The 72,089-nt window shown below is 34.0% G+C and overlaps 3 protein-coding genes across 3 annotated transcripts; all 3 read right to left on the reverse strand.

Moving 5' to 3' along the window:
• Positions 1–2,854: 2,854 nt before the first annotated feature.
• Positions 2,855–15,472, reverse strand: LOC143058255 (uncharacterized). Its single transcript, XM_076231728.1, has 7 exons — positions 15,377–15,472; positions 13,225–13,381; positions 9,435–9,629; positions 7,419–7,575; positions 6,019–6,117; positions 3,833–3,894; positions 2,855–3,217 (listed from the first exon to the last, which is right to left on the reverse strand). The coding sequence occupies exons 2-7, from the start codon at positions 13,305–13,307 to the stop codon at positions 3,187–3,189; spliced, it is 627 nt and encodes a 208-aa protein (XP_076087843.1). The 5' UTR covers positions 13,308–13,381; positions 15,377–15,472; the 3' UTR covers positions 2,855–3,186.
• Positions 15,473–16,550: 1,078 nt separating this feature from the next.
• Positions 16,551–34,573, reverse strand: LOC143058089 (uncharacterized). Its single transcript, XM_076231554.1, has 7 exons — positions 34,472–34,573; positions 24,260–24,335; positions 20,255–22,441; positions 18,792–18,874; positions 17,737–17,795; positions 17,179–17,232; positions 16,551–16,554 (listed from the first exon to the last, which is right to left on the reverse strand). The coding sequence occupies exons 2-7, from the start codon at positions 24,324–24,326 to the stop codon at positions 16,551–16,553; spliced, it is 2,454 nt and encodes an 817-aa protein (XP_076087669.1). The 5' UTR covers positions 24,327–24,335; positions 34,472–34,573.
• A 1,176-nt stretch (positions 34,574–35,749) lies between these two features.
• Positions 35,750–46,205, reverse strand: LOC143058256 (uncharacterized). Its single transcript, XM_076231729.1, has 7 exons — positions 45,765–46,205; positions 44,474–44,612; positions 43,015–43,218; positions 40,949–41,114; positions 39,737–39,820; positions 38,145–38,206; positions 35,750–37,315 (listed from the first exon to the last, which is right to left on the reverse strand). The coding sequence occupies exons 4-7, from the start codon at positions 41,078–41,080 to the stop codon at positions 37,285–37,287; spliced, it is 309 nt and encodes a 102-aa protein (XP_076087844.1). The 5' UTR covers positions 41,081–41,114; positions 43,015–43,218; positions 44,474–44,612; positions 45,765–46,205; the 3' UTR covers positions 35,750–37,284.
• Positions 46,206–72,089: the final 25,884 nt, after the last annotated feature.

The following is a 72,089-nucleotide window of genomic DNA, read 5'->3' on the forward strand; positions in this document are numbered from 1 at the left end:
GGTGGGCACCCCTTACATATACTTTTTTCACTGTTGACCTCAAAGCGCGCATTTCTACTCTGCAGTTGTAAGTAACACATATAAATAAAATAAGATGTGTTATGATTGCAAATGAGATAACTACCTGCGAGATAAAATGACGTTGAAACATTGTTTAAGGAATTATATATCACCTTGCAGCTTTCATTAATGAGCAAGTTCCATACCTTATAGTACTTAGATGACAAATGCAATAACATTACACAAACTTAGACCAGTCCAAACAAAAACGATCAATAAATATGGAATAAGGAAAAAACGGGATCTACTCCTGACTATGGGCAGGCACACGCAAAAAGATGCTGTAGTTTGTTTGAACATATTGTTAGGAACCCAACTATTCAACTTAATATAGGAACAAATACTACAGGAAAAGGAATAATATATACAGTAACTGCATACAAACACTACCACTGAATTGATTTTCCAGCTCATGACCTATGAAAAACATGTCATTGTCCATGTTATCGCGCTGAGATAACAAAGTACCCAGTTTTCTTCAAATAACTTAGATTTTACCCAGACTTATGTGGCTTGTGTATCAGTATCCGTGGTAACTTTGATTGACAATAAAAATACCAATAATGTAATTGATTCAAGGTTGTGTCTAGCCTGTTTATCATTATTGTAACATTTTGTTATGACTGCAATGATGCAATAGCTTTCAGGATCATCCATCTAATAATCAACAGGACTCCTTGTACAGCAACATAGGTACATTTATACTTACGGGGCTAACCTTGTAACCTTAAACCGTTTTTATTTCTCAACAGGGCTTCTTGTCCTCACATTAAACGTCCTAGTTTGCATTCTTATATTATCCTCCACACAATGTGTCGGGAAAGACAGTGGTATAACATTACAACATAAGGTGATATTATAACAAACTGTGTAATATATAGGTGTATATATGATACATGTATATACACTTATACAAGTGATGTTGATAATCCATGACGAGGGAGAAAATTCAATGATGCGGATTAGTAAACAAAATCAGAAATAGATCGTGTGTAGCTGTTTTAATGCTTGCTCAAAGATTTCAATTAGGAATCATAAAACTGGAATTCGAAAAATATTCTCAGCAGACGTCATAATTAGCTTGACTTATCCAATCAAAAGACGTCAATTTCGTCATCATAAAATCTTTAAGTTCAGTATATTCTGAAAATCTATTCAACACATGTAATTATCGATTTGTTTACTTTTTTTGTTCATCCTCAAGACCTGAGGAAGAATCGTGAGCATAATAACTCAATAAAATTTCAGTCATTAATTGTTACATCAATCACAAAGTGTGGTTTTAGTTTTAATTTTTTGTAAATTTATCGTATTTTATAATACCTCTATATAGTCTTCAAGACAAATAAAGCGTATAATAAGATGAGCAACACGACGGGTGCCACATGTGAAGTAGGATCTGCTCACCCTTCCGAGGCACCTGAGATCACCTTAAATTTTTGGTGGGGTTCGTCTTGCTAAGTCCTTAGTTTTCCAACAAAATTACGACAAGAGAGGTGACTTCAGCTTCCCCTATTGTGAACATTCCATGTCTATGTAGCAAGCACCGGCAAACGGAGTATATATCTTGCAATTGATGCGAGATTCCCGGGCTTGTATTTCCTATTTTCATTTCCTTGATAGCGGTTTGTTGCCCATAAGGAAGCTGTTAAACCAAGAGTTCCAAATGGTGAAGTTGAAATCATCTCTTCGTGAATTTTACGGATGCCATCACTAGTTGGTTGACCGTTATTGAATAACCGTTTGACAGATGATATAAGATATGTTCCTTCTGTCGGAACTCCAATCCACTTCCCTGTTTGTAATAAAATGAGCAACACGACGGGTGCTACATGTGAAGCATGATCTACTTACCCTTCCGGAGCACCTGAAAGTATTCCAGTTGTTGGTGAGGTTCGAGTTGCTTAGTCTTTAGTTTTGCTTTGTTGTGTCTTGTGTAATACTATATGTCTGGTTTTGTTTAAGCCATTGCGTTGTCACTTTATTTTTTATCAAGTTTAACTGCCTCTCTGGTACCTTTCGACCCTCTTTTCAAATCCTTTGCAATGCATGTTTATTTGTCTGCATTCTGATAGCCAATGCAATGATAATGTATTGACGCCTCTGTTCATTTTAAGTATATCATAGATATAGGAAGACGTGGTATGAGTGTCAGTCATACAAATGTCCATCCAAGTCACAATTTGTAAATGTAAAAAGTAAACCAAAAGTAAGTTCTTCAACACGGAGCTTTGGTTCACACTACCAGCAATCAGTACAGCCCCCCCCCCCCCCCCCAAGACTAGCGTAAAACCATGTCAACGGGTGACCAACTTATAACTCTTGAACAATTATCTTAGACAATATCTGCAAACTCATGTTATAAAAAGTGAAATCACAAAAGTAATGAACTGAGGGTAATGCAAAAAGGAATGTCCTAATCAAATGACAAAATCAAAAGGTCGAACACGTTAAACGAGTAGATAACAACTGTCATATTCCTTACTTGTCACAGGCTTTTTTATGTATTAGTTGGTGGATTAAACATTGTTTTAAAGCAAACAAAAATCTCACTTGTATGGCAGTCGCATTAAATAAACGAATAAATAATAATTAAACTTTTCAAAAAATAATCCAACTCTCGTATTTTCATTTCAAGGATAGTGTTTTAGTCTATTATAACATATTTTACATATAGCAGCAAAACGATCCATGTCTGAAAAAGTAAATAAATCAAAATTTGACCTGAATTTGATAGCTATTTTTATCAAGGAGGGTAGTCAGCTATATCACTCTTCGTAGACATAATGAAATACCCGGTTGTATGTGTTTTATTGAGTCATTTCTGAATATATAGACATAATATATAAATAGATAAAATGCATTTGCTTTTGATAAGAACAATGATTATCAAATCATTTTATAACTTCTTGAAACCAGTGATTCATTTATTCATGAAACAAAACATTTCGTTTGAAACTAACAACAAAAATTTAACAACAAAATGATAAAACATAAATATTACACAAAACATATACTTCAATGGACGGAGAGTTAATGTCGCATTGTTCATGGTCATACAAAAATCTCTTTATGTGCATCAACTATTATGGCGTGTTTGGCTTTCGAATAAATTGCATACTTATATTACATGTAATCTGGTCGATGTATCTTTGGTCTGCAATTATATATATATAAGAGTAATTTAACATGAGACATTTGAATATAACTGCACAATACTTTTGGCTTTTTAAATGTTTATGTAGATAAAAATGTTGTAAGCAGAACATAAGAAACATATAAGTTATCTAAAATGTCTGCATTTCTTAATGTAAACATTAGGATAATGAATTAATTGACTTCCTATTTGAATACCATAGTTTTCAAATGTTCTATCATTCCCGGCTATCATTCAAAAGAACAATACATGAATTTAGATATTATCATCAAACATTTTATTAGTTCGGATCTGGTTTGTTTTTCAATTTCTAATAAACATGCTAATTGCAGGAGTAGCTGACTACCAATCGATTGTAATATATAGTTTGAATAATACATTTTGTAAACTCCTGGCGCTTATGGCGCCGATTTTCAGACATTTACAGAGCACTTGTGATCAAAATCATTTGTTGTGTTGCTCAGTTCTTAGTTTTCACTGTTGTCTAATGTGTACTACTGTTTGGTTTTGTGTTTTCTTTTGTTTTTTTGTTGTTATTGGTATTATCATTTTTTAAATGAATTATTAGTTTGAGTATTCCTTCGCTATGGTTTGCCTATATATTTATACACAAACCTGTTATAATCTGAACGAAATGAATCCCTCTCAGTCCGTACGTGTGGTCTTTTAATGGCAAACTACAACCGAACAGTGTGATTTAAACAAACAAATACAGTTAGAAATAGATAAGATTATTTATTCTATAGTAAATACGTTCATTTCGTCATTGCCGAACGTTTGGCAAATGTTTTACATATAAACAGACTGGAAAATTGTTTATTATAATTATAATCCTGGTACTTTTGATAACTATTTGTATCTAAAACTATGGCTAGCCATGATATTATGCACTAATAAGCGTGTGTAACTTTTTGCACATACATGTACTGCGTTTTGTCTTTTGATCAAAGTATTTCAAGTTTTGTTATCCACTACTGTGGATTCATTTAATTTTCGTGGACTAGGGAAAACTTGTATATAAAAAAGAAGATGTGGTATGATTGCAAATGAGACAACTATCTACAAAAGACCAAAATGACACAGACATTAACAACTATAGGTCACTGTACGGCCTTCAACAATGAGCAAAGCCCATACCACATATTCAGCTATAAATGTTCGTTGATATGTAATTTCGTTAATTTGATGAAGTCTACATATAACCCTATTGAAAATTTATCATTCGTTGAACATTTAATTTCGTGGTTCACTTGAAACCACTGTCACGGATAGACGAGAGCTGACTTAGGAGTTTGTACCTACAGATAATAAATGACTACTTCTTTAAACAAAATAACAATTTAATATTGTACAAATTTACAAATATAACTAAATGAAATCAAATGAAATAATAATGTCAAATGTTTAATGAACTGTTCCTTCTTTATATTTAGCTTTGAATCTGGATAACGATACTACGGAATTTTACGTATTTGGTTTTTGGTAACTACACAAAACTGGCCCAACATAAGCGGTGTACACATTACGGCTGCCCTATTGTCTAGACTCGACTCCAAATATTGTAGGTTGCCCAACTATTGATGAAAAACATAGAACGTCGCACCGTCAACAGGTTTTACCACCATTTGTAATATATCTCCATACTTTACTAATCAAAACTACATACATCTAGCCCGAAACTGGGACCTCAGAAATCCAGTGTGTGTGTCCATGCCACATTGTAAGCTAACTTTATACAAAACATATCTGGCCACACCTTGACTCGTTAAGGTGTTACCTGAGAGTGAATAGTCAGCTCATCAAATACAGGTATCACATGTTACTCAACCCGTTCGACAAGTTTACAGGTAAATGCCCAAGTAAATAGTGGACACTACCTAATTAATTAGATGTAAAATGTGGACATGTATTATACACTGAAGTCTGCAGAATATAGCATTTATAAGATACTGACGCTCTGCAAATCGAAATAGAATTAACAACCAAAATAACAACATATATGTGAGTAACCAAAGTCAACCTGTGACAACCACGAAATCCCCCAAAAATGGTATCCAACGAAAATTAATGAATCCACAGTATATATTTTGCTTTTAAAATAGTTTTGGTTTTGCTGATAATAACTAAACCACATCGTGTCATTGACACTCATACCGAATACACTGTTAGATTTATATACTATGATAGTTATAAAACGATAACGGACTTCCTAATGTTATATCTTGACACAGTGTTAATATCATATTTATAAGATTCACCGTGATAAAATGATTAATACAAAATGACAGACTATTTTATATAGCGAATAAATTTAGAGAGTATTTCAGAAATAATTTTTTTTGAAATCTTGATACATTTATATATATATATTCAGTTAGATGATAACATCATTAAGATTAAACAACCTAAATATGATATCAATGTGATGAACGGTTTATGAGTCTTCGGAAGACAAAACGCGGGTCTGACGCAAATTCAAAATGTCATTCCGAATATCTATGATGAGTTAATTATACTTGTTTTTATTCACAAGAATTTGGTCCGTACAAATATGTAATATGTTTGCACGTCCTTCAATAAGAAATGAAATTGACAATTGACTAACATTAAAATCTAGGTTACTTACAATCATCATACCTTAACATTCCATGAATATATTTGAGCATAGACGAGTAAACAACTTAATGTATTATAAACCACCTCAAATATATTGACCGAATATAGAAAACTGTAAATATAACATAATAAACTTTATTTTGTTAAAACCCATATTACAATTTGAAAAGTTTTCTTTCACTTACCTCTTCAGAACAAAAAGATTTGTTGTAGTATACATGGTCAGATCTGTTATCAGTGTCTGTATTAGCTGACGGTTCTGACGCTGGGTTGTAAATATATGTCTGAAAAAAAATACCATAGACACCTTAGTTCTAAATTTATACTCTGCTTTTATCTATATAGCCTGTTGCTATATGTATTTACTATAATTTTTATATATGCGTTTATCTATTAGAGAACAAAAACAAAAAATGTTTTAACAATACTAGCCAATGAAGAGCATTTTTGTTTTCAAGTAGTTGTTTTTAATGAGATAAAAAGGTTTTGAACAGATGTATAAAATGTCTGTAACCAACTTTAATACGTTCGTCTTTATTGGCAATAGATTTGCATACCTGTGTTCTGTGAGTCTTTTAGATATCAAACTTTACACCAAACATGTCAATTACATGCACCACTATGTTGTGTTTACAAAGAATGTGGGACACAATAAAACAGCATATTCTTTTCTGACGTTAATATATCCCTATATAATATACCTATCCGTCGATAGTATTTATTTTGTTAAAACCCATATTGAAATGTGAAATTAAATAATATGCATCTCCTTCCTGTTATGAATCAATTCTTTCTAGATTTTCGGGCTTTTTTGTGTTTTTCTTAAGAGTTTACTGGTCATTTAAATCGATGTTAGATATTCGAACTATTAATAAACCAACTGTTGCCTTATCTTACAATAATATTGTAAGGCTTAGGTTTGCCAAAAAAAAATCACCGTCAACATCCCTTACAAAACGTGTACATTCGGTAAAAACATGTAGTAATTACATCTTCCAACACTGTACTTATGTCTAAGATTGCTGTTTCAAATCTTTGGAAATAATTTTCATTAAGAAATGTATCAACCTTAAACAAAGCCCATTTTTTATTTCAGCTATTTACCCGCTTTATCAATTCCACTACGTTTGTGTCCTGTTTTAAAGTTTTCGACACGAAGCTTAATTGCAAAGACATTTATGTTTAACATGTGCATTTGACGGAGTATAATTTGTGCCGTAAATGTAAGTTATAACTTTAACCTTCGTTTAATATCTCATTAGATTCCTAAATGATCTAATCGATCTATTACTTTGGTTCATTAATCGGTTTATGAGTTAGATATGTATCATATAAAACAACAACAAAATTGTGAGTAAAAGTTTTTCTAATGAAAATGTCTTACCAAGTTTGGCTTTACCTATATATTTTAGCTGCTTATTGTTTTTTGTTGTATCTGATCGTCAAAACGTTGTCGCTATGGCCCTAAGCATTACCATAGACATTTACTGTCGAAATACGAAACTAATACAATTACATGTGAACTATTAAAGGTAGTTCAATGGTTAAAGAGTTTCAACAAATACTAGTAAATACATGTACTTACATTTCCCCTTTTGCTTGTTAGATCTTCAATCACCGTGTATCTTCTATCGTCATCGTTATATGTACTATCCCTCATTGAGAAGTACATATTAGATGGGATCCTTTGACGACCAAACAATCCCATGGGATGGTTATAACTTAGGGTAGCCTGGTCTGCACTAAAATTTAATGCAATGAACTTACTGTAAAAATTGCTGGTATTCAACGTATAGAACAAAACAAATATGTTCTGTCTTGTATGAAGGTTTTTTAGTCAAATAACCATAATAACGGAAGAATGAAAAATTTGATAAAACCATGTCAAACGATAATTAAGATTTGAATTCGGGCAAAGTTGGCCTTACATGAGTTTTGCTATTTGTAAGGTTCTTTATTGGTGATATAACTCTTCAAATTGTCCGGCTTTATACATCATTGGTTTCTAAATACTCGAATACGTGACATATATAACGTGGTTTCAATTGAAAAAGTGTTTGTAATTCGTGTAATTTTTGAAGGTAATAAACAAAAACTGTATATGAAAGTATGCACATACACCTTTCAAAGAGTTTCAATGCCTCTTTTGGTATTTATCGTCCCTCTTTTACAAGGGTTCAACACTTATTCAACTTAAGGTCAAATTCAGTAAATGAGGCCCAGTACATATCTTGGTAAAACATTTTATATATACATACTACATTTTCGTTTTCTGAAATAACTTATGAACTATTTTGCAATAAGTGCACATTTGTAACGCAAGCTCACCAAATCGTAAAATGGAAAATGACAAAATTGTCTTTATAAAAGGTCAAACAAGATCAATGCATTGGCGTTGTCGATTAGTATTGTAGATGTCGGTTTCATTGTTTTCTTATAAGTATACGGCCCTCAAATTTTGTTTATACATTTACACATCTGTTAATTAGTTGGTATATAATCAAAAGTCTACGTTTTAATGCATACCTTGCAATTACGTTACGTTTATTTCGACCTTTTCTGTTTCATATTGACAAATACTTCCCCAGATGTATTGAATAATAATGGTTGGTCACGTTTTACATGTTAAATGCTTTCATACAATATGACAAAGGGTATGTACGGTTGACGAACACACGTAAGACCCGTCTTGATGATTTCTATTTTGACTTCAAAATATGTAGACATGTAATAATAATCATGGCTATCATAGGAATTAAATGGAGTTCAGCTTCAATGTTAGTCTTACACAAACCATAACATTACATATAAATAGTTTTTGTGTGACAAAGGCATTTCTAGAAATATACTATGTAAAAATATAAATTCACCAGTAGAACATGGGAAAGAAGATAACTCAACAAAATTTGCTGAACTTAGGCCTCGTCAGAGAAAAATCGCTAAAATAAATTTGATTTACCAGATGTTGCATAGCCTATAAGTGTTATCGTGAGAACCAAATGCATGCTCAATTTATGTTCGTTTGTACTTATTGCCAAATGTAAGAAAGCACTAATACGGAAATGTGTGTTCATTTGTAAGACTATTCTCACTGTTTGAGAACAAACAAATATAAGAATGCTCTAGACCATTTTACGAAATTTCTACACAAAAAGTCAATAATATTTCTATATTAAAAAAAAAACACGTTTACAAAAAACATCGTATTTATTAAAGAAAGATGCAATTTATAGTCGATTTGCAGTTAAAAATCAACGTGGCTTGATTAAAAGCAAAACTTGACATAGCCCTGTTCTTGCACCCTGACCTTTTAAGATGACATGTTTATTAAATAAAAAAATTACAAATAAAAGAATTATTATTACATGTATATGACATTGCACTTGCCTATAAGTCTAAGTGTTGTTTTTCTTTTAAATATATTTAGTATTGATGCAAGACCTTATTTTATTTGTGGTGGTTTACAACGCCTTGTCATTTTAAAACCCTTTTTTTCTGTTCTGAACATATTAAATGGTGTTTATATCAGTTTTGTAATACTTCTTACTGAAACATAACATTCCAATGTCAGTTGTTCTAAAGAATGTTAACAAAAACTCACATATAGTAGTCTTTTTCATTTTTGTCCTTTGGTGTTCTACCTTTACAAATAAAACAAATCACGATTGCTACTATTATAATAATTCCACCACTCCCACAAGCAGCAGCGATGATATACTCTGATGCAAGAAGCAGTCTTTCACCTTTCGTACCACAGAAGTCACCGGCGAAGACATATTTTCCATCCCTCTTACATCTGCAAAATTATAAGGAAATCTAGTTCAATACTTAGTATTATAATATCCTTGTAGGTTACACGTACATGTAACTTGTATACAATTTCAAAATAAAAATCACGTCATTGAAGACTTCATCATTAATATATTGAAATGTTATAAACGAATGTCATTAGTCAAAAAACATACAATGTTCGACCAATTTTCGTAAATTTATCATATTTTTTTTTCATTTTGTAAAACTACCTTTTCAAGTGGTAGCATGTGTCAGATATGGATACTAAAAACTTCTAAATATCTTTCAGAATATTCTAAGATAATATAAACTCACTCCGATTCAAGCAAAATATTTTAAATTGACACTTCCAGATGCTTGATGTTTTGATGAGTGACATAGTTTAGGATGCATGATTTGTTTTATTAGTTTTTTTTTTGCCTTTTACCAGCTGTTGATAACCGCTAGCATTCTCATGTCTGTCCTTAGTGTCTTTTTGTTGATGGGATAAACAAGAACCCGGTCACGTCCACTCTGTGTATTTGTTAGATGTATTTCCGATTGTATATAACTGATGAATTCTTAAATTGTTTGGTATAGTTCGTTCTTATATTGTACTGTTACATCAATGTCCAATGTTAGGGAATGGTCGGGACCCCGTGAGCATTTTGTATAAAACTGCCAGTCCCAAGTCAGAAGCCTGTTATTTAGATGTTGTCCATTGTTGCTATGTTACATATTAGTTTTAGTATATCAATAAGGACGTTAGTTTTCTCTTTTCACTTGGTTTGTATTTATCATCTAGGGGCCTTTAATAACTTACAATGCGTTTGGGCTTTGTTAATTGATGAAGGCGGTACGGTAAACTAGAGTGCATTTATTTCTAACCAAAATTTTGTAAATGTTGTTTGACGTTTGTTTTTTTCTAAACTCTACAAAAGTAGAACCAAATACATTGTTTTACTAACCCCGTTTTAACTTTCAATTATGAATGCGCATGTTGTTGGTAAACAGCTTTTAACAAACGTAGAACAAAAGAACATCGTTTAATCAGGTTGAAGTTAGAAAAAAATGTACCGTTTGTACAAACACACAAGGAACGACAAATGTAGACGCATCTTTAGCGAGTGCATAGTTTGTCAACGTTTGTGTAAACTTTGCAAACATATGTTAGAAACAAATGATCAAAACATGTGCTCGCTTAGCCGTTTGCATCGGTTGTGTTAGAAAGAAATGCACTCTTATACATATTATTTTTTGCGTCATTTGGTCTACTGTGATGAGATGCTTCATCAGCAATATACATGTATACCATGAGAGCATTTCTTTTTAACCTTAATTTTGTAAACGTTGTGTTGCGTTTGGTACATTTTGCTTAACGCTATAAATGTAGAAACAAATACATCGTTTAATTTGTGTTTACTGATACTGTTTCAACTTTCAAAAATGCATAAACATATTGTCGGTTAACAGATTATTACGTGATTATAGTTAAATGTGGTTCCTTCAACCAACATAGAGTGCATGTGTTTCTAACCGATATTTTGTAAACGTTGTGTGACGTTTGTTGTTGTTTACTAAACGCTACACAAGTAGAACAAATACATCATTTAATCAGTTTGTACTGACCCTGTTTGTCCATTCAATAATGCATGCACATATTGTTGGTAAACAGACTTTTTTACAAATGTAGAACCAAATACATCGTTTAATCAGGGTAAAGTGAGCATTAAGTGTAGCGCTAATTCTAACAAACGATGAATGACAAACTGTAGAGGCATTTTAGCGAGCTTATTGTTTGTCAAAGTGTATGTAAACGTTGCAAACGTATGTTAGGAACACCTGATCAAAATATGTGCACACTAAGCCGTTTGCATCATTTGTGTTAGAAAAGACATGCACCCAAAGTAATAAATCACAAGACTTCACAAGATTTTTCTATTTGCAAAGGTATGAGTTAAAGTGTGTTGCCTATCATTAAGTTTATTAATAAAATGTTTCGGGATTTTTTGCTTGAACTCTTTAAGAATGGTTTCCTTTTCGAAAGTCTCCCAACAATTGCCTTGATTAAGCAAGTTATTTTCCTATATTTGTATTATGTTTTTATGATATGATAGGTACTATAGCCAAAATTTCATTGAATTGTTTGTCTTTTATGCAGATTGTTCCAATGTTTTCTTATGATTTATCTTAAATTCATAGTTGATGTTGGAAACAAATGTAACGTTTGTACTAACAAACGATGAACAACAAACTGTAGACGCATTTTTTTTTGCGTGTGTATAGTTTGTCAAAGTGTATGTAAACTTTGCAAACGTATGTTAGAAACAAATGATCAAAACACGTACGCGCTTAGCCGTTTGCATCGGTTGTGTGAGAAAGAAATTCATTCCATATCTTATTTTTTTTTATTCATAGATGAACCTCTTAGGGAAAAAAGGACTTAGCAGCATTTAGGATATTCACTCTGCGCCTAATAAATGTTCTTTCATTTTTTTCAAAGATCATAATAATGTTGAGCGCATCTACCCCATCCAACTATGCTAATGCCGCTACAAGGCAGCACTCGCACCCGCAAAGTGGAAAGGGATTAATATAAGTTGCAAAACTTGTTTCCCAATCCACTATAAATAAATATGTTTAAACTAACTCACGGTACATAATACAACAGATACAGTTAAGTATTAACTACTTATAGCTTAAAACGGCAATGAGGATCGACTGAAAACAAAACGTTATGAAAAAATAATGATTTCAAATACACAATCGTGAACCTTCTATTTCTTTGTAGTATCATTTCAGCAGCGCACGCATACGGAGTATGTATCTCCCAGTTAATATTATTCTCTAGGAGATGTATTTCTTTTCAGCATGTCCTTATAATGGTTGCAACTCGAAAGAAAGCTATCAAACCAAGAGTTCTATGTCGCAAATGTTACTGACGTCATAAAAAGTATGTTAACCTGTATGGTATAACCATTACACAGATAAATACAGATATTTCAAAACTGTCGTATTACAATCCCATTCCCTGTTCCACAAATGTAACATATCAAATTATCCTTATTACTTGGTTTTCAGTAACATGAACAGAATAATTGGTGCAACAGGCGGAGCAGGATTTGCTCATCCTTCCGGAGCACCTGATCTTAGAAAAAAAATTAGCCTGGGTTTGTTTTGCTCAGTCTTTAGTTTTCTACATTGTATGTGGTGTTTTATGTACTGTTGTTTGTCTGTTTGTCTTGGATTATATTTATGTTCTTGTCGTGACATGGTCAAGTAATTTTTTAACAAATAATTTAAATGTCCTTAGGATATGTTTTTGAATTTAAAAGGTAAAATTTAGCGTTATATAACCGGGTTCAATCCACTATATTCTACATTTTATCATTCCTGTACCAAGTGAGGAATATTACAGTTGTTTTCCATTCGTTTGATGTGTTTTGTCGTTTGATGTTGGCATCTGATTAGGGACTTGCCGTTTTAAATTTCCCCTGAATTAAGTATTTTTATGATTTTTTACTTTTTTCTAATGTTGGTGTAGAAAAATGCTTATTTTGTTATTTAAAAATCAATTGTTGGGTAATTTTGTTGACACACTATTCTCTTAAAACACTTACTGACAGACTGGGTTTCCAGATATATCCAAGATACAGAACCCTTTATTGTAACATGTTATATTAAAACAACGTGACTGACACATTTTGCTGGTTTCGTTGAATGTATATCCTAGTCCACACAGTAATTGCGAAAAATTCTCAGTTATTTTCTGTACATCTGTGAAAATAAAGTTATAGAACACATGGTGGTTTACTTATGTATGGTTAAATATGTTATACTATATCGTCATAACGGACAACAAAAGCATGATAACGTGATATTTTTTTTATTCGGAAAAGTAATTGTTTGATTGTAGTCATTTGTCGATATTTGAAGCAATATAATGTATCTAAGGAGTAAAACCGATGAGAACAAAATATAATTAGAGACTGGACAGATGCGTGTTAATATAAACACATCCACAAATAAATTATAATATACTTGACGGATGTTTGAATATACACTAGTATTTAAAAGTGTATTTACGTGTTTTTAGAATCTAAAAAATTGAAAAACAAACATTTTAAAAAAGTGCAAATTACACTATTATGTAAATTATGAAATTGAGAATAAAATTATTGAATGATTCAAAGAGTAAACGATTCGACCTAAGAGTGGAAAACAGCCCAAAGGCCAAACATTTGTCATCAATGAAACGAGAAAATAACACACGAGAGATGGGCTTAACTGACCTCAAATAATAATTATATATTTATTCATTGACAATAAAAGTCATGCAAAAAATATAAATAGAATAAATCTTTTAAAAAGTACATCTAAAATCTAAGAACAGTTATCTTAAAAATATTACTGTAAATCAACTTATTTTCGCGGATACATTATTTAGCGTTTAGCCCTTTTATATCAATTTCGCGGCGATTTATTTTCGCAATACTCGATTTACTTTATGTGTTCAGTAAAAAATCCTGAAAGTTTTACTTATTCGCGACGATTCATATTCGCGATATGTTTATACTCGAGAAAGTCGCAAAAATAGATCGCTCTAGAAAATAATTTGGTTTCCAGTATTCACGGTCCTTTCAGAATGATATTTACTTTAAGCCTTGGTCACACCTTATCGGATAGTTCTAACGAACGCCTAACGGATAACTTTTTTTTAATCCGTTCATGTCGTGTTCTAACGGACGTCTAACGGATAAAACGGATGTTGAACGAATGTGAAACGGACTTCTACCAGACGTATAACGGATAAAACGGATGATGAACGGATCTGAAACGGATAATGCCAATTGAAAATTTTAGTTAGGCAACCATTATACAGGCAAAACACTGCCCTTTAGCGGCATATTGAAGAACAAACCAAAACTAGTTACACAGAAAATTTTCAATATTAATGCAATTTACATGTATTATTATTGTCACCTTTTTTCGTATATCTTGTTTATCCGTTTTATCCGGTACGCTTCCGTTAGGTGTCCGTTTTATGAGGTACTCGTCCGTTGGATGTACGTTCGACATCCGTTCTGTCCGGTACGTCTTCGTTCCTCATCCGTTGCATATCCGTTGCATGCATGTCCGTTATGCATTCGTTAGGCGTCCGTGTTAGTTGGTCAGTACATCAACAGACTCCCAACGGATAACAATTTTGTCAACGGACAACTTTTATTTTCATCCGTTATAGGCGTCCGTTCGTCCTATCCGGTAAGGTGTGACCGAGGCTTTATATTGCATTATATGAAACTAGATACGAGATGTTTAAGCTGTTTTACAATTATTTGTTATGTGCATTCAACAATATAACAATATATGAATTAAAATAAAATTAACATTTGTTGTAACATGTTATTTTGTCTATTTAAATAATATCAAATAAATTTAATATCCTGTATATCATTATATTACCCGTGATAACCAAGCAATCGTGCTACGAATGAACCCAACCCTTAAAAATAAAGATGTCTGACGTATATACAAAATTTAATCCTGGTATCTACGATGAGTTTATTTACAACCACTGGGTTGATGCCACTGCTGGTAGAGTTTTAATTCTCAGAGGGTATCACAAGCCTAGTGGTCAGCACTTCTGTGCTGATATGAATTATCATTGATATGGTCCGTTTACACATTGGCCAATACCACACTCAACTTAAAAAGCATACGCACATTTTCAGTTTTTGATGACAACTGTAGTAATGTGTATTGAAACCATACCTTCTTTAAGCCTGCTTATTGTGCTGATTAGTTGCTCTAATTCTAAATCTTTGAAAATATTATTGGTGTAAAGTTCAGTTGTTTTTTTTATAATATCACCAAGCCTTTCCTTCCCTGCATCTTTCAATGTGCCTACATGTTCATCGTCCAATGTCAATAGATCAATTATCACTTTATAAGCTACCTTTAGCCTAGAATAAATAAAAAGATATATTGAATTTGTCGGGGTGCTGCTAATATTTGGAAAGTAGAATATTCCTTCAGTATTGGACTATGAGGTTTTTATGCAGACACATCATCTTACAATTAAAATATGTCAGTCATATTTCGCTTTGAAATCTTAACGATCACAATTGATACATTTACAGGTGTTGATAGTCATTAATTTCAACCTAATCCAACTTGAAAATAAAGGTTTTGTATATGTGTATTTTAGAGTTATGTATTCTGTCTGGTTTTTTTTCCAAGTTGGTCAATATAACAGAAATAACAGTCATACAAAAGGACAGTTTTGCTTGCTTTACAACCAAGTTTAGACTATTATGTTCTGTTTAATTGCATCTTATGACATGCCAGAATTATGACAGTTACTTGTCAATTCGTTCCATTAGTTGACACCGTGTAACGTTTTTTAGACCTTTTTGAATACACCTTAAGGTTTTTTTGTTAATGCTTACTAGAGGTTTCTCAACATCTTACGAACGAACGTATCGTTAACGAGCAGTAATTTTGTTATAATACAAACCGTAATAAATGTCAATCCAAAGTTGCAGTGTGTTAAAAGACGACAGCTAACAATTGCATAAGTTACAGAAATATAAAGGTGCATTCGATCAATCGTAAAGTTATAGAGTTTTGTGTATTCTTGTTGAAAGTATGATTGCTGCAGCACTAACAAAAACTGATAGTTACATAGTTTTTAAATGGTACATTTTCTTTAAATACCATTCCAAAAAAGAAAAGAAAAAATGCAAAAAACCGAAGAAAACATATACAACATCCCATAAAACCTCAAAGATAACAAAAAAGAAAAACAATAATATATATATTGATATACTAAAATGTGTATAAACTATAAAACATACACAAGTGAACAAATACTGCCATTTGTTTTTACTTTTTTCAAATACTTAGTTCAATGTTATCCTTTAGTTATCTGATTGATTTTATCAGTTTAGCTAGAATATAAATTAGTTATAGTCATTTAAAGTCAAGGAGTGATCTTTTGGATTTTAGAGTTGGGGCGACGAAGTTAGCCCGGATTCGAGATTGTTTTTTTTTTCAAATTAAAAACTAGAGGCGTTCATGCTTAGATTAGTTTTACCTCATATTTGCAAAAGATCTTCTTGATCGGATCCTCGATTAGATTCAAAAAGATTCCTATCTCCTTCCATTCCAAAGTTCTATATTTACCCTTTTTCTACACATGTACTAACAAATTCGAAATGATGTTGTCATGTTTATCAAAATCTCTTGCACGATTGCTGTCCTTGGTTTAAATATGTTATATGCTTTGCTCTAATTCAATGCTCAATTAGATTTTCAACTGTTTTGATTAAACCGTAATTTGTATATCATATATTATATAAATCATGTCAATATCATATGTCTACCATTCAAAATGGTTTTACAAAATCGAGAATGTATATATTAATTATGTAAAAAAACATTTCAAAGGAAAGAAGAGCAAAGCCGATAGTCCAAAATTATTGAATAAATGAATGCCCCTTTTTTTTCGTTACGTCATGTTAGGTCAATTTTCGTTCGTTCGTTAGTTGTTGAGAAACCTCTACTACACTTACTTGTTTTTTACTTGCCGTCTTCTTCTAGTGTTCGATATTCCTGTTTCTACCAACCTAAAATTACAGAAAATATGCATAAGATTTGTCCTATTTCGAATCGTAACTTTACATTGTAATTTAACAAAGTGTAAGTGCAGATGACAACCGGATCTAAGTAAGCAACGTACATGTAGGTCATGTAGGGTACAAAAGGGACTGTGTAGTTAAAATCTCTAAAACCTTAAACAAATCTTACTAGTGTAGCGTTTTTTTTTAATAGAATTAAACTTTGAATTGTTTCAATCTGAAATAGTATTTGAAATAGAATTAAATCATCCACACTTCTGTGAAATGTTTGTACAACAACGTAAAATGTAACAGAAAGGAAATGCCACCCACTGACATGTTGAACCTCCGTCATGTGATGCAGGATCCTGTACAAGTCTGGAGCCTATTATTCAGTTGTTAAGGATTGTTTCTGTATATATTTGTTTTCATACATATCATTTTTTTCACAGCAAAACAAGGGATACGGGGTATCAATTTATGATAAAATCAGTATATACATAACAAACGTACCTAAATATGTAAATGTTGATGCCAATATAACCTGTTACGTTCTTGTATTGTTTTTGAAGCTGAAAAACATATTGCAAAAAACTATTATTTCATAGATATTTGTTATGGCAAATCGATGTTACTAGACGTCAATTATACATTTGTAGTAGTTTCAGATAGATTCATAGATACTCCACGACATGCATAAATGCAGATACAGGTTTTAAACATTATTGTAAAATATTTCATTTTGAACATAATACACAATGTACATTATGTTCTCACTAAACTTAGAGTAAAACACGACAGGTTTTTATTATTTTGTTAGCATTTGTCGGTCTCATAAATAACCCTGTGTTTGAGATGATTTCAAAATAACACAATTTTTGTAAATAAGTAAGTTTGTAGAATCGTAGTACAGCATATGAACATGTATTGTAGAACATTGATGCAGAAATAAATTCCAAGATCATTCATTTTATCTCATATAATTATATGCATTTACCAGTACATACCAATCACTCGTTTTATCGCCTATACATTCGTTAAAAACAAAAATGTCTTAATGAAATAGATACAGCTCTATATCGTGTCACTGTCCTATAAACTTGCAATACGCAATACAGACACCATCAAACAGATGCCTCGAAGTAGCGAACAAAAAACCGACGAACAGTCTATTTAAAAGATGGACAAACAGAAAAAAAAAGATATCAATCATGTGTTTTATTTCGAAAAGACACTAATGGATAGCTCGTATAAACACACACTTGTTGCAGGCCGTCCATTAATAAATAATTGTTTAATTGTACACTTAATTGTGACTTAAATTGAGAGTTGTCTCATGTGCACTCATACAACATCTTCTAATGTCGATATCTGATAAATGCTTTCTTTATTTAATTGATTTTTAAATCAAAATAACCTGAAACGCTTATGTTCAAATTTATATTGAAATGTCCGATAGTTGTTTTTATAATTAAATCCTTAACGTTGAATCGTTCTTTTACGATCAACATTTTGAACTTGTTTATTCATTTCTCCTTATTTACTTTATCAGGTATGTTAAAATTTACCTCTGTCTGCAATTCACTTTTCTCGGCCGATGTATTAGTACTTCTATCTAAGAATAGCGTAACTGGTACATCTACTGTTGCATCTGTAAAACGCAATTTTACAATAAACTTATAGTTGATTGATTATTGCTTACGTTAAGACAAATGCGTAATTTGGTCATTTATTTGTCAGGTACAAAAAATAAAAACGACTCGTTACATATTTACAAGCGTGCATAGCGCTTTTCTGGAGTTAACTTCATCAGAAACCCGCGGAGCTGAACATTTGAAAGACGAGGATGTATAAGGACCGAAACATTTAAAGACCTGTATGACCAATAAAAACCTAAGTGTAGTTTAATCCATCTAAGGTCAACTTTACCTTAGGGAGTCGACATCTTGTTTTCTTCATAATCTTAAAAATCTATAAACAGAGAATTGAATAACACGTCCTCCAAACGTAACTAATATGTTGTCAAGCAAGAAATCTAGCATCTTGATAATGTCAGTTTCAGAAAATATTTTGTTTGAACTAAGTTAATATCAAATCAATGCAAAGTCAAGTATTTTCTATCAAATGATGACGACCAATATCGATGGATTAGTTACCTTAAATTGGCTTAACATTAGACCACATTCAAAAAGCAATAAAAGTGTAGCATTCTCATGACAATACATCTGCACATATGGACAGTAATCTTGATATGCAATGACTGCTTTTTCGACATTTTGAAATCGCTTAGTATTCACATTGAAACAACAGGTCTGCGCATCTTAAAACGCAAACTGATCATGCAACCGTCCAATTAGAATGTACTGAGTTAATCACAGTCGATGAATCTTAAAGTTCGCTTTAACATAAGGCTATTAACTGGTTGTTTCTTTATTTGCGCTTTGATAATTCGCAGTTAGCTGTATTGGACCCGAGACTCGATGATCTAGGGCAATACAACTGATCGAGGATCTATAATATGCCAATACAGAAAACGACCGGGTCATAATATTATAGTTAATTGATTTGAATTCTTTTAATTAGAAAAAAAATCAGACAGTTTAACTATTCTTATTCTTTGATTGATGCTTTCTGATGATTGATCAACATAAATGAAACTGTATAAGTTTGTTTAATGATTTTAAGTTAAATAAATACAATACAAATGTGTGTATGCATAACGATACGTCAATGGTCCAATGTTTTTTTCTCCGTATTGACCATGTCCTTCAAGCACTATATACTATCGCTTCATATTGACAGGGGAATGTCATCAGTATTGTACATGCTCATTTGTCAATATAATGGCTGATTTGCTAATATTGTTTAATTATAATGCATATTACCTGTACGTTATGCAATATACATTCTGTTCAGATAGATGTATGTCTATATTCTAGACATCTGTTTCACTGATATCGATACACATAACATATATTTGCCAATTACCGAACTATATTTGCTTCAAAACTGTTGAAATATATGAACTAACCTTCATTTGGACTTTTTGTTAATGGCGATTGCGTTGTTGTACTTGTACTGGTTGGTACTGTCGGTGTCATGCTTTGTGAAACCCCATGCGATCTGGATTTTGAACTAACTTTTGATTTCTTACTCGGTGTACTTGTGGTTGATCGTCCAATCCAATTAATAGACGATAACGATGACGCTGATAGAACACTAAAAGAATCGGTTTGCGGTGATGTGGTTGCTTGGTTTGATTTTATAAAAGTTGTCGATAGTTGGATTGATTGGTAAATACTATAGGTTAGCATACTTGATAATATGGTTCTATTAGTTGCGCCACTTTGGCTAGGTTCATTTGATTCTGTCTTTTGTGCTGATGGTTGGGGACTTCTTTGAGTGGTTGATGTATCTGTTACTTCCAAAGTAGGAGTAGCTTGTGTCAGTTGATAAGAAATTTTACCAGAAGGTATTGAGTCAATCTGCTGGCTTGTTACTCCAAAATTTGATATTGATGTATCTGGTAAGTTAATATTTAAAACAGGCCTTGTTTGATAGCTTGAAGTTTGTTTTGATAATGCAGCCGTCAATTTAGAATCAGTTGGTTGTAGAGTTATTTTGTCAGTTCGGCTTGGTACGATATTTTGGCTCATTACTTCATCAGTCGACATTGAAGCTCGAGTATTAATGAAAACAAAAGGTGTGTATGATGATATGATTTCGTGACCTGTCTCTTTTATAGTCAGGGTTGTTGAAAATATGTGGTTATCAATCATGGAAGACGGTGTTGATAGTATGTGTCGGCTCTTTTCTTCTATAGTTGATGTTAATGGTTGGTTTGTAATTGAAACCGTAAGTGTTGGCACGTTTTGATAACCTGATATTTCATAACTTGCTGTAAATGATGGTCTATTGTTGGAAATAAGGATAGAAGGTTTTAAAATGAATTGAAGACTTGTATTTACTATGGTCGGGGTCTTTGCAAAATCTATTGTAGATGCCCTCAACTTGTTTTCAAATGAAGCAGTTACTGTTGTAATTTGCGTATTGCCTAGTGGTTTAACATTCGAAGTAGGTTCGGTTTGTTGGTTAATATTTGTAGCAGTTACTGTCGAATCAATTTGATGGTTTGTCTTTTCACCAGATGTTTGTTGGCCAGAAAATGCATTTGTAGGCGATAGTGTTCTCGGGTGGGCCGTTGTACCAGTGAGTGTTGAATCAATTTGATGGTCTGGGTTTTCATCAGTTGAATGTTGGCCAGAAAATGCATCTGTAGGCGATAGTGTTCTTGGATGGTCAATCATTGTACCAGTGAGTGTTGATTCAATTTGATGGTCTGGCTTTTCACCAGTTGATTGTTGGTCAAGGAATGCATCTATAGGCGTAAGTGTTGGCAAATGGTCAATCATTATATCAGTTAGTGTTGAATCAATTTGATTTTCACCAGTAATTTGTTGGCCAGAAAATGCATCTGTAAGCGATAGTGTTCTCAGATGGTCAATTATCATACCAAATAGTGTTGGATCAATTTGATTTTCGCCAGTAATTTGTTGGCCAGAAAATGCATCTGTAGGCGTTAGTGTTGGCAAATGGTCAATCATTATATCAGTTAGTGTTGAATCAATTTGATTTTCACCAGTAATTTGTTGGCCAGAAAATGCATCTGTAAGCGATAGTGTTCTCAGATGGTCAATTATCATACCAAATAGTGTTGGATCAATTTGATTTTCGCCAGTAATTTGTTGGCCAGAAAATGCATCTGTAGGCGTTAGTGTTGGCAAATGGTCAATCATTATATCAGTTAGTGTTGAATCAATTTGATTTTCACCAGTAATTTGTTGGCCAGAGAATGCATCTGTAGGCGTTAGTGTTCTCAGATGGTCAATTATTGAACCAGTTAGTGTTGGGTCAATTTGATGGTCTGGTTTTTCACCAGTTGTTTGTTTGCCAAAAACTGCATCTGTAGGCGATAGTGTTCTCAGATGGTCAATAATCATTGAACCAGTTAGTGTTGGATCAATTTGATGGTATGGCATAAATGTTGATGTTTGGTTATGAAACGCATCAAGTCGTGTCGAATTTGTAAACTGCTGATTCATTGCAGCATTTGCTGTTGCTTTATTTGATGTTCTACTTTCAATTAAACCTGGCGATAATGCAGATTTGTAATTGGTTTGTTGACCATAAATGTTTGATGAAGTTGATTGACTGATTGCTGAAAAACATGGAATTGTCGCTATATGAATTGAAAGTGAGGATAGCTATCGTATTTCTGGAAATATTTGATATTGTAGTTTAGGACATAATCCTGAAAACTTTACAATCACCGTGTTTGTGCTTACACAATCAACAAGACGAGTGTCACGTGACGAGCAATATAAACTGGCCCGTTTGGGGCTCATGAGATCACTCCTGACTCTCGTAAGGGTTCATGTTACTCAGCCTTGGTTTTTTTTTTTTGTTACTGTTGATTTTTTTTTGGTTTCTTGTTTTACCGTTGTTGTTGGTGGTGTTTGTGTTTTTGTGTTTTTATGATTTTGTCATGGCGTTGTCAGTTCAATTTCGAATTTCGAATAATGACTTTGGTATCTTTTGTCTCCCTTTTATTCTTTGATTGGTTCTTGAAATAATCATAAATGTTGATTTACATGTTTTTATTGGTGACTTTCTGCTGTTGTCTGTTTTATGGTCGGATTGTAGTCTCTTTGACACATTCCCCATTTTCCTTCTCAATTTTATACATAAAAAAATCTCGTTGAACCCATTTTCATGTATTTCGTGTGAATAGGTCAACCAGGAATTTGAATTGGGAACTCAGTTTGGTTTTGGTCCTCAATGATACAAATATTTTCCATGAACTACAGGTTTTCATCAATCCATTAAAAGTGGTTTTCAGAAAATAAATTAACAAACTGTGAAATTCAAATATCACTGTGATTGTTTTTTCTTTCAATAAAACAATTAACAAGTTAATTTGTCTGGAATAGTAGTCTTAAATTGTTATCATATGAGGCTTCTATGTCCTGTCGATCTGTTTAATTATAATTGCAACATCCGTTAATGAAAATTTTATTTTGTATTTTCATATGTATTTTTTATTTGGTTTTATTATATTTATGGATAACTTTTTTTCTGGTAGTAGCAATTACTTTTATTCATACTGATGAGCTACTGTTATTCAAACATTGAACAGTCAGGAACAATAATTTTTACATGTAACAGTGAATGAAAATGTGTATATAAATAACATTGAGTGTTTGGTACGAAGTAACAACATATGGAACAGGATATGCGCAAATGAGATCAACATGGGATTTGGCATCACCCGTTCGTGATGTTGAATATTTAAATTTCTATGTTGAGTTTGTTTTCCTCTTTTGTTCATGTTGTGGTCTATTTTTGTGCCATGACATTGGCAGTTTATTTTCAACAAGTTATTTTGAATGTCTTTTTGTTATCGTTCGCCTCTCTTTTGGATTTGAGATTCTCCCGTGGAGAAAAAAAGAAAGAGGTCAAAGATTCTTGAGAATAACAATTAAATAGATTCTGTTAAAATTGCACAAATCATTTTTTTTTCATTTTTGTTTTGTAACATTTAAAAACTATGTTCTTTTTATTGCATCAAAGACTGAAAAACTGAAAACTTTGCTACTATGTTGATCAAATTTCTGAGCTGAGGTATTTCAACCCAAGAAATTTTGTAAAAAGAAGTTACTATCTGAAAATATCGAGCTGTGAACAATGGTGAATGGATCTGTCTCATTTATACTTTTAAAATTTTATTATAACAAAAAATATTTTGTAATTATGAATTGTAATGTTAATTAAATATATTGTTAATTTATGTGTAGTTTGTCTCTTGTGCAGAGTTTTCTCATTTGCAATCATACACCATCTTAGTGTGTATATCAACAAAAGAAGCGACCTACAATGTAAATTACGGAAAAGGGGGAAAATCTATAAAATGCATATAGCCCGTAATATATTTAAATGTTAACCAAAGTATAAGATTATATCAGCGCGTTGTACATACCTCCAGGACAGAAGAGTATTGCACCAATCAGAACTAGATCAAAGCTAACCCATATCACCCTCACCATGGTTTAAATCTGAATTCAAAAAGAATGTATTGTGTTTTTAATATTATGGGTCATCGATGCTTTTTTTTAAATATTTCAATTTGAACGTCACGTATGTCTTGTGTAGACCAAATGCTAGTCTGGCATTGAATTGTTTATCCTGGTATTTAGGATGACTTTAATTCAAGCCAAAACTTTGTATGACTAACTAAGACCATCCTCAATAAAACTGAATATACTACATCAGTCGCGGCTTGATTGGTTGTTATATGTAAATCTTTTATTCGTGTAAAGGAAAATTGAACTTTATCAAAAGCAATATTCCATAAAACAACAATATTTCAAACTAATATAGTGTCAAGTAAAAGTGTAAAAAAAACCAGGCATATGGTTAAAGAAAAGAGGGACGAAAGATACGGATTTTCTTACCCCAGGAGTAGATTACCTTAGCCGTATTTGGCACAACTTTTTGGAATTTTGGGTCCTCAATGCTCTTCAACTTTGTATTTATTTGGCTTTTTGAACTATTTTGATCTGAGCGTCACTGATGAGTCTTATGTAGACGAAACGCGCGTCTGGCGTATAAAATTATAATCCTGGTACTTTTGATAACTATATACCAAAGGGACAGTCAAACTCATAAATCTAAAACAAACTGACAACGTCATGGCTAAAAATGAAAAGGACAAACAAACAACAGCACACACGACACAACATAGAAAACTAAAGAATAAACAACACGAACCCCACCAAAAAACTAGGGCTGATCTCAGGTGCTCCGGAAGGGTAAGCAGATCCTGCTCCACATGTGGCAACCGTCGTGTTGCTTATGTGATAACAAATCCGGTAAATAGTCTAATTCGGTAGGTCACATTCGTGAAAGGGAAGGGGATTGTAGTTACAACGTAAGGAAATATCCGATATCATTTGTGAAACGAATATTCCATAACGGTCAACCAACTCGTGATGGCGTCCGTAAAATTTACCTTAAAGGGAAGATTTCAACTTCCACATTTGGAACTCTTGGTTTAATAGCTTCCTTGTGAGCAGCAACCCTCTATCAAGAAAATCATGATAGGAAATGCAAGCACGGGAATATCATATCAGTTTGGAGATATATACCCCGTATGCAGGTGCTGCTGGAATGTTGCTACTTAGAAATGGAACGTTCACAATTGGAAAGCTGAAATCATCTCTTTTGTCGTAAAGTTTTGTTTTCAATCGACCTTCATTGTCAATTTCTAGATGTAAATCAAGATATGAGGCCGACTTAACTGTATCTGTAGTATCCTTTATATCTAGCTCGATTGGATAGATGCGCTGGATAGAAAGTGTACGCTAAAAATCAGTCAAACAATGCTACTTTTACATGTAGTATTAATCCTTATAATATCTTGTTTATTAGTTTTGTCAACCCCATTAATTAAAAAAAAAGTAGGAAAAATCAAAATGCAAGGTTTCCGTTGTCTTGTTATCAATCGTTGATTTTTATGTAATATGAGGCAAATGTGATTTGCATGATTTCAGAAATATCAACAATTAAAATATTTAAACACATTTTTTATCTAATTTTGAAGGGAAAATATTGATCAGGTATATTATCGAACACCGGTACACTACTGTTGCCTTTATTGACTTATATTCATATAAATAAGTCATAAAGTTAACTAAACCAAATGAAAACTTACGAAAAATAAAAAAATATAGATTTCGCTTTTGATAAAGTTTAATTTTCCGAAATGTGTCTGCTTATCTTTGTTTCTTTCATAAAGATAATGCATCACATCAGTACAAAGATAACAAATACAACAATAACTACAATATGCACAACATTTTTAATTTCAATTATGTCGATCAGGAATAGTCCCATTTTTCTCCCTGAAATGACAAGCATAATGCAATGACAGTACTTCAATTGTAAATTTGTATTCATTTTTGTAGTCGAAACTTAGCTGAGTGTTAGTACAACTTACAGAAATGATAAGTTTTTGGTCATTTACAATTGAAGTACTGTCGTTGCATTATGCTTGTCATTTAATGGAGAATATGATATGTGAATGGATAGAGAGGCTAGATTTCAGTTGTGAGATCGAATTTTAACAGTCTTCGTTACTTCATTTAGTACAAGTTGTTAAAATATGTTTTTACATTGTTATGTTATTCTATTACTGTTATATGTCGAATCATTTTGTTCTTCCTTTCTCAAAACATGTTATAAGAATATTGCTAGAGACTACATCCAAACGATTTTGATTTCACCTGTCTAATGATTATAACGAAAGTGTAAAAGTTTGAGAATTTAAATTAAATTCAATATTTTGGAAAACAAGATAATTGAACGTACAATATACCAAAGTATAATTCAATATAAATAAACGGCCAACCTCTTTCTGTTGTATATTCTTGTTGGCCGTCTGACTCGCGTACATACATAAATCATTGTTCGTCAGGGTACACATATAACACGTAATCAGATTGGTAAACGTTTCATATATGTCCTGCTTCATATCCATATGGATTATACCGTTCTACATACACAAATGTAGACAAATAGCATTTTGCATAGTATAACTCATAAATGCAATGCTTTGAATTAAGATCAAAGAAGAACGAATAAATAAAAAAGTACGCGTCTGAAGTAAAGTTCCTACTTACGCCTTTTCATGATTTTTAGTAGTTGTATTCTCATTTGATGAAGTTATGTTGAATATAAAATGCACATTTTTGCTCTGCTTTCAATTTTTTCTTTTTGCATTTTTTGATTTTCTAACTATAATCGGTGCTGATGATCCATCAATATGGCAAAACACACCTTCACCGTTTTGTGGTGCGCCGGAGAGAGGCACACATTAAGCAGCAGGAAACATGGGACATATGCTGTTGTATTCAGTATCGGACTGTACCATAATTTTGCACAATGCTACACTGGGAGTATTTGTAATATTAATTGTGTTGAAAACAAAAGGGCCAGGAATGGTGTCATTCTTAATAAACACAATTATCCTATATAAATTATAAATAAAGTATAAAGTGTCATTCAACGTCAGGACGGCTCACGTATTTTATCTTGATATTTTAGTTGTATAGATAACAGTTTGAAGCATTACTATATTTTTTAATATTCAAAATTTTCTCATGACCTTCTTTACCACTAACTTTTAACAAATGCCTAAATAAGTATCGATCATAGTGCCCTTTAATGTATATCAGAATGTTGAATAAAGGGGATTATATTTCAATAAACACTTGTATGTAAAGAATGGGTTTGAAAATAGACTAACTCATATATATGATAAAGTTGTTTTCATTAAAGATCATATGATTGATTAACATGTTTATCATTTTTTGGTAGAAAAATGTCCATTATCTTTTAAATTGTTGACATAACGAATGTTATGTTCTTAGTCATTTACATTTAGATTTAAAAAAAAAAGGAATTTTGATCAATTATGCAGCAACCCAGATACATTAAGCTATTATATATTACTCATTAGAATGATTTTAACATATGTGATTTTATATTGGTTAATATCAAAGACAATAACTTTAATGCACACCGTGAAGTAAATATAACGATAGTTTCAGTAAATAATTATACGTCAATAACAATCAATAACATCCGGCAATTAATGTAGAGAATCATGGATATATTTAGAACCTGTACTTCATTGATTGGTTAAAACATTGTAAAACATATGGATCAGATTGAACGAAGTTAGGTTAAATGAAAAAAAGATAAATTCAGCATGCTCTTGTTTACTGCGGTGTTAAGAAGAAATGGAGGTAATTAAAGAAATTAAGTCCAAATATATTTGGCTTTTAAAAAATGTCATGTGAATGGTCCAAACAGTGTTTGGTAATCGCAAAAGAAGAGGCTGCATTCATATCAAACAAGAGGATCTCAAGAGCCTGTGTCGATCACCTGACTCTACTTGCAATTGGGTTTTTGAAATCATATAAAAAAAGATAAAAATCATAACAGATACTTAAATAATGATTGAGGCCAAATTTGGTTTAATATTGTATTCCATTCAGTGGTTCGCTATAAGAAAACAGTTGTATGCATTTCGAATAGGGTCCTTCGTTAAACAAAGTCCCCCGCTGGCGGACTTCTTGAATGATGGGTCGGTTACAAAGTAACAACACTTGGTCAACACCTCATAAGGAACATTCATGCCATGTTTGGTTCCATTCTATACAGTGGTTCTCTAAAAGAAGACATTTGTATGTATTTCCCATAGGGTATATGTTAAACTAAGTCCCCCGCTGGCGTCCATCTTGAATGATGGATCGGCTACAAAGTAACAACACTTGGTCAACACCTCATAAGGAACATTCATGCCATGTTTGATTTCGTTCCATTTATTGGTTCCCTAGGAGAAGTTCAAAATATAAAAAGGTAACGACGACGGACGACGGACGACGACGCCAAGTGAGCTAAAAAAAGATACTTAAAAGTCTCTTATGTATAAATATACACAGAAAACACATGTTATTATATACAACGTGAGATTTGTGAATAAATGCAAAAGTGTATCACATCATCCCTTTGTAAATTGTTTCAGGATTACTCTATTCGTGCAGATTTCAAATATGGTCAAATAGTCATGTTCAGATTTATCGCTGTGTAACAATATTAAATGTAATTGAAAAAACAATCAGTGATAAATGTGTGACAATTATAAATATTTGCAGTTTAACATTAGTTTGTTCGTCTCTGTTATTTACATTCTTTAACTTTCCAAAGTGCATTCCGGACAAAAACTGGAAATATATATAAATACGTTTTAATATTAAAACACTACTACAGAGATTTTTCATATTTTTTAGTTGAATTTTCCTCAATTTTTTCTGTCATTGATATGTACATGTTTACACAGTTTCCTTTTATTATAATGACCATTGTATATCGAAAATATCGATTTTATATGTATGTTCGATGTATCTATGTTTTTGTCGGAGTTTAAAGTTAATACATATTTGACCTTTTTTGCAGAAAAAAATCTAACACCATTAATGATTTTAAAAGATTGCTTTATGTTACATTGTTATGTGTAACGAAATAAACACACTTTGATTACTAGTATGCACATTCCTTTAATGTTAGGTATATTTGGTATTGATAATATAGATTTAATGCCATCGTGTAGAAAGTAAAATCACAAAAAAAAACTGAACTCCAAGGAAGCTTGGATTACGTATGTTAGTTGTCAAGTGATGATAGGTTTTATAAATATATGAAATCAGATTTCGAAAACTTTCAGGTTTATTTATAAAAATTTAGAAAGTATATAATATATAAATATAAATATAAAAAAAGACACAATACTTTCTACAATTACTCTTGAAAATTGTAATGGGTCTTTTCAACACATCTTTCATCATACTTACATTGTATAAAAATATGTATTTCTTATTTTTGGTTAGCAATTTCATTTACATTACAAGATAACAAAAATGGAACAATATAAGGATATAAAGTATCATAATGCAAAAATTGGTATGGTAACGAATCAGTCGTCTCTTCTTTGTACTGGTCCGAGACCACAATTGTCGTTGTTCACAAATATAGTCCCTAGTGTTGACAGTGGGTTACTTGTCATTAATTTTTATACCCCTTTCAAATTTATTTCTCTATGTTTAATGCCTCCAATTGCAAGTAGGGGGTGAAATTACACTGTAAAAAAAATGGGTCCAGAATTTTAAAGGAAAGTAGTGATTTGGTCCAGCTGAAAAAGGTTTAAAACTAGCACTTCAGAAGCTGTTAAAAGATTTCAAGACGCCCTAAACATAAAATTGTCCATATTTAGAGTTAGAGCCGATGAAGTTTTCTATCATTTTGATATAATTTGTCCCAAAATAGTACAACACACTGTAAAAGTTTCTTTGAGAAAGGGCAGGTGGGATTTTTTAAATTTTCATGTATGTTCTAAAAGAAATGCACTATGAAATAATTGTGGTCTCGGACCTACTTACCTAAAGTTAGTCGTGTGAATTTGACCTTCGGCTTTAAATTAAAAAAAAACAATGTTTCTGACCTTACTGTCATATCATTCGTATGATTGGTGGATGTTAAGAGAGAGAGAGAGAGAGAGAGAGAGAAAATTGGGATAAGACAAGTTCACAAATAGATAAACATTACTACTTTTAAGGGAGATTGTTCAAATTGTTATGATGATGTATCTTTAGATTGATGTAAAATGTTAGTATTTATTGTTCTGATTACTGGTCTTTGTTAACGCATCTTTAAAACTATTTCAAGGATAGTTTTACGAATCAATTTTCGGATAGGTTAAACAATTGTCTATTTATATAAATGAAATATTATTTGCATCTTAAATCTTGCAAGTAAACAGATATAAATAGATAGAATCTTGTGAGACTTAAAAGAAAAATCACAAAAATTATGTACTTCGAGGAAAATTCACACCGGGAGGTCCGTAACCAAAAAGTAAAATCACAAAATGTAAAATCAAAAGTTCAAACACATCAAACGAATGGATAACAACTGTTGTATTCATATGTTTGTAACCTAAAACAATTTCATGACTGTATAAATATAAGAAGATGTGGTATGAGTGCAAATGAGAAAACACTCCATCAAGTCACAATTTATGAACGCAAAACTATTATAGGTCAAATTACAGCCTTTATCATAGAGCCTTTGCACACATCGGAAAGCTATTAAATCCCCCCCCCCCCCAAAAAAAAAAAATAAAAAAAAATAATGTAAAACCATTCTTTCGGGAGAAACCAACGGTTTTACATATGGTCCTTAAAAAATTGCAATTTATAATTCTTTCAGAGATTTATCATATCACTTATTCATGTACTATTTATGTAAATTCTTTTTAAAGTAACCTGTTCTTTATATATTCCTCTCAAATGTATTTTTTTTTATAAAATGATGAACATGTGTAACGGGATCAGACCTTACTAATGACCATGAGCCGCATGCCTATGATATTTTTAAAGCTTTAATTTTTTGTATATACATCATTGTTGAAGAGCATTTACAACATAACTTAAATTGTTACAGTCTTAACGAGTAATACAAGTATTAAAGTATCAAGCTTAATGCTTATGGAGATGGTCTCGTGCATGCCATAGCATCGTCTTACAATTATATGTATATTTTAACGGAATTTATATAGAAGCACACATTTGGATTTTCAGGAATTTCTTTATTAAGCATATCGTTTTGATACAATTGTTATGTCAGGGGGAAAAATCTGAAATTTGTTCATATTTTTGTTATGACGTTCAAATTATTTGAACAGTCAGGTATGAGTTAAAATAGGTTTCAAAACTTGAAGGATCCTTACTTTGATGATTGATAACATTGATTATTTATTGATCAATTTGATAAATTAAAGTGTATGTGTGCGTAGTAATAATATGAAATTCATATGCTTGTTTAAAACTTGAAATGATAGCATTCACTTGACAGTTTTTGTTATGGAACATATTTATTTTATACAGCTATAAAACCCTGTAATTCAGTGGTTGTCGTTTGTTTATGTGTTACATATTTGTTTTTCGTTCATTTTTTACATAAATAAGGCCGTTAGTTTTCTCGTTTAAATTGTTTTACATTGTCTTATCGGGGCCTATTATAGCTGACCATGCGGTATGGGATTTGCTCATTGTTGACGGCCGTACGGTGACCAATAGTTGTTTATGTCTGTGACATTTTGGTCTTTTGTGGATAGTTGTCTCATTGGCAATCATACCACATCTTCTTTTTTATATATATAAATATATAAGTGCATACATGTATGTACAATGATGTAAATAAAAATAGTTTTTCGCGTTTGTCATATCAGCTAAAATCTATGATTAATATATTAACCTGTATAGTTATTTGCATTTTGAACGATATATGTAATTCTTTTAAAAAATCAATTCGGACAATAAAACTTTTTAAGAACCAGTGCTCAAAGACTCAAAATACTAATCTCTGTCAAGTTAATATTTATCTTAATTAAAACGATATTTTCTAAACATTATTTGATAGTAAAAGGGGGGGGGGGGTCCAATACTACTGCCTATCTGAAATATATATATTATTTTTTTTGCAAGATTACATGAGTTTACAAGATTTATTGATAATGCTCAGACACATAAATGTGTTACATGAGATAAAAAAAAATAATACATAAACAATAAAATGACGAATTGAGCATGCGTTCATTTTCAAAAATATTGAAATTAAGAAACAATTTTTCACACAATTTATTACATTAAAATACTAAAACAAGGACACAGATTTTACGCACAATTGTGCGAGATAAATTTAAAGAAACTCTATCCTGATTTTCAAGTTTGAAAAAAAAAATATTAATAAAATTTTCTTCATGTTTTAAATTATTGAAACTTGATTATTTTTTCTTGGCTAACTTGACAAATAACAGGGATGAAAATCTAAATCCTCCTAAATGAAAGTTAGTATAATCAAACTACATCAAGTGGATGACTGGTGTTTTCACAATTGATGTTATTTCTCGTTGCAAGCAATTACTATACTAATGTGATTTTACTGGCCAATAAACGTTATAAAATAAAGAAGATATTAAAAATGCTAACGAGACAACTCTGGAAATAAGACCCAATGAAAGATACATTCACAAGTATCTGTCAACTTAAGGCTTTCAATAGTGAAGAAAGTCGATACAGCCTAGTCAGCTATAAAGGTCCCGAAAAATATTAATATAAAACCATTCAAATGAAAAACTTAAGGCCAAATGTATATACAAAATAATGAACAAAAACAAAATGCGACACTTCAACAAAGAACAACCACTGAATTACAGACTCCGGACTTGGGACAGAAACATACTTTATGTGGAAGGGTCACATCTGTTAGCCCGTGCAACCCCCCTTTTTTCTCTTACCTCTAACAGTACAACATAAAAACAAACAAACAGTAAAAATCAGTTGAAGAATGCTTAACTCATCACATGTATGCAACTAGCAATACATCTCACAAAAAAACAGAGTGTGGACGTGGCCAGGTACTTGTACATCCAAACAACAAAAACACTTAATACAGATCTAAAAGTACTCGCAGTTACTACCATCGAGTTCAAAACAATAGCAACTTTTAAAAACAAATACCCACTACATTACTTACCAGTACACATTCGACAATAATGATTTTGACGGAATGTAAGTCAGATAATACAAAGGCTTTTCTTGTCGCATTAAACAACTTAGGATTTCAAGGTTGCCAAAAGAAAGACCCTCCCTATATCTTTCATTTGAACATTCCTGACATCCCTTGGATTGTTATACGACAAGAAAGTCCTTTCAATATGCATTATATATTTTGTATCTACCAGTTTTGCCTTTTTTATAAATGTTTTATGTAGTTGCATATTTCACATATCGAACACAAAAAATAAAAAAGGACATGTACTTGTTCGCTTTGCACGTTACAGTGGATTACAATTAATGTATTCGATGTACTTAGTATTATGTATGACAAAGTTGTCCATTCGTTTGATGTATTTGAACTTTTGATTTTGCAATTTGATTAGGGACTTTCCGTTTTTAATTTTCCTCGGACTTCAGTATATTTGTGATTTTATTTTTTACTTATACATTATTAAACCAGAGATTTCTTTACTGCAAAGTACTTAAAAACCATTACTTAATTCTTCTATGGACACAGAACAACTAACGCACTGTACAAGACCCTTTTTGATGAGCTAAACCCGAAATCATTTTGAAATTGACGGTTTGGAGAATCATAGCATGAACACGTTATCAAAATCATGAGATTTAATACATTAATTTCAAGCAGTTTTCCAAGTTATAATATAATGAGAGGGAACATATACTTTGATTCTATGCTAATGTAAAGATCAAACGTTTGAGGGTTCAAACTAATGTTTCATCTATTATCTTATAAACATGATAAAAGTCGTTTACTTTCTCTCAAGCTCATTTTACAATTTTGGAGTCATATCCTATAAAAATCAGCTATTCTTTTTTTATCTTTATATACAATAAGTACGTAAGGACTTATCAAATCAGATGATAAGTATCCGCGTGTCCTTGCACTGTTAAAATGATGTCGAAATCTTTCTGCTGACCAACTAACCATAAAATTGAAAACACATAATAATGTTATCTGCTTTTAATTCGTATTTAGTTCCACATACCTTAACGATATAAGTAGAAGTCCTTCCGGAAGTTTCTAACACTTTACTAAAGTTGAAACAGCTGATAAAGATAACCTTTTGTCATAAATGTTAATATTGTAGATAATAAGAAACGTATGTTGATTGATAAATATTTTATCTAAACGTTAAATCCCACCCCTCCTATTTAAAGAAACCTATAAAACAGAATGAACACATAAGGCGATCGACAATATCCCGATATATCAGAACTGTTTTGAATTAATTTATTTTGTTTCTAGTTGTGCAAAAAAAAAACCTAAATGTTTGGTAAATTGAATCTGTTCACATAAACCAATGATTTCTAATGAATATTAAAAAGAAAAGGCGTAGTATAATTAACAATGCGACAACTGTTTTGGCTACTAGCATGTCTCTTTATCTAACTAAATGCCGATTTTGTTTTGCTTTTTTGTGTGCTTCCAATCGGCATATCCAATATAGTTCTTACGTGATATTGTTGTGGAATATTTTCATTGATCGAAAAGTTTGTGTTTTCATACTAGGTAAAGCGTTATTCTTAATTATCATTAAAGAAGCACTAGCTGCGAAATGAATAAAAAATCTTAAATATATTTTTTTTTTCAATCATTAATGAAAGTGAAATAGTAAAAAAATAATTCGCTTTTAGCAGCCAGTATGGTTCAATTTTGTCAAAATAAGCTAAGAAACATTGAGGATGACTTATTCACTTGCAAAGGTAAATCATTGTATTGACTGATTCATTCCATAAAAAATCATTCTAATACAGGTAAAACGATCATTAACATATATATTTTTACTCTATAATATGAAATTAGACAGACCTACAAAATTCAAATTTCACGAGTTTCTATTCTATTCATAAATATAATTATGGTTTTTTTCCGCTTATATAAACATCGAAGGTCTTCATATGTCAACTCGACAGTTAATAAGATTGGTCTAGACTCAAATACACACGATACGAAGCTACATTTTATCAACCACATGCCCTATTAATTGCTCATTTTATTTATTTTTTATTTTACTTTGGATAAATGTTTTACATTGTTATAAATCAATAACTAGTATGAGAATTTGAGATTTGTTAAACGACTATCTATATATCCTTTTAGACTGAAAAAAAAACAGATTTTACTTTGAAATGTAAAAAACAACATAACATAATTGAAAAATAAAATATGTTTATTTATAAATTACAACACATAATCTCATGTATAACATCTTATTCGTAGTTTCATGATCCTTCTTATGCAAATGGTACTAATTATTGTACACTATTTCTTCACATAAGGGGTCGGTGTCAAATCTTGAACAAATAGCATAGTTGTGATTAACAAATATTATGATTTTTATTGTTTAATAAAAAGAACAGTGTGTAGTGCTAATGAACAATGCATTCATTTTGCTTGCATTATTTAAAGGGAAACCAAACACACACAAAGAAATCAGCTAAAATACATAAATTTGCAACTATATAATTACATAATTAAAAAGAATAATAAGATTAATTAACAATCAAAATGCAGTGTAAATATTCCAATTACAATATATAAATACAAAAAAATAATGAAAACAAACATGATGGTTTACTTTTCTTTACAAAGAAAATTGATTTTAGAAAAGAAAAAATTATTCAATTTCGTTTATGCTACCTCGCACTAAGAAACCACGGAATGCTAACATTATTTTCTTTCAGCTGTTATCGTACAATAAATACGGCTACCAAACAAAATAAATCAAATAATGTATTTATTCTTATCAGTTACACGCTATTGACAGTTTAAAGATATGTACAAATACAGATTTGAGGGTATTATCTGTAAATGAAAGTAAAGAAACGTTTGAAAGTTTATGTGGGGTAACTACATATTGTATTTGATTTATTTATTTCATGATCTTATACACGATTAACTATAACACTTGTATGTTTAATTTAACTAAAGGAATATAGATGCAATCTTTTTCACGTTTTTTCTACAGAACTTTACGGATTGAATTATTTTTTTTGCATGTATATAATTAAGGATAACTAAATATGTTTATTTAATTTTGTCTTGCGGTATTGAAGAACAAGTGTTATTTAAGGTTATTATATGTTTAAATATAAATGTATGTGCTGGATTGTTCATTTATTCATATAAATGAAAATAAACAACTTATTATATTTTAGAAAGACAATTTTAACAAATAACAAATTGTTATTTTTCTTCGAATAAAATACTTTCAACTTGGTCATTTAATTAAATACTCTAAGATTTATAGCAAAACACATTATATATATGTTAATGACACCATTGTTTTATTCTAATCAACACAAGAAGTTCTATTACACATTTGTCATTTCCTTTTCTGAAGAAAAAAAAATATTATAAAACTTATCTACTGATTATTTTTTTGGAAAGTCTTCCATAAATATTTCTGATTCTGCACACAAAAATATAAGAATAATATCAATGTAAAATTGGGCAACTTCAAACAATGTTGTATATCACGTTGACAAATACTTTTTTTATTACATATTTTTGAAAAAAGTATGGTACAAATTAAAATATCGCGATGTATCCAAAATATTGTATGAGAAAATGAATAGTGATGATTCACCTTTGGTGTCCAATATGTAATTCTTCTCAAATATTTCTCTAGCAAACGTGTAAAAGGTTAGGAATGACAATTCAACTGTACACATTTACAATAAAATATTCAATCTACAATTTTACACACAAAAAAAATGTCCATCGTGTGTTATTTTTTTTAATTGAGTAAAGTTTTTTGCATACATATTTCTGTTGATTGGTTTGCAAATTTCTATATCAAATATAGTCCGGTCTGTACGCCGTTGGCCTGAAACAAAATTGAATAAATCTTATGTGTAATAAATAAACTCATAGCTGTCAGGTTTAATTATTAAAAATGGTACATTCATGAATTTGCATGGTGCAAAGTTATGATAAGAACAATAAAGCATAGGACCAACTTCTGAGTATGTATTGTTAAATTATTTTTTAGTTACAATGTACCCTTTGCTTCACAACAGGTTAAATTCATGCGCGATTTTTTAACATAATTTATAATCTCAATTATGTAGTAAACCGTTTAGTTTGCAGTTTTCGTTGAATTGTATAGAAGTTCGCTAAGTTTTTATAGAATTCGGTTTATCAAACGGACGCCTTACTTTCATTCGGTTAATATATAAGACGTTATTTCAAACTGTATTGGATTGTTGTTTTCATTTAAACGGTTCACATCTAAACATACGAGGTTATCGCCCTTTATATAGTCAGACCAACAATTGTCCGTCTTATTATCGTTTTTAAAAACAACATTCAGCATACTGTTTGGAACCTAAGAATAACATACGTGGCCAAAGCATCCGTTCAAATGTATTAACGTTTTCATGTCGGGGCCTTCCATAGCCGACTATTTTCTCATTGTTGAAGGCTGCATAATACTGTAATAACTAATTCTCATTACATTTGAATCTTTAAGATACGACTTTCTACCAGATTTCAGAGCTCTATTGTTAATCATACGACACCTTCTTTCTGTATTTGTTAAAATAAACTATACAAATCCATCAATTATATTCTAAAATGATGAATCAAGAAAACTGTCCGTTGTTTAAAACAGTTTCTATGGTGTGTTTTGAAACGATTAACCTTGTAAAACATACCTCCCGAAATTGTTAAATACGGGTATACTTTCACTCCTTATTTGTGGTCTTTTTATATTAAACTGAAATAACAATAAAAAACAGGGCTGTGAAAGCAAAATTATGAATATCAATTAAAAACAACATACATGTAATCATTGCCAATTTTTATCGAAGCTGAAATATTCTAAATATGATTTGATGCAGTGAGCATCTGCAAGCATTGTGGAAAAGACCCAGTAACCTAAAAACAGACCTGTAAGCGTGTAATTTTCAACTATATAAGGATTTAAAATGTATAGTGTATTTTATGCTATTGCTTTCCAAAGTATAATAAAAAGAAAAAAAAATACTTTAATAATTCAATTTCTGCGTTATGTATCATAAATATAATAGCTTAAAATATGAATGTATTTCATGAAGTCCATGTGTCTCAAAATTTGTCACCTTTTCGATGTTTTTATGTCATGCTTTTATGTATGACACTGGTCCTCGCAAATAGATTTTTTGAAAGGTCAAGAATAGAAAACATAAAGAAAATCCAAGCAAAGATGTTTGTGTACAAGGGATGACGACACTGTATTTTCTTCAGAAAATAATCATTTATTATCACAAATTTTACAAAAAGGTTTCACATTTGTTTGTACTAAATTAATGAAATTTCAAATACATCACTTATGACACAAATGGAAATTGAAAACTACTTTCACATTTTAACATATTTCATTTTTTTTTTAAATTACCCCATTTAAATTCATATTTTGTAAATATTATGAGCTAGGGATCAATTCCTGTCGATAATTGTAAAATATGAAGTTATGTGTCGAGTGAGCACAATGAAACTAAAATAAATAGACGTCTCCTGTTTTTAAAAACAATCCCTGTTACACAATGCATTCGTTTGACAGTTCAGGATGTGAAAAATACACAGCCAAATATGTAATTATCGAGAAAGCTTAATAGCATGTTTATAAGGGAGAGTGTAACGCTGTGTGCATTATTAGGAACATTTGCATACATTGACTGGTGGGTACGTAATTAGACTGTTTCAATGTGTAACAACTGTTCAATACACTATTTCCTAATTACATTCAACATTACAATATCGTGCCATCCCAGTTGTTCTATTTTTTTGAAAAGAATACGTATTCCGGTATTTTAAAATTGTGTCTTTTTTGGGGGTTATTTTTTTTCTTTTTTTTTTGCCTCGTGCCGATCGTTTGAGTAAGGCAACTATTGTTAATGATTTTTAGTTTTGTGCTGTTACAGCACTGTCCCAGGTTAGGAGAGAATAGAGCGCTCATAAACCGTATTAGCTCCCTAGTTTGAAAATCTATGAATAAGAATAACCGAAACAATAAAAATTCGGCCACTTCAAAAATATGTAAAACCAGATTCTCAAAATAACCACTACTGACGATGTTTCCCAGTCGGTATCAACGTTATTCCATTCACGTGAAGTTCTTTATGTGTATTAATTTAGAACAGCAGTATAACTTTTTTCTTCAAAATTGCTGAAATAAATACAACACCTTTGATTCTTCTGTGAACAATAAATACAAAGTTAAACGTTTTTTAAGATTTCTATATTAAAAATATGATTTTGGTTTTACCTCTTTTTCAAATATAGCATTGTTGCAGAATTCTGGAACGTAGTCAATTTCGTCTGGTAGATCAGATGCAGTTTCATTAGACAACTAAAACATTTTGAATCAAATAATTAGGATAAGCATTAAATAAATCTTACGTTGATTATAAAATAGATGTAATACGACACATGAATTATATACATTTTTTGAATAAAGAGTAGTTTCTGAAAGCTCTAAAATAGCGATTATGATAGGATTCAGTTAGATTTTAAAGCATTCTTACAGCCGATTTCAATGAGTGTGTAGCCAAAGTTGATATCTCGGGTTAGCTTGCTTTTTAGCTAAACCGTTAAGTCGTTATTATTTAAGATATACTACCCTCCTTTCGAAGTAGCATAATCCTACAGACAGATAGATCGGTTATCTGTTGGACTAGTTTACTCTTAGTGAAGGGTAGTTCACCTAACCTAATAAATGACTTCACGGTTCAGCTAACAAGCAAGCTAACCAAAGATATTACCTTTGCCCACACATTCATTGAAATCGGCTGTAATACTACAAATAGTGTGCATCTATCATTACTTAATTGTATGAATGAAGTTTTGGTAAAAAGTTATCTTCTGTACTACATTTGTATTTTAAAACTTTTTGAACCACGCTTTTATCACATACTAGGACTATAATAATTGACTAATTTAACAAATTACCAGACACACGATTAATGCTGTTCATAATGTGTAGTATTCTTGATTGAAATTTTACATAAAGTAAACTTCATCGACATGTACTGCAGAAACAAAAAGTTATAGAATAAACCAAGGGAACATTTAAAACTCCTTCGTCGAAGAGAAACTGACATCGTCAAGCAAACAAAAAGAACGAAAACATAAACAACACACTACATATAAAAGTAAAATCTGAACAACATGGACTCCATTAAAATCTGAGTAGATCTCAGGTGCTCCAAAAGTTAACAAGTCCTGTCAACATAAAATGCTCGGCGGTGATGTAAAAAGGGGAAGGTTTCATCCGAAATTACCGAAAAAGAGAGTAGTAATACCCGGATCCCGAAAAATTAAACCATAATTCCTGTTTTCAGATATGAATAAATTAAGAATATTTATTGACTCAAAAGTAAGGGCCCGTTTCCGAGGATAAACAGTATGTGAAAATCGCGAAGTGCCATACCCGACGTCCTGAAAAAGGTCCTCCCTGTCCTTATTCTTAAATACTTACATCATTGCTATTCATATTGCCTTCCATGTTGGTATGTCTACTTCTATAATCAATGAAATAATTGTCATCATCTCTACTGGTTTGTGTTAAGTATAAGTTAGATGGTACTCTCTGACGGTTCAAAAGTCCCATTGGATGGTTATAACTCAACGTACCATGTTCATGTCTAAAAACAATAGTTTAATGGCTATTTAAAGAGCTCTATGTACAATAATAAACACACATATAGGCATCTAAAGCTTGCTCTCTCTTCGTAAATGCGTTTTTTGACACTTAGGTTTGTTTATACATCGGACTTGCTGAGTTTTACCTTGCACATTGCTGTATATGTTAGTTAAACTATATTGGCTAGAGGTAAAGGGGGAGGTTGGAATCTGACCGAAAATGCTTAACCCCGCAGCATTTATTCGCATGTCCAAAGTCAGAAGCCTCTGGCCTTTATTAGTCTTGTATGTTTTTTTAATCTTAGTTCATTTATATTGTAAGGAGTTTAGTATGACGTCCATACTTACGGAACTAGTACAATTTTTTTTTATTCTGAAGTCAGCTTCCGGTGCAGGCTGTGTTAAAGACACATCGATGGCCATTGGCTTTGTTTTTACTCTTTGATTGGGTCGTTGTCTCTTTGACACATTCCCCATTTCCATTATCTGTTTAAATAGTGTATGCGGTTTGAAGTTATTCTGGATGTTTTTGAATAAATATCCCTTTTTTCTGTTCTTCATATGCTCTATTTGTTTGATGTGTTTTCTTTTAAAATCTGAGTAAGCAATATTTTACACGTTTGACACAATTCACACATGCACCCATGTAGCTGAAAGTTTTAACGAAGGTGCTGGCTTGATTGTGCATCGTTGTTTCAGTCCTACCGTAACGACGTTTTTTTTTCTAATTCTGTTTATCTTACCTCCGATACATTTTTAGGAATATGGTTGGTTGAAGGGGTCCGCGTGGAGACCGTATATATTTCATATTAGGTTAGTAGGGAGGCGGGGCTTAATTCATTCACGGTTAGCATTGGTGTTACATCCCTTTATATTCCATATTTCGTTATAATGGAGGCGGGGCTTATTTCATACACGGTTAGTTGTGGTGTTGCGTTCCTTTATAAAAACAAAACGGTATTGAGAAAAACATCTTAAAGGTTTCAATAGACGAAGAAATTGATGATTAAGGTTGAAATAAATTCATAAAACACATTTAAACCTAACAAGTTGTTATTGTTGGCATCTGTTTTTGTAGGATAAATGGAAGTAGTTTCTTAATGCTAACAGTATTTAAAAATTGCTCATTTTGATAGGTCACTAGTCTAAATTTCACTCGTTAAAATAGTCGGTAAGATAAATTCGTTACATAGTGTCCTAGTGACGTAATACGGTATATATGGGGTCAGCAAATTCTATAAGGGGATTCGAGCATCGCTCTCACCCCATATGGAATTTACTGACCTAATATATATAGATATATAACGTATAAGGTCACTAGCACACTATGTAACTAATGGTATATGGTTGATGCCATTGAAACATTCAATTATATGATGATTCAAAATGTGTACAAAAAATAAGAGGGTACTTGTAGTTTGATTAATGAAAAAACCCAGAAGTTGAGAGTAACGAATGCTCGTAAAACACTATTACAGAATTAAGGATAAGGTACTAGCATGATCCGAAAATTAAACAAAAAAAAGATTTGAAAATAAACTGATATATAAAACATATTGTAAATGTTAAGTAGCATGAAAGAAAATCAAGTATATAGCGGATAATTGTGACACAAAACTTGTGTAATGATTAAAATGGAACCCACAGCCCTTTTCCAAATGCTGTTTATATAGGAGAACTTTGACGTATTTAAGTTTTTTTTCCAAAACAAACTTGGGCCAAAAACAAATTATTTGGATTGCATCCAATTTGGTAAAGCTACATCAAATGTTGTACGAAATTAACACCATAAAAACTTACAATTTAATTCTGATCGATATTGTTATACATGTACCGACCAATTTAATCAGAATTAAAAAAAAATATTCTAGAATATTAAAAAAAAACTTGCATAATACTCACATGTTTTCGTTGTCATATCGGGTCTTGTGATCCCGCCTCTTTGCTATACACACACAGCATATGACGACGGTAATTAACAATACGGCGGACAACCCACCAATTACTATAGCAATTGTATAATTTACATGTATATCAGAAATCAGTTTTTTAGCTTTATGTTCGCAGTGTGCACCAGAATATGTGTATACTTCGTCATCAGAACACCTACAATAGAAGATATGAAGATATAGTATTACTACGAAGTGAGTCAAGTTTATTATATTTAACTTTTGTCTTCATGTTTGTACTCGTAAAGTAAACGTAATCAATTATTCGTAGAAGAATGCTGCTTAACAAATATCGAGTCAGATAAATAAATACAAACTAAGAAACAAACTCAACAATAAAAATATTATTAATAAAAAGTATGATAGAAGCCGACAAATATTCAGTCAGACTCGTAACATGCAACGTCAGGGGCGGATACAGACATTTTTTAAAAGTAGATAATTTCAAACACAGGATAAAGGAGAGAAGGGTCAGACAATATAGCCTCGTCCATAAAAAAAGAAGGTCCCAAATCCCCGAACACAACCACTACCTTCCCATGATTAGCCACTGAACTTAAACACAATGCTTATTACCACAAAAATCAGATCATTCCGAATTTAGGTGGCGTCACTTTTACATTTCTTGAGTTACGTCCCTGTACCCACATTTAAAACTTAAAGGAAGATACGGCAGCATAATTTCTGTTTCAATCTTTGGTCGTACAAGGAACGCTACCACAAGACAATTACGTTTATACAAATTGACCGGGATATTTCATAAGTTACAGATCGATTAAGCATCGTACACTGACTTGTATGTCATGACAAATCTCAAAATGTATGAAATATTACTAACTTCATAACAGTTTGTTATATTAACTGGAACGCGAATGAACTTTTAATTTCTGAGCTAAAAAAAAACTAATGTGTCGAATGTACACAAATAGCTCCGCTAGCAAAAAACAGTTGAAACTATAGTGGAAATTTGAGACTGAAAGTAGCATTATTTTCACGAAAGTTTCATAGTCCATAGCAAGTAATTACGACACAAATACGCAGAGCAGAATCACAGGTAAGGTCGATATGAGACCAAATCATAGTAAATAAGTCTCAACAATTTGAAGGCGTTTGGAGAACAAAAATGTATAATATTATATTATTTCACGATTTTTTTAAAATTCCAATTCAGTTTTCGGTAAATATCAGAGAACCAATAACTTACGCAAATTCGATCTGTGATTATTCATCGTAGTGTTACATACTAAAAATAATTAAAAAAAAATATGAAGACGTTTAGAAAGAAACTCCGTATAGCTATTTGTTTCGGAATGAAGGGTGGACGGAACTACTAATAATGATAATAGTATTTTGACGCGACCTCTGTATGGCGGATGTAAAACATATTCTAGTTTATAATTATAATCACTTACTTGCATGTCGCGTTTTTCTTGTCATCTATTACACACTTCCCATCGTTTTGACAAGGATTGATCTTACAAGGGGCAAAGCATTCCAGAATGTCTCCAAGGCGACAAAGATTATATCCTACTTGTTTAAACGCTAACGTTACTAAAACAGAAACACGAAATTAAACAGTACTAGCCTATGATCAGTCACAGAAATTAAAACAGATACATTCTAATTGTTGACAATAGTAGATGCATTATATATTTACGTGGTTTTTTTTCATTTCTGCATGGTCATAAATCATACAACCTTGGTAGTGCGACACGTTTTTGCCTATATTGTATTAATTTACAGTTCTGTTTTTTTTTCCGTGAGTTACTGGTTATTTCCCATTTAGCAGTTACCTAGCATGCATGTTTATACATATACTCGTTCATTTTGTTATGTGCATATCGTCGAATATCTACAAATGGGTGTATTCCAAATCCTTAAGGGGGCTGAGGCGTCTTAATTAAAACCCATAGAATTCTTTTAAATAATTTGTCAATGAAGTTTTTATCATGCTTTTTTTCAAAAATAAAATGAAAAGTATGGGTCACCGGACTTTTTTTACGCTACATATTGTGCGAAATTGTCAGATTTTGTATAGAATATGCATGGCAAATCCAATTGTGTGTGATAAAAAGAAAACTACACCATATAATTTTAAGATAAAATGTGAGAAAATAGCTTTCATAACACATGCTTTCAGATAAGAAAAAGAAAAAATGCGGTCAACGAACTTGTGTTCTTGCTAAATATTAAAATAGGTAAACTTGCAAAACTTTTTATTACAATATAACTTTATCTGATATATGTCCCCTATGTTCTGAGTTATCTCCTTTTATTTGACAAATTTAAAAACAATATATTCGAACAAAAATATGGTGTTTTTTTGTTTATAAGTTACAGCTACAAATATGACAAAACACATGATTTTGTATATTTACATTGAAAAGTCTGTTCTCTGCTCTATGGTCGGGTTGTTGTCGCTTTGACATATTCCCCATTTCCTTTCTCAATTTTATTTTTTATGACACATGTGTTACAATGTATATACTATGCCGTCAAAATTTGCAAATTTTATTAAATATCTAGACCATTGTTTAATAAATGCTACTTTAAAATCCAAGATTGAGGAAGACACTCATGCCACCTTAAATGCATATAATTGTTAAGTTAAGACAACAGCAAGACTACAACACAAATGTGTTTGCTATTTATTTTTTTCTTTGAGGCCAAGTTCTTCGGAATCCATTATATCTATAAGCTTACCTGAATTGTTAGCCTTTTGTAACGACTGGTCAGTCTTGGTAAACTTGTAACTTCCTATTTGTCCTGATTCATTTGTCAAAAGGCTGCGTGTGTGTACATAAATCTCGTTTGTAATATCGGTGACATTTCTATCGGTATTATTGTTGTATGGTTTTAACACTAACTGTGAATCAATTTCAAGTTCGATGGTTCTAAAAAAATGAACGAACTTAATATATATTGGAAAAAAAACCGAAAAGAAATACTCTTACTTTCTAAACACTTTAATCACATATCGGCCCAAGGTATACATCGAGTACGATTATTTAATTTCGTGACAGGTACTTTTCATCCTGCCAGCCTCGCTTTTCGTCCCGTTTCTAAAGCTCGTACACATACATTTTATATTTTCCGACAATGTATATAATTATATTGTATATATATGTAATATATGCACAGCGTGGAGATTTTTTTTCTTCAATATATGCTTAAGTGTGTACATTAATCGTGTCGTCGGTTTTCTGGATTACATTATTCAAATTGTTGTCATGTCATCAATTTATCATAGCTTACTGATTACTATTTTTTTTTAAGGAACTGCATTAACCAATAGGGTTGCACCTTTATATCTTATTTGACTGGGAAATATGACATACATGTATGGTCGTTTTGTGTCTTCTCTCGAACCGCAGTAAAGTTCTTGCCAAAGAAGGGTGTCCCTTTTGTCTGTGCGTGATGTATTATAAATACGCATCTATAGACTTTCAGCCGAAATGGTTACTTTAAAACCGACGTCTCGTGTAGATGTTGCGATGTTTATAATGCAAACAGCATTTATTTACGAAGTAAATATTCTTACTTATATGTGACAGCGAAAATTTAGGTGCAACTTCATGCCTTAACAGCTGCATTCAAACTTTAATAATTTAAAGAAATTTGTATTATTTGTTTCAAATTATTATGTTTTATATATGAACTTTTTAGTATGAAATCTTTTATACAATATTTATGAATCAGTATAATTCTCATTACTTAATACTCATAGCCACGGAAATTAACATTTATAATCTTTAGGAATTTTAACTTAAGACACAGGACAATAGATATAAATAAGTTTTATCTGGACAAAGTGGTATTACGTAATCTTGAGTCATTTACTTATTTACGAATCCCAATAATCCGGTTTATGTCAAGAAAAGTTAAGGTGAGATTTTTGTTAGCGTCCCCCTATATGACATGGGGCCAGCCAAAGGATATTTATAATTAAACCTTTTGTTAGCTTTCAAAGTAAACCTTGTCGAACCTCACCTGAAAACTAAGCAGAAAACTTTGTTAACAAGCGTCAGTGTTGGTCAGTTTCATTCCGACCAGCACTGAATAAAGTTGTATTCTTAAAAGCTTGTTTTCATTATAGTCTCGCAAGCAGCAGAACATCAGCAAACATCCACACAAGAACATCGTCACTGCATTCAGTTGTCATAACCCCCAGAACACACCCAAAACCTCGTTCACATATATTTCAATAAATTGTGACTTGGATTGAGAGTTGTCGCATTGACACTCATACCACATCTTTTTATATCTTTTTACCTGTTAAGAGGCAAAGTGTCTGTCGCTATATAATAAACCTTTTTATTCCAATGGTATTTCAAATTTGTACTCATTCCGTACGTGCCGTGCAGGACCTACCTATTGTTTTGTTGTAAACACGATCTCGTCATGAACATGCATGAAATATTTGTCACTGTACGTTATGCAACCAAGAAGAATTATATCAATCTTTTGTCTTTGGTATATAGCTGTCTCATTCGTGACCATACCACATCTTCTGATATCTATTTACCCGTATAAACTTTGCAAACAAACAAACAAATAATTTATTAGAGGCTTGCAACAGAGAAGGACACAAAGGGACTAACGTTTTATTTAAAACGAGTAGAAGTTTCTAATTGGTAATATATTTTACCGTTAAAATGTATATGTTCCGGACCATATGAGTATTTGGACCATACGCGTATGGTCATGACCATATTCGTATACTCATATGGTCCGACCATACGCATATGGTCCGACCATACGCGTATAGTCCGACCGTACGTGTATGGTTGGAACATATGAGTATATACTCGTTTGGTTATAAACGGGCCGCGCCATTTGAGTATTCGGACCATATAGGTATATTTTTCAATAATATGCATTAGAAAACTTTATAAAAATTGTATTATTTACAATTCAAATAACATTAAATATTGATGCCAAAATAAGTTTTCATTGCTAATTGTATTATTGCATGGATGCGTAGGGTGACATTCACTTCCACACGGTACCATAGCTTTTCATGGGTCCTGGGTCATTCTGATGTGTCTACGGTGAGTTTAAAAGCTCTAGAGCTCCAATATCTTAACATGACTGAAGTACATTATATCACCAGACAACTTTTAAAAATACACTAGTGTCCTTGCAGGTGACGTCATTCATTTTTTGTTAAATATGAATATTGCACTGCTAATGCTAATTATAATTGGTTTCAAAAGTAAGCAAATTATTAGACTCTTTATCCTGTCGACGTTTGCGTCAGGTTACAGTTTACTTTTTGTATAACAGTTCATTAAGATATTTGGAAGCTATCTTCCCAGGTCGATATTTTGCCATTCACTCGTAATAATATATCGGTTATGAAAAAAAATGTGTTTACTATAGTTTTGACTAGTGTGAAACTGCTTATCTTATTTTGTTAATCTTGTTATTAATTTTCAATAATAAAATGACCTTTGGTAGTGTCTTTTTAATGACGTGACAACTAGAAGGGTTTTGACGTTACGCACGATATTGCGTCCAAATTGGTAACGTCAAAATTTGACGTTTTACGACGGTAATCGAGTATACTTTGTTCGTTTTGTTTGTAATCATTTTTGATCGATATGGATACTTCAAAGTCTTGAATATGTATGAAATATGTCCTACTGGTAGTTACGCAAGCAAAAATAAACAATACAAAATAGGTATTTGGTTGAGAAAATAGTGCCTATAGTATATTATATAATGCGTTGGTCACCCGTTTAAATTTAAGAAAAGAGGGACGGGAGGAAGCAATTCATGTTGCTTAAATTATTATAATATAGTTCATTATCACTGAACTAGTATATATTTGTTTAGGTGCCAGTTGAAGGACGCCTCCTGGTGCGGGAATTTCTCGCTACATTGAAGACCTGTTGGTGACCTTCTGCTGTTGTTTTTTTCTATGGTCGGGTTGTTGTCTCTTTGGCACATTCCCCATTTCCATTCTCAATTTTATTTGTGTTTTGCGCTTTTATCTTTTATCTTTCTTTAAAATATTGTTGGTTTTTTTTGGTGTTTTTTTTTTTTTTTTGGGGGGGGGGGGAGGGGAAGGGGAAGGTGGGTGTGATGATAAGTGAAAAGATTTTAATGACAAAGACTTCTGCTGTTACAACGGAGTAATTAAATCAAGAAAGAGAAGGATTGCGAGAAAAATAATTATATTCATCTGATATGTTTACAAGCTTTGTATAATATCGAGGTGTAACTCCTCAGGTACAACAATTTTACTGCCTCCTTCAATTTCAGCGCAAATGAATTAAATGTACAACCCCAGTCATCTGAAATATTTTACCTATTTATAGACAAATTACATGTATGTTTTTTTTTCTTTTCATTTAAGATAATTATTCATTTTCTATTTGATTCAGTATATTCTATGATTCTATCTACTAGTATTTTCGAAATTTGTAATTTTGTTATTTTGTTTTTCTCCTCTGATCTAAAAACATGAAATCGAACCGTACTTGTTATTTAAAAACAATGAAATATCGTTCATATATCATATGATAATACGAACTGCTTTCAATTTCGATCGACAAGGAGGGTGATTGGCCTAATGAGTTCATATAAAGTGATAAAAAGCCTGCGGCGATTTTAAGATACGCTCGTGGTGAGATTTGTTCGACTCCGATCCTAATCGACAGTTATTGCAAATATTTTAACTTAAGCTCGCCTGATGTCCGGCTTCTCCCACCAATGATGACAGGTCAATAAAATACAACAAATGTCGCTTATACATGTAGCGGTGTTCAACACCAAAACAAAGAACAAACTTTTAGAAATAATTTGAAAACACATATATGTATAGCGCCCCGAATCGAAAACGTTCAAAACGTAAGAAAATTGTTCAGTGGACAAACTTGCAAGACATTTGATTTGTTAAAAAACGAAGTCATTTCGACTTCACAGCTTATCAAAAAGTATGTTATAGTATTGTGGGGTGAAAGCACAATTACGCAAAAGCACTATTTTGTATGCTACAAATTTAATATTTAATATAATGACGTTGAAACTGACAATGTTCTGGTAAAAAGCGTCGAAATTCGACATTGGACAATCTTGCAAGACATTTTCCCGAAGCTAATGCGTTTTTATTTGTGGTGCGAGTGCTGTAAAATTCCGGATTTGAAATGGTCTATCTAAGCACTTTAGTAGGAATAATTTATGAAAACAAAATTTTATATCTTCTGATATTTTAAAAAGCGGTAACTTTTGATAACTTACCATTTTCCGAAACCTGACCGAAAGATCAGTTATGACCGTTCCATCAACACGAAAAACAGCAATGACTTCATAAATTATATATAACGTTTATCATTCATGCGAATTTTCGCGGATTTTAAACTCTTCTTTAGACCACAAAAATTCCCGCAAAAGTTATTTTGCGAATAATTTGTTACGTCTGACACGCATATTTATGACGTTTTGGCAATATTTGTATCATTATTGGAAACTATTATGAAAAGTTAAAGACTATTTTTATATTTTTGGAAACAGTAATACCTGCTTAATCTATGGATATAAGTTTCATAAAGCTGAATTATTTAGATTTCCTAGAAGAGCTATTTATCAAATTGCTCTGTCGTATTTCACGGCATTGACGCAATAACGTGCTTAAGGGCATACGATACAGTTTTGAACCTGTATTTAAAAGTTGATGAAAATTTGCATATAGGCTATTTTTTACCTGATCAAATCAAATATGTAATAAAAAATATACCTTCATGTGCTACTTTTTGAGTAAAATGAGGTCGAAATTTTGAATATTTGCTCAAAATTCAGATTTGTGTCCGTATTTTCTTTTTCGAAAGAAAGACATAACTTTTTTGATTTAAAAGATAAACACAAATTGTTTTTTGTTAAATAATCGGTATTTTCTGTATTTTATAAGTATCATTCAAAAGTATTAAATTTTTATCCGAAATAACTATATTTATCAAATGTTCATGAATAGAGGAAAAAACGTCATTTTTTTGCTGCATGTTTATCAAAATTAAAAAAATTGCGCTATTTACAGTTTTATAAAATTTGGGTCACATAATCTCCTTGCAAAATGAAACAAATTGCTGTTTTAAAAAATAGGGGTCCATGCATTCGTTTTCAGATTAAATCAGTTTGAATGATAAAAAGCAGTCGAAAAATGCATCTTTTCCCGATTTGTCATAGTTTGACGTCGCGAAAATAACATTTCACGTTAGCAACGTCATTACCTTCCCTGTAACACGTCATTACCTTCCCTGTAACTGTATCGTCATACGATATTTACAGGGGAGGTAATGACGTTGCTAACGTAAAATGTTATTTTCGCGACGTCAAACTGTGACATATCGGGAAAAGATGCATTTTTCGACTGATTTTTATCATTCAAACTGAATTAATTTGAAAACAAGTTCATGAACCCCTATTTTTCAAAACAGCAATTTGTTTCATTTTGCAGGGAGATTATGTGACCCAAATTTTATAACACTGTAAATAGAGGATTTTTTTAATTTTGATAAACATGCAGCAAAAAATGACGTATTTTCCTCAATTCATGAACATTTAATAAATTTGAGTTATTTCTGAATAAAAAATGCATAATTTTTTAGGATACTTATAAAAAACAGAAATTACCGATTATCTAACAGAAAACAATTTGTGTATATCTTTTATAACAAAAAAGTTATGTCTTTCTTTCGAAAAAGAAATTACGGACACATATCTGAATTTTGAGCAAATATACAAAATTTCGCCCTCATTTTACTCAAAAAGTAGCACATGAAGGTATATCTTTTATTACATATTTGATTTAATCAGGTAAACAATAGCCTATATGCAAATTTTCACGAACTTGTAAATACAGGATCAAAACTGTATCGTATGCCCTTAACGTCGTTATGAAGAGTTTTAAAAGCATTATAAATGTACCTTTTACATTTAATTACCCCGACCATACGCATACGGTCCGACCATACGCGTATGGTCGGACCATATAAGTATATACCCATATGGTCATGACCTTACGCGAATGGTCCAAATACGCATAAGGTCCGGAACTAGTCCAGCCCTGGCCTCAGTGACTCATTTTTTTTTTTGTTTTGTTTTTTTGTTGTCACTGATGTAAACAAGATGTCCACAGCTCCGACTGCAAGGGATTTCCTTCTGTTAAGCTGAGTTTCCATATAGTGTACAAGCATTTCAGGTATGCAACTTGTTTATTTTATCAAGTTTTACCATTTGTGATACAATATTCGTACTTGAGCGCTCTGCCATTGTCTCTATCGTCCCCGGGTAATCTACCCGGGAGCTTGCACCATTGAAGGTAATGGAGGGCGAGCTGGACTCAGTGACAACAAAAAAAAAATTAAAAAAAATGAGTCACTGAGGCCAGGGCTGGACTAGGTCCGGAACATATACATTATATTATGTAATGTTAAAGGGAAGGTAATTTGTATATCTGACATACCTACTGTCATCCTGTCGACGTCTTCTTCGCTCACGAGTTGGGAATTTCACCCTACAAAAAATAATGTGCTGCTTGTAAGTGTCATAAAGGTTGATCACTAATGTATATCTCATCAGAGAGAATTGTCTAATATTTTGCCAAACTGTTGATTTATAGGCATTTGTTAGTATTGTATTTTTTTTCAAATTTAATTCATTAATATGATTTGAGTTTAGTGATACGTCCATCTTCACAGAAGTTATACACAATTTTGTTTGGGGAAGAGATGATGCCCGCCTTAATTTGCGAGATTTTCTCGATGTCTTGAAGACCCATAATGATGGTGGTTTTTGACTGTTTTCTGGTCTTTGTCCATTTCCATTTACCATACTTATACTTATAGAAAGTATTTCTTTATACAATTTTAACTTTTACATTTGACTATATAAGTCTATATATATAATTATTCTTTTATATGTTATCTCATCCGAAATTTTGAATTTTATGCATTTTAATGCATTTTTTTTAATTTTTATGTATATTATTTTTTAAGTTCTCTGTAACCTTTGTACTTGTATGGTTTTATGAGAATAAATTATCTATCATTCTCAATTTTATTTTCCGTGCGATTCTAAAAACAATAATAAAAAACAAGGGTTATCGTTCTATTTTTCTTTCGGCAAGTCATGCTAAATTTCCTATTGTATGAATTACAAATATTAATGGGACATATTTTTTTATGAATACAAAAATATATACAAGATAGAATTAAAAACAAAATATCATGTGAAGATACGTTTTATAGCATGCTTTAATAAAAACAAATAGTTACAGCGAATGTGTGTATTTGCTACGAGTAAAAGATACAAATTTTGTTAACATGCCTTCATGAAATGTATAAAAATCAAGTTGTCTCCCCTTAAATGTTTAAATTAAAGAATTTAGTCAAACAATCATTATTGATTAAAACAGTTAAAAGAATACGAAAAATCACTTATTTCCTTCTTTTTTTTTATTTGTACAGTCTTAAAAATGTGTTGCCAATCTGTCTCCAAAGGAAATAACAAGACAGCTTTTGTACTGCTATTTATTCATTCGTTCATTCATTCAGTTTTTATATCGTTCACTCTTTCTTTCTTTCTTTCTTTCATTTATTCATTCATTCATTCATTTATTCTTTCAATCGTTTGTGTATTCGTTTATTCATTTGTTTGTTTGATGGTTCATTCATTTATTCCTGCATATAAGTATTTCATGCATTCATTCATTCATTCATTCATTCATTTATTCTTTTATACATTAATTAAATTATTCGATCGTTCACTCAGTCAAACTTTCATTCCTATTATTCGTAATACAAGCGCAAGGAGTACCTGCAATTATTTTACTACAATAAAAGCATTTGCATTGATGTACATTGTAACTGGTAAACATGTATGATTTTTATGTATTAAATCAATAAACCGACGTCGGAAAAGTAGGAATGATGTAATTCTGAATTTGAGTATCACGACTGATCTTGTTTTGAGGTCTATGATATAGTGCATGTTTTACTTATTGTAGCAAACATTCCATGTATTGGTTTAAGTTCTCTAAGATAACTTACTTGAACTGAATGATTTGTATAGTGACAAATCCAGTTATACTTGCATACGCATTATAAAGCTAAAATTAAGAAAAAGGATAGAAAACACATAGCTAGTTTGTACTAATTTGAAGCTTGTAAAACTTGCCGATTTAGAAGTATATACATGTACATGTAAGCATTCACTTTTAAAATACTTAGACATATATAATGACACATGTTTTAGGCGTGCTATATAAAACAAAAACCGAAACAAAGCGGACTTCAATTTTTTTTTATGACGTTTCAATAACTGCAAATACAGAAAATATTTCAATAACAATAAATATCGTCAATTTATACATTTCTTATTGACCTTATTCATGTTACTGCTTTATATATATATTTTTTTTAAATATGATGGACAGGACTTGATACTCGAAAATATAAAGTAATAACATCATGTATCAGTGCTGCAACGTCACGTGTTTTTTAGACAAGTTTAACCCGCTATATTATTTATGCGCCTTTTCCAGCTGTAATTCGGTAGTTGTCGATCGGTGGTCCATGTCTGTTATATTTGTTTTTCATAAATATTTGTTTTAAAAAATAAAAACGTTAACTTTCTTCATCGAATTGTTTCACATTTTTCATGTCCGTGCTTTCATGACCGAATTACAATTTGCGTTTTTTTTGTCACTGTTGAAGGCATTACGATTGCCAACATCCACTTCATTTAAACTTTTCTAAATATAAGTACTCATACCACATCTCTTTATTTGTATAACGCTTTAATCTCAAAAATATATTTCATAATATGTTTGTCATACTACTTATTTTTCAAACCGATGTGCCTATGAAATGTGCCTTATGTGAAATGTTTTGAAATCCAAGACACATATTCAACCTTCCTAAATAATTGTATATCTCTTCGTTGCCTATTAGAACGAAATTTAGAAAAACATAGAAAACTATTTAGCTTTGCTTAGAAATAAGCGTGAGCCCTTTATAAATAGGTTCAAGGAACGTACATTTTTAATACCTCAATTTAAAAACGATATACTCTGTATTTTCCGCTGAGAAATACGTATTTGCGCTATGAGGGGTTCTTGACACAATACTAAGAATTTCAATAAAATTATTTTGAAACTTACAATTGGACATATTGTTGCGTTCAATTTTTTGAATTCGCTAGAACTGTTGTCCTCTGCTCCTTTTGTAAAATTATTTCCGCTCAAGTAGAACTCCAACTGTATAGATGCTTTAACACCTGGTAATACATTATAATACAACAATGTGTTTGTTTATAAAGTTTAACGGAAAACTTATAACAATCTAAAAATGTGGATTTATGAATAGAATGATAAAATGTGTGGATTTCAAGAAAAAGCTTTAACGATAGAAAGAAAAATAGTTTTTTTTTTTTTTTTTTTTTTTGATTAACAATACATGTACATCACTTTTTATGCATGTTTACGAGAAGAAAAAAAAAACATTTCTGTAATGGAAGTATCAAAATTTTGACATAGAAATATTAATCCAATTCATTTTTCGTTTTGATATAGACAATTATGTGTTTCATCTTACAACGGGTCCTGTTACCTTATATCTACATTTTGTAAGAGCTACATGTATCATCTCATATTTCATTTTGCACTCTATCATTTATTTTCCTTCCCTATCACCAAAACAAAACAAAGGTATTTTCCAATAAAATATTAACAAAATCTGAAAATTGGGACAATCACATCGATCCAGCATGATGAAAAAAATAACATGCCTTTTATAGTAAAAAAAAATATGTGAATTTTAGTTTTTAAGTAAAAAGACAACATTTACTATAAAATAAGTCCGTCAACATAAGAAGCAGACAAAGTGAAGAAGCTTTTATACCGGGCACGTAATGTTTATTCTTTTTAAAATACTATTCCTTTAAATATCAAATATACATGAATAGATATAGCTAGGATGATGTGGTATGAGTGCCAATGAGACAACTCTCCATCCAAAATAACAATTTATAAAAGTAAACCATTATAGGTCAAGATACGGCCTTCATTCAGCATTGGCTCACACCGAACAACAAGCTATAAAGAGCCCAAAAAATACTAGTGTAAAACCATTCAAACGGGAAAACCAACGGTCTAACCTATATAAAAAAACGAGAAACGATAAACACGTATAAATTATAAAAACAAACGACAACTACTGTACATCAGATTCCTGACTAGGAAAGGTGCAAACATTTGCAGCGGAATTAAACGTTTTATTGGTACCAAACCTTCTCCCTTTTCTTTAACAATAGTATAACATCACAACAATAAAAAAAAAACACACGATAAAATATCAATTGGTAGGCTTAACTCAATAAAAAAACGTAAACATATTTAGTTTCAATTGTTACTAACCTTTCTTTTCAGTCACTATTTTATTGACTATTGTTGTCACACTAGTTACTACTTTAATCGTAGGCTTCGTAATAGTTGTATGCGCAGCATCCGGTGAAGGTGTAGTATTGGTTGTAGGCTTTATAGTGGTTGTTTCAGTTGTGGTATTGGTTGTAAGCTTTGTAGTGGTTATATCAGTTGTGGTATTAGTTGTAAATTTTGTAGTGGTAATTTCAGTTGTGATATTGGTTTTAGGCATTGTAGTGAATATTTCAATTGTTGTATTTGTTGTAGGCCTTGAAGTGGTTATTTCAGTTGGGATATTGGTTGTAGGCTTTGTAGTTGTTGTTTCAGTTGTGGTATTGGTTGTAAGCTGTGTAGTGATTATTTCAGTTGTGGTATTGGGTGTAGGCTGTGTAGTGATTATTTCAGTTGTGGTATTGGGTGTAGGCTGTGTAGTGATTATTTCAGTTGTGGTGCTGGTTGTTGTCTTTGTAGGGGTTAATTCAATTGTGGTATTACTAGTTGGCTTTGCAGTGGTTGTTGTGGAAATTGATATATGCTTTGAAAAGTTGGGTTTCGTTATAGTAATGGTTTTATGATTTGTAGTGGTTGATTCAGATGTAACGGTTGGCAGTCTTATAGTGGTTGGATCAGTAGTAGTAACATTTGTCGGCCTTGTACTGATTGGTTCAGTTGTAGTAACTGTTGTAAGCCTTGTAGTGGTTGGTTCAGTTGTAGGCCTTGTAGTGATTGGTTCAGTCGAAGGCCTTGTAGTGGTTGGTTCAGTCGTAGGCCTTGTAGGGGTTGGTTCAGTCGTAGGCCTTTTTGTGGTTGGTTCATTTGTAGGTCTTTTAGTGGTTGGTTCTGTTGTACTAACGGCTGTTGGCCTTGTAATGGTTGGTTCAGTTGGAGTAACTGTTGTAGGCCTTGCACTCGTTGTTTCATTTGTATTAACTGTTGTAGGCCTTGCAGTGGTTGTTTCAGTTGTTCTACCGGCTGTTGGCCTTGTAGTTGTTGGTTCAGTTGAAGTAGCTGTTGTAGGCCTTGTATTGGTTGGTTCAATTGTAGTAACTGTTGGAAGCCTTGTGGTAGTTGGTTCAGTTGAAGTAACAGTTGTGAGCCTTGTAGTGGTTGGTTCAGTTGGAGCAACTAATGTAGGCGTTATAGAGGTAAGTACAGTTGTTGTAACAGTTGTGAGCCTGGTAGTGGTTGGTTCATTTGTAGTAGCTGTTGTAGGCCTTGTAGTGGTTGGTTTATTTGTATTAACGGCTGTTGGCCTTGTAGTGGTTGGTTCAGTAGAAATAATTGTTGTAGGCCTTGCACTTGTTGTTTCATTTGTAGTAACTGTTGTAGCCCTTGTAGTGGTTGGTTCAGTTGTAGTAACGGTTGTAGGCCTCGTAGTGGTTTTTTCAGTCGCAGGCCTTGTAGTGGTTAGTTCAGTTGTAGGTCTTGTAGTGGTTGGTTCAGTCGTAGGCCTAGTAGTGGTTGGTTCAGTTTTAGGTCTTGTAGTGATTGGTTCAGTCGTAGGACTTGTAGTGGTTGGTTCAGTTGTAGGCATTGTAGTGGTTGGTTCAGTTGTAGGTCTTGTAGTGGTTGTTTTAGTCGTAGGCCTTGAAGTGGTTGGTTCAGTCGTTGGCCCTGTAGTGCTTGGTTCAGTCGTAAGCCTTGTAGTGGTTGGTTCAGTTGTAGGCCTTGAAGTGGTCGGTGTAGTCGTAGACCTTGTAGTGGTTGGTTCAGTCGTAGGCCTTGTAGTGGTTGGTTCAGTTGTAACCCTTGTAGTGGTTGGTTCAGTCGTAGGCCTTGTAGTGGTTGGTTCAGTCGTAGGCGTTGTAGTAAATGGTTCTGTTGTAGGCCTTGTAGTGGTTGGTTCAGTCGTAGGCCTTGTAGTGGTTGGTTCAGTCGTAGGCGTTGTAGTAAATGGTTCTGTTGTAGGCCTTGTAGTGGTTGGTTCAGTTGTTGACCTTGAAGTGGTTGGTTTAGTCGTAGACCTTGAAGTGGTTGGTTCAGTCGTAGGCCTTGTAGTGGTTGGTTCTGTCGTAGGCCTTGTAGTGGTTGGTTTAGTCGTATACCTTGTAGTGGTTGGTTCAGTCGTAGGCCTTGTAGTGGTTTGGTCAGTTGTAATGACTGTTGTACGCCTTGCAGTGGTTGGTTCAGTCGTAGGCCTTGTAGTGGTTGGTTCAGTCGTAGGCCTTGTAGTGGTTGGTTCAGTCGTAGGCCTTGTAGTGGTTGGTTCGGTCGTAGGCGTTCTAGTTGTTGGTTCAAGTGTAGGCCTTGTAGTGGTTGGTTCAGTTGTAGACCTTGAAGTGGTCGGTTTAGTCGTAGACCTTGTAGTGGTTGGTTCAGTCGTAGGCCTTGTAGTGGTTGGTTCAGTTGTAACCCTTGTAGTGGTTGGTTTAGTCGTAGTCCTTGTAGTGGTTGGTTCTATTGTAGGCCTTGTAGTGGTTGGTTTAGTTGTAGACCTTGAAGTGGTTGGTTCAGTCGTAGACCTTGTAGTGGTTGGTTCAGTCATACGCCTTGTAGTGGTTGGTTCTGTCGTAGGCCTTAAAGTGGTTGGTTTAGTCGTAGACCTTGTAGTGGTTGGTTCAGTCGTAGGCCTTGTAGTGGTTTGTTCAGTTGTAATTGCTGTTGTACCCCTTGAAGTGGTTGGTTTAGTCGTAGGCCGTATAGTGGTTGGTTCAGTCGTAGTTCTTGCAGTGGTTGGTTCAGTCGTAGCCCGTGTAGTATTTGGTTCAATTGTAGGCCTTGTAGTGGTTGGTTCAGTCGCAGGCCTTGTAGTGGTTGCTTCAGTGGTAGGCCTTGTAGTGGTTGGTTCAGTCGTAGGCGTTCTAGTGGTTGGTTCAGTCGTAGGCGTTCTAGTGGTTGGTTCAGTTGTAGACCTTGAAGTGGTCGGTTTACTCGCAGACCTTGTAGTGGTTGGTTCAGTCGTAGGCCTTGTAGTGATTTGTTCAGTTGTAATGACTGTTGTACGCCTTGTAGTGGTTGGTTCAGTCGTAGGCCTTATAGTGGTTGGTTCAGTCGTAGCCCTTGTAGTATTTGGTTCAGTTGTAGGCCTTGTAGTGGTTGGTTCAGTCGTTGGCCTTAGAGTGGTTGGTTCAGTTGTAGGCCTTGTAGTGGTTGGTTCAGTCTTAGGCGTTCTAGTGGTTGGTGTAGTTTTAGGCCTTGTAGTGGTTGGTTCAGTTGTAAACCTTGAAGTGGTCGGTTTAGTCGTAGACATTGTAGTGGTTGGTTCAGTCGTAGGCCTTGTGGTGGTTGGTGCAGTTTTAACCCTTGTAGTGGTTGGTTCAGTCGTAGGCCTTGTAGTGGTTGGTTCAATCGTAGGCGTTGTAGTGGTTGGTTCTGTTGTAGGCCTTGTAGTGGTTGGTTCAGTTGTAGACCTTGAAGTGGTTGGTTTAGTCGTAGACATTGTAGTGGTTGGTTCTGTCGTAGGCCTTGTAGTGGTTGGCTCTGTCGTAGGCCTTGAAATGGTTGGTTTAGTCGTAGCCCTTGTAGTGGTTGATTCAGTCGTAGGCCTTGTAGTGGTTTGTTCAGTTGTAATGACTGTTGTATGCCTTGTAGTGGTTGGTTCAGTCGTAGGCCTTCTAGTAGTTGGTTCAGTCGTAGGTCTTGTAGTGGTTGGTTCAGTCGTAGCCCTTGTAGTATTTGGTTCAGTTGTAGGCCTTGTAGTGGTTGGTTCAGTCGAAGGCCTTGTAGTGGTTGGTTCAGTCGTAGGCCTTGTAGTGGTTTGTTCAGTTGTAGGCCTTGTAGTGGTTGGTTCAGTCGTAGGCGTTCTAGTGGTTGGTTCAGTTGTAGGCCTTGTAGTGGTTGGTTCAGTTGTAGACCTTGAAGTGGTCAGTTTAGTCGTAGACCTTGTAGTGGTTGGTTCAGTCGTAGGCCTTGTAGTGGTTGGTTCAGTTGTAACCCTTGTAGTGGTTGGTTCAGTCGTAGGCCTTGTAGTGGTTGGTTCAGTCGTAGGCGTTGTAGTGGTTGGTTCTGTTGTAGACCTTGTAGTGGTTGGTTCAGTTGTTGACGTTGAAGTGGTTGGTTTAGTCGTAGACCTTGTAGTGGTTGGTTCAGTCGTAGGCCTTGTAGTGGTTGGTTCTGTCGTAGGCCTTGTAGTGGTTGGTTTAGTCGTATATCTTGTAGTGGTTGGTTCAGTCGTAGGCCTTGTAGTGGTTTGGTCAGTTGTAATGACTGTTGTACGCCTTGCAGTGGTTGGTTCAGTCGTAGGCCTTGTAGTGGTTGGTTCAGTCGTAGGCCTTGTAGTGGTTGGTTCAGTCGTAGGCCTTGTTGTTGTTGGTTCAGTCGTAGGCCTTGTAGTGGTTGGTTCGGTCGTAGGTGTTCTACTGGTTGGTTCAGTTGTAAACCTTGAAGTTGTCGGTTTAGTCGTAGACCTTGTAGTGGTTGGTTCAGTCGTAGGCCTTGTAGTGGTTGGTTTAGTTGTAACCCTTGTAGTGGTTGGTTCAGTAGTAGGTCTTGTAGTGGTTGGTTCTGTTGTAGGCCTTGTAGTGGTTGGTTCAGTTGTAGACCTTGAAGTGGTTGGTTTAGTCGTAGACCTTGTAATGGTTGGTTCAGTCGTAGGCCTTGTAGTGGTTGGTTCTGTCGTAGGCCTTAAAGTGGTTGGTTTAGTCGTAGACCTTGTAGTGGTTGGTTCAGTCGTAGGCCTTGTAGTGGTTTTTTCAGTTGTAATGACTGTTGTACGCCTTGTAGTGGTTGGTTCAGTCGTAGGCCTTATAGTGGTTGGTTCAGTCGTAGTTCTTGCAGTGGTTGGTTCAGTCGTAGCCTTTGTAGTATTTGGTTCAATTGTAGGCCTTGTAGTGGTTGGTTCAGTCGTAGGCCTTGTAGTGGTTGGTTCAGTGGTAGGCCTTGTAGTGGTTGGTTCAGTCGTAGGCGTTCTAGTGGTTGGTTCAGCTGTAGGTCTTGTAGTAGTTGGTTCAGTTGTAGACCTTGAAGTGGTCGGTTTAGTCGTAGACCTTGTAGTGGTTGGTTCAGTCGTAGGCCTTGTAGTGGTTGGTGCAGTTTTAACCCTTGTAGTGGTTGGTTCAGTCGTAGGCCTTGTAGTGGTTGGTTCAGTCGTAGGCGTTGTAGTGGTTGGTTCTGTTGTAGGCCTTGTAGTGGTTGGTTCAGTTGTAGACCTTGAAATGGTTGGTTTAGTCGTAGACCTTGTAGTGGTTGGCTCAGTCGAAGGCCTTGAAGTGGTTGGTTTAGTCGTAGACCTTGTAGTGGTTGGTTTAGTCATATGCCATGTAGTGGTTTTTTCAGTTGTAATGACTGTTGTACGCCTTGTAGTAATTGGTTCAGTCGTAGGCCTTCTAGTAGTTGTTTCAGTCGTAGGTCTTGTAGTGGTTGGTTCAGTCGTAGTTCTTGCAGTGGTTGGTTCAGTTGTAGGAGTTGTAGTGGTTGGTTCTGTCGTAGGCCTTGTAGTGGTTGGTTCAGTCGTAGGCCTTGTAGTGGTTGGTTCAGTCGTAGGCCTTGCAGTGGTTGGTTCAGTTGTAGGCCTTGTAGTGGATGGTTCGGTCGTAGGCGTTCTAGTGGTTGGTTCAGTTGTAGGCCTTGTAGTGGTTGGTTCAGTTGTAGACCTTGAAGTGGTCTGTTCAGTCGTAGGCCTTGTAGTAATTGGTGCAGTCGTATGCCTTGTAGTAGTTGGTGCAGTTTTAACCCTTGTAGTGGTTGGTTCAGTCGTAGGCCTTGTAGTGGTTGGTTCAGTCGTAGGCGTTGTAGTGGTTGGTTCTGTTGTAGGCCTTGTAGTGGTTGGTTCAGTTGTAGACCTTGAAATGGTTGGTTTAGTCGTAGACCTTGAAGTGGTTGGTTCTGTCGTAGGCCTTGTAGTGGTTGGTTCTGTCGTAGGCCTTGAAAAGGTTGGTTTAGTCGTAGCCCTTGTAGTGGTTGGTTCAGTCGTAGGCCTTGTAGTGGTTTGTTCAGTTGTAATGACTGTTGTACGCCTTGTAGTGCTTGGTTCAGTCGTAGGCCTTCTAGTTGTTTGTTCAGTCGTAGGTCTTGTAGTGGTTCGTTCAGTCGTAGCCCTTGTAGTATTTGGTTCAGTTGTAGGCCTTGTAGTGGTTGGTTCAGTCGAATGCCTTGTAGTGGTTGGTTCAGTCGTAGGCCTTGTAGTGGTTTGTTCAGTTGTAGGCCTTGTAGTGGTTGGTTCAGTCGTAGGCGTTCTAGTGGTTGGTTCAGTTGTAAGCCTTGTAGTGGTTGGTTCAGTTGTAGACCTTGAAGTGGTCGGTTTAGTCGTAGACCTTGTAGTGGTTGGTTCAGTCGTAGTCCTTGTAGTGGTTGGTTCAGTTGTAACCCTTGTAGTGGTTGGTTCAGTCGTAGGACTTGTAGTGGTTGGTTCAGTCGTAGGCGTTGTAGTGGTTGGTTCTGTTGTAGGCCTTGTAGTGGTTGGTTCAGTTGTTGACGTTGAAGTGGTTGGTTTAGTCGTAGACCTTGTAGTGGTTGGTTCAGTCGTAGGCCTTGTAGTGGTTGGTTCAGTCGTAGGCCTTGTTGTGGTTGGTTCAGTCGTAGGCCTTGTAGTGGTTGGTTTTGTCGTAGGCGTTCTAGTGGTTGGTTCAGTTGTAAACCTTGAAGTTGTCGATTTAGTCGTAGACCTTGTAGTGGTTGGTTCAGTCGTAGGCCTTGTAGTGGTTGGTTTAGTTGTAACCCTTGTAGTGGTTGGTTCAGTAGTAGGCCTTGTAGTGGTTGGTTCTGTTGTAGGCCTTGTAGTGGTTGGTTCAGTTGTAGACCTTGAAGTGGTTGGTTTAGTCGTAGACCTTGTAATGGTTGGTTCAGTCGTAGGCCTTGTAGTGGTTGGTTCTGTCGTAGGCCTTAAAGTGGTTGGTTTAGTCGTAGACCTTGTAGTGGTTGGTTCAGTCGTAGGCCTTGTAGTGGTTTGTTCAGGTGTAATGACTGTTGTACGCCTTGTAGTGGTTGGTTCAGTCGTAGGCCGTATAGTGGTTGATTCAGTCGTAGTTCTTGCAGTGGTTGGTTCAGTCGTAGCCTTTGTAGTATTTGGTTCAATTGTAGGCCTTGTAGTGGTTGGTTCAGTCGTAGGCCTTGTAGTGGTTGGTTCAGTGGTAGGCCTTGTAGTGGTTGGTTCAGTCGAAGGCGTTCTAGTGGTTGGTTCAGTTGTAGGTCTTGAAGTGGTTGGTTCAGTTGTAGACCTTGAAGTGGTCGGTTTAGTCGTAGACCTTGTAGTGGTTGGTTCAGTCGTAGGCCTTGTAGTGGTTGGTGCAGTTTTAACCCTTGTAGTGGTTGGTTCAGTCGTAGGCCTTGTAGTGGTTGGTTCAGTGGTAGGCGTTGTAGTGGTTGATTCTGTTGTAGGCCCTGTAGTGGTTGGTTCAGTTGTAGACCTTGAAGTGGTTGGTTTAGTCGTAGACCTTGTAGTGGTTGGCTCAGTCGAAAGCCTTGAAGTGGTTGGTTTAGTCGTAGACCTTGTAGTGGTTGGTTTAGTCATAGGCCATGTAGTGATTTGTTCAGTTGTAATGACTGTTGTACGCCTTGTAGTAATTGGTTCAGTCGTAGACCTTCTAGTAGTTGGTTCAGTCGTAGGTCTTGTAGTGGTTGGTTCAGTCGTAGGAGTTGTAGTGGTTGGTTCTGTCGTAGGCCTTCTAGTAGTTGGTTCAGTCGTATGACTTGTAGTGGTTGGTTCAGTCGTAGGCCTTGTAGTTGTTTGTTCAGTTTTAGGCCTTGTAGTGGTTGGTTCAGTTGTAGGTCTTGCAGTGGTTGGTTCATTCGTAGGCCTTATAGTGGTTGGTTCATTCGTAGTTCTTGCAGTGGTTGGTTCAGTTGTAGGCTTTGTAGTGGTTGGTTCTGTCGTAGGCCTTCTAGTGGTTGGTTTAGTCGTATGCCTTGTAGTGGTTGTTTCAGTCGTAGGCCTTGTAGTGGTTGGTTCAGTCGTTGGCCTTGTAGTGCTTGGTTCAGTCGTAAGCCTTGTAGTGGTTGTTTCAGTTGTAACCCTTGTAGTGGTTGGTTCAGTCGTAGGCCTTGTAGTGGTTGGTTCAATTGTGGGCTTTATAGTGGTTGGTTCTGTTGTAGGCCTTGAAGTGATTGATTTAGTCATAGTTCTTGTAGTTGTTGGTTCAGTTGTAGGCATTGTAGTGGTTGGTTCAGTCGTAGGCCTTATAGTGGTTGGTTCAGTTGTATGCCTTATAGTGGTTGATTTAGTCGTAGGCTTTATAGTGGTTGGTTCAGTCGTAGTTCTTGCAGTGGTCGGTTCAGTTGTAGGCCTTGTAGTGGTTGGTTCTGTCGTAGGCCTTCTAGTAGTTGGTTCAGTCGTATGCCTTGTAGTGGTTGGTTCAGTCGTTGGCCTTGTAGTGGTTGGTTCAGTTTTAGGCCTTGTAGTGGTTGGTTCAGTTGTATGCCTTGTAGTGGTTGGTTCAATCGTAGGCCTGGTAGTGGTAGGTTCAGTCGTAGGTCTTTTAGTGGTTGGTTCAGTCGTAGGCCTAATAGTGGTTAGTTCAGTCGTAGGCCTAATAGTGGTTGGTTCAGTCGTAGGCCTTATAGTGGTTGGTTCATACGTAGTTCTTGCAGTGGTTGGTTCAGTTGTAGACTTTGTAGTGGTTGGTTCTGTCGTAGGCCTTATAGTGGTTGGTTCAGTCGTATGCCTTGTAGTGGTTGGTTTAGTCGTAGGCCTTGTAGTGGTTGGTTCAGTTGTAGGCCTTGTTGTGGTTGATTCAGTCGTAGGCCTTGTACTGGTGCGTTCAGTCGTAGGCCTGGTAGTGGTAGGTTCAGTCGTAGGTCTTTTTGTGGTTGGTTCAGTCGTAGGCCTAATAGTGGTTGGTTCAGTCGTAGACCTTATAGTGGTTGGTTCATACGTAGTTCTTGCAGTGGTTGGTTCAGTTGTAGACTTTGTATTGGTTGGTTCTGTCGTAGGCCTTGTAGTGGTTGGTTTAGTCGTATGCCTTGTAGTGGTTGGTTTAGTCGTAGGCCTTGTAGTGGTTGGTTCAGATGTAGGCCTTGTTGTGGTTGATTCAGTCGTAGGCCTTGTACTGGTGAGTTCAGTCGTAGGCCTTGTAGTGGTTGGTTTAGTCATAAGCCTTGTAGTGGTTGGTTCAATCGTAGTTTTTGTAGCAGCTGGTTTTGTCGTAGGCCTTCTAGTAGTTGGTTCATTCGTATGCCTTGTAGTGGTTGGTTCAGTCGTTGGCCTTGTAGTGGTTGGTTCAGTTTTACGCCTTGTAGTGGTTGGTTCAGTTGTAGGCCTTGTAGTGGTTGGTTCAATCGTAGGCCTGGTAGTGGTTGGTTCAGTTTTACGCCTTGTAGTGGTTGGTTCAGTTGTAAGCTTTGTAGTGGTTGGTTCTGTCGTAGGCCTTCTATTGGTTGGTACAGCCGTATGCCTTGTAGTGGTTGGCTTAGTCGTAGGCCTTGTAGTGGTTGGTTCAGTTGTAGGCCTTGTACTGGTGCGTTCAGTCGTAGGCCTTGTAGTGGTTGGTTTAGTCGTAAGTCTTGTAGTGGTTGGTTTAGTTGTAACTCTTGTAGTGGTTGGTTCACTCGTAGTTCTTGTAGTGGTTGGTTCAGTTGTAGGCCTTGTAGTGGCTGGTTCTGTCGTAGACCTTCTAGTGGTTAGTTCAGTCGTATGCCTTGTAGTGGTTGGTTTAATCGTAGGCCTTGTAGTGGTTGGTTCAGTTGTAGGCCTTGTAGTTGTTGGTTCAGTTGTAGACCTTGAAGTGGCTGGTATAGTCGTAGACCTTGTAGTGGTCGTTTCAGTTGTAGGCCTTGTAGTGCTTGGTTCAGTTGTAGGCCATGTAATGGTTGGTTCAGTCGTAGGCTTTGTAGTGGTTGGTTTAGTCGTAAGCCTTGTAGTGGTTGGTTCAGTTGTAACCCTTGTAGTGGGCGGTTCAGTCGTAGGCCTTGAAGTGGTTGGTTCAGTTGTAGGCCTTGTAGCGGTTGATTCAGTCGTAGACCTTGTAGTGGTTGGTTCAGTCGTAGGCCTTGTAGCGATTGGTTCAGTCGTAGGCTTTTTAGTTGTTGGTTCAGTCGTAGGCTTTATAGTGGTTGGTTCAGTTGTAGGCCTAATAGTGGTCGGTTCCGTCGTAGGCCTTATAGTGGTTGGTTCAGTCGTAGGCCTTGTAGTGGTTGGTTTAGTCGTTAGCCTTGTAGTGGTTGGTTTAGTTGTAACCCTTGTAGTGGTTTGTTCAATCGTAGTTCTTGTAGTGGTTGGTTCAGTTGTAGGCCTTGTAGTGGCTGGTTTTGTCGTAGGCCTTCTGGTGGTTGGTTCAGTCGTATGCCTTGTAGTGGTTGGTTCAGTCGTAGGCCTTGTAGTGGTTGGTTCAGTTGTAGGCCTTGTAGTGGTTGGTTCAGTTGTAGACCTTGAAGTGGTTGGTATAGTCGTAGACCTTGTGGTGTTCGGTTCAGTTGTAGGCCTTGTAGTGCTTGGTTCAGTCGTACGCCTTGTAGTGGATGGTTCAGTCGTAGGCCTCGTAGTGGTTGATTTAGTCGTAAGCCTTGTAGTGGTTGGTTCAGTTGTACGCTTTGTAGTTGTTGGTTCAGTCGTAGGCCTTGAAGTAGTTGGTTCAGTTGTAGGCCTTGTAGCGGTTGATTTTGTCGTAGACCTTTTAGTGGTTGGTTCAGTCGTAGGCCTTGTAGTGGTTGGTTCAGTCGTAGGTTCTGTAGTTGTTGGTTCAGTCGTAGGCCTTGTAGTGGTTGGTTCAGTTGTAGGCCTAATAGTGGTCGGTTCCGTCGTAGGCCTTATAGCGGTTGGTTCAATCGTGGTTCTTGCAGTGGTTGGTTCAGTTGTAGGCTTTGTAGTAGTTGGTATAGTCGTAGACCTTGTAGTGGTTGGTTCAGTCGTAGGCCTTGTAGTGGTTGGTTCAGCTGTTATGACTGTTGTAGGCCTTGTAGTGGTTGGTTCAGTCGTTGGCCTTGTAGTGGTTAGTTCAGTTGTAGGCCTTGTAGTGGTTGGTTCAGTTATAGACCTCGTAGTGGTTGGCTCCGTTGTAGACCTTCTAGTGGTTGGTTCAGTCGTATGCCTTGTAGTGGTTGATTTACTCGTAGGCCTTGTACTGGTGCGTTCAGTCGTAGGCCTTGTAGTGGTTGGTTTAGTCGTAGGCCTTGTAGTGGTTGGTTCAGTTGTTGGCCTTGTAGTGGTTGGTTCAGTTATAGGCCTCGTAGTGATTGGTTCCGTTGTAGGCCTTCTAGTGGTTGTTTCAGTCGTATACCTTGTAGTGGTTGATTTAGTCGTAGGCCTTGTACTGGTGCGTTCAGTCGTAGGCCTTGTAGTGGTTGGTTTAGTCGTAAGCCTTGTAGTGGTTGGTTTAGTTGTAACCCTTGTAGAGGTTGGTTCGATCGTAGTTCTTGTAGTGGTTGGTTCAGTTGTAGGCCTTGTAGTGGCTGGTTCTGTCGTAGGCCTTCTAGTGGTTAGTTCAGTCGTATGCCTTGTAGTGGTTGGTTCAGTTGTAGACCTTGAAGTGGTTGGTATAGTCGTAGACCTTGTAGTGGTCGGTTCAGTTGTAGGCCTTGTAGTGCTTTGTTCAGTTGTAGGCCTTGTAGTGGTTGGTTGAGTCGTAGGCTTTGTAGTGGTTGGTTTAGTCGTAAGCCTTGTAGTGGTTGGTTCAGTTGTAACCCTTGTAGTGGGCGGTTCAGTCGTAGGCCTTGAAGGGGTTGGTTCAGTTGTAAGCCTTGTAGCAGTTAATTCAGTCGTAGACCTTGTAGTGGTTGGTTCAGTCGTACGCCTTGTAGTGGTTGGTTCAGTCGTAGGCTTTGTAGTTGTTGGTTCAGTCGTAGGCCTTGTAGTGGTTGGTTCACTTGTAGGCCTAATAGTGGTCGGTTCCGTCGTAGGCCTTATAGTGGTTGGTTCAGTCGTAGTTCTTGCAGTGGTTGATTCAGTTGTAGGCTTTGTAGTGGTTGGTTCTGTCGTAGGCCTTCTAGTAGTTGGTTCAGTCGTATGCCTTGTAGTGGTTGGTTCAGTCGTAAGCCTTGTAGTGGTTGGTTCAGTTGTAACCCTTGTAGTGGTTGGTTCAGTCGTAGGCCTTGTAGTGGTTTGTTTAGTTGTAGGCTGTATAGTGGTTGGTTCTGTTGTAGGCCTTGTAGTGATTGGTTCAGTCGTAGGCCTTGTAGTTGTTAGTTCAGTTGTAGGCCTTGTAGTGGTTGGTTCAGTTGTAGTTCTTGTAGTGGTTGGTTCAGTTGTAGGCCTTGTAGTGGTTGGTTCTATCGTAGGCCTTCTATTGGTTGGTTCAGTCGTATGCCTTGTAGTGGTTGGTTTAGTCGTAGGCTTTGTAGTGGTTGGTTTAGTTGTAGGCTTTGTAGTGGTTGGTTTAGTCGTAGGCCTTGTAGTGGTTGGTTCAGTCGTAGGCCTTGTAGTGATTGGTTTAGTCGTAAACCTTGTAGTGGTTGGTTCAGTTTTAACCCTTGTAGTGGTTGGTTCAGTCGTAGGCCTTGTAGTGGTTGATTCAGTAGTAGGCCTTGTAGTGGTTGGTTCAGTCGTAGGCCTTGTAGTGGTTGGTTCAGTTGTAGGCTTTGTAGTGGTTGGTTCAGTTGTAGACCTTGAAGTGGTTGGTTTAGTCGTAGGCCTTGTAGTGGTTGGTTCAGTTGCAATGAGTGTTGTAGGCCTTGTAGTGGTTGGTGTAGTCGTATGCCTTATAGTGGTTGGTCTAGTCGTATGCCTTGTAGTGGTTGGTTTAGTCGTAGGCCTTGAAGTTGTTGGTTCAGTCGTAGGCCTTGTAGTGGTTGGTTCAGTTGTAGGCCTTGTAGTTGTTGGTTCAGTTGTTGGCCTTTTAGTTTTTGGTTCAGTTGTAGGCCATGTAGTGGTTGATTTAATCGTAGGCCTTGTAGTGTTTTCAGATTTCGAGAAATTAGGCAAGCGATTGTTTGTTTTTTCATCTTCAATTATGCTATGCCTTTTTGTTGGTTTTAACTTAAATAAGGTTGCGGATATGTTTATCGTAGACATGTTGATCATTATTGGACTTGATTTGAATTTAGTCGAATTATGTATAGAAGTTAAACTCCCGTTTGTGTAACCTGAAAAAAATGAAACATGAACTGATGTTTGCATGAATATTGAAATATGCACATGATGCATAACACAACTGTATATGAAATTGAAAATATTATTATCCTTTCATTTATATTGAAGCCTACTTTAAGAAATAGCTTTTGTTCGTGTTAATTCCCCTTTATAGTTTATAGCTTATCTTAAAATTTATCTGTTTTTTTTTAACTTGATTGTTTCCAAATTTGGCTTTGTTTATTGTAAGTTTATACATTCTTCTAGCAAAGTTGACATTACCGTCTGACATGCTTTTTTTTTGTGTTGGGTTTGCAAGTTCCAGATAAAAATAAATTCAAAATTTGGACGCACGCAATAATAATTTAAGGTTGTTTTTTTTTCCATTTGTTTGTTTGCGAATATTCCGTTTTTGTCTTAACTGTAACAAAAATCGTATGTTTGGTGATTCAGCAGCTTTGATCGGAGAACGTTATTCATCGATTGTTGGCTTGTGATTATTCTAGTAAATCATATTATACGTGGTGAATGGTGCTACAGATTTTTTTTTTCAAAACTGAAGCAACAACCAAGGTCATAATCATATAATATCTATTTGAAAACAAATACTATCTACTTAGATCAAGAATGATAAAAAGAAATCTTGAAATCAACTATTGTGCGACTGGGTTTTCTTCAATCAAAGATATATTCTACTAAAAATACCATTAAGATCACTTATAACATTCATTTGGAATAGTTAAAATAATCTACGATAGAATAGTTCTAATCAGTTCGATGGCAGTTCTACAGTACACCAGTTATTACAACGAGCTGTACTGTGTTATCACTGTGTTAGTATCCGTTCGAAGATAAAAAAAACCTTTATAATCAGTTCCATGATAGAACTTTCAAAATCAGTTCTAGAGTAAAAATGTTCAAATACGTGTTACGATAAACTTAAACATGTTAAAGAATCAGCTCTTCGGTAGAACTGTCATAATCTGTTCTAGGGTGATATTGTTATAAGTTCGCTGGATTTCCGAGGATAAGATATAGTTTTCAAGTTTCTTATTTGTTCATCTTTATAGTTAACTTCTGATTTAACTTGTTCTTGAATGCATATAATGCGTATGAACAGAATGACTGATAAGCAGTACACAATGCAGAAAGAAAATATTCTATGAAACATTGACAAATATTAAAGGAAAATAGGATAAAATAAATAAATCTATCCAAAACTTCATTTGTTCAATAAAACTTTTATGATCTATTCTAGAATAGAACTATTACAACCACTAAGTTTCAGTTATAAGGGATATACTATGTTCTAAGCTAGTTATTGACAGGTGATAAGCGTGGTTAGAGCTGACCCATTCCAAGAACAGTTGTATCGTATTGTTTTATAATTTTACTTACATATAGCGGCTATGAATATATTTAGATAAACAGCGAAACATCTTGAAAAAAGCATTTCTGAAAAACAAAATCGAAAATATCAGAACTGTCCATTTATACAACGTTCCTAAAACGTAAATTGATCTATAATGGTTTACTTTTACAAACTGTGACTTGGATGGAGAGTTATTTCATTGGCAATCATACCACACCTTCTTACAATGTATATGTTTTGAAAATGATGTTGAATAGCTGTTTTTATCAAACTCGTTATATCTGTTTTCAGTATAAATAAATCGATTCATATCTTTTCAAACAATAAATAAAAACCCATATGTACATGATACATGTACGACTTTTCAAACTCTTTTTTTTCGACGAAGTTGGGGCTAGTATGTATAAATGTGTATAGATGATAGGTTTGTTTGTTTGTGTTTTTTTTTTCTTTTTTTTTGTAATACATAAAAATAAGGAGTTGTGGTAAATTGCCAATGAGACAAATATCCAAAGATCAAACAGTGTAAATGTAAGCAATCAAAGGCAATAGTATGACCTTCAAATGTAGAATTCCCATACGCATGACAACAATGACATACTTAAAATATTTATACATGTATACACGTTTATGTATCCATAATTTCAAAAAGGAGGTATGCAGATATACAGTGTCACAATCAATGTCTCATTTTCTTCTGGAATTTGATTATGATTATATTACTTTAAATTATGTTGAAACTAGTACATATGTAACAAAGTACTATGTTGTTGTTACATTTACTAACAGCTGCTTATGTAAATTGTACTTATTAAACTTAGTACCGAGGAAAAGGATAACTGATCAAACAGTTGAAGTGTTATATCAGATGGTTTGGAATTATTTAATCATTTGCAACGAAGAAATGGATGCTTAATTTCATATAGCCGAGGAACTATGTATATAGTATGCACATGAAACGTACATCATATTTTTCACTGATTTGTTATTTACGCTTGAGATTTGTTTTTCTACTCGTGGTACTTGTGGAGTGAATAATTGTTTGCAGATATGATTGCACTTGTAATACCAATAGTTTGGAAGTGGCTTCTTAATTTCCTACATTCATCTTCCAGACATGTCGTATAATTGTATCTAAAATTCTTTTATACATGAATCCCATTATTCTGAAAATTGTTTCAAAATATTTAAGAATTTCGCATACGCTGGTTAATAATCGATTCATATCTTAGCTTTACAAGTGAACAGCTTATATGCATAAACAAATCAAAATAACTACACATTCATCTGAATTGAGAAACATGATTTATTGCTTCTTGCTAGATGTCTAGACATATACACATTTATTTCACTCTATAC

Source organism: Mytilus galloprovincialis, chromosome 14 (assembly GCF_965363235.1).
Source record: "Mytilus galloprovincialis chromosome 14, xbMytGall1.hap1.1, whole genome shotgun sequence".
NCBI classification, from domain to species: domain Eukaryota; kingdom Metazoa; phylum Mollusca; class Bivalvia; order Mytilida; family Mytilidae; genus Mytilus; species Mytilus galloprovincialis.

Coding starts and splice junctions, on each gene's coding strand:
- LOC143058255 (XM_076231728.1), bottom strand. CDS start 13,307: ATGTGTCAGTCACGTTGTTTTAATATAACATGTTACAATAAAGGGTTC. Junction 9,630..13,224: donor TCTGGAAACCCAGTCTGTCA/GTAAGTGTTTTA, acceptor ATAATTTTGCAG/ATGTAAGAGGGATGGAAAAT. Junction 7,576..9,434: donor AATGAAAAAGACTACTATAT/GTGAGTTTTTGT, acceptor ATTAAATTTTAG/TGCAGACCAGGCTACCCTAA.
- LOC143058089 (XM_076231554.1), bottom strand. CDS start 24,326: ATGGTGAGGGTGATATGGGTTAGCTTTGATCTAGTTCTGATTGGTGCA. Junction 17,796..18,791: donor AAAGTGAATTGCAGACAGAG/GTAAATTTTAAC, acceptor TATGTTTTTCAG/CTTCAAAAACAATACAAGAA. Junction 17,233..17,736: donor ATCAACATTTACATATTTAG/GTACGTTTGTTA, acceptor CTGTAATTTTAG/GTTGGTAGAAACAGGAATAT.
- LOC143058256 (XM_076231729.1), bottom strand. CDS start 41,080: ATGGGACTTTTGAACCGTCAGAGAGTACCATCTAACTTATACTTAACA. Junction 39,821..40,948: donor GCAATATGAATAGCAATGAT/GTAAGTATTTAA, acceptor AAAATGTTTTAG/TTGTCTAATGAAACTGCATC. Junction 37,316..38,144: donor GTATTTAACAATTTCGGGAG/GTATGTTTTACA, acceptor ATTTTGTTTCAG/GCCAACGGCGTACAGACCGG.